General features: G+C 32.2%; 1 protein-coding gene across 1 annotated transcript; it reads left to right on the top strand.

Moving 5' to 3' along the window:
* Window positions 1-8168: 8168 nt before the first annotated feature.
* LOC143067961 (WD repeat and HMG-box DNA-binding protein 1-like) lies at window positions 8169-51612 on the top strand. Its single transcript, XM_076241629.1, has 27 exons — window positions 8169-8306; window positions 13695-13806; window positions 14158-14309; window positions 15593-15701; window positions 17038-17135; window positions 17668-17716; window positions 21394-21486; window positions 21961-22067; window positions 25676-25760; window positions 29321-29368; window positions 29867-30047; window positions 30476-30645; window positions 36109-36293; window positions 38537-38618; window positions 39693-39858; window positions 40871-40988; window positions 41636-41744; window positions 42031-42092; window positions 42445-42559; window positions 43036-43167; window positions 44147-44367; window positions 44895-44971; window positions 45550-45632; window positions 46733-46861; window positions 48485-48570; window positions 49026-49161; window positions 50214-51612. The coding sequence occupies exons 1-27, from the start codon at window positions 8233-8235 to the stop codon at window positions 50388-50390; spliced, it is 3156 nt and encodes a 1051-aa protein (XP_076097744.1). The 5' UTR covers window positions 8169-8232; the 3' UTR covers window positions 50391-51612.
* Window positions 51613-52005: the final 393 nt, after the last annotated feature.

Here is a 52005-nt window from a genome sequence, read left to right as displayed (position 1 = left end):
GGGGACATTCAAACTTGTAAGTTAAAAATAAAAAGACAAGAGACAAACAACAGTACACAAAACACAACATTGAAAACTAAAGACTGAGCAACTCAAACTCCACCAAAAGTTAGGGTGATGATCACCTTGATCTCAGGTGTCCAAGAGGGGTAAGCAGATCCTGCTCCACATGTGGCGCCTGTATTAATGTTGCTCATGTTTGCACAAACCTAGTAATAAGTATAATTTTGGAAGGTGATGGTGGGGGAAAGGTTAATATATTCATCTGTGAAACAGTCAACCAAATGGTGATTATTTCTACACACCCTTCTGTAGTGACTCCACTGGTATGGAGATACATATATCTACTGTTCACATTTCTTAAACACATTTGAAGCTGAGTTTTTGGATATAAAAGGAACACCAATGTACCATGTACCATGAACCAAAATACTAATGCAAGTTTTTATTATCAATTACACGTCTCACAAATCACACAAAGATTCTCAGCCCTAGTACCAATAAGCCAATCTAGATGAGAAGTTTCTATAAAGTCTGTGAACAGTCTTATATAATTGCTATATTAACTGACTTGCAATAGTTTGTTAGAGATGATTTCTAAATCATAGTATTGGCAAGTAGCAAAGTTGAACTGTTGACCTCTTGAGCTTGCTATTATAACTGGGTTTTTTTGTCAAGCCAGGTTTAAGATCCTTTCGAGAGGAGCAGGTCAGATAGTAAATTGGCTAGCAAAGGTGTTTGCCAAGACTGAGACAATTGTCTGAGATGCAAATCTGGTGGTCTAGACATCAACTATTTTGACAAAGCCTTCTATTTCATGCCTTATGGTCTGAAGTTTTCTGTGTGTCCATTTTTATGATTCAGTGATCATGACTGCTTTAAATATATATTCTTTAATAAGACAATTTTTGTTGGTGTTTAAAATTATTTCAGGTGTACATGTCCACATCTTACATGTATCATCTCACTTCATTTGATTGTGAGATGCATATTTGTCTGACATGGTTTTGTCAGACTTCAACTTCTTTCTGAAACTTCCTCCTGTGGTTTAATAGGAGCAATTTTACCAAAAACAGTTGTCTCAATAAAGAATCTATTTTTTCAAAGCAGTCATCATGACATGATTTCTAAATCGATAAACTTTTGTATTGACAACTAAGTATCATGTTGAACTGTTGAGCTATTATATCGAAGGTGTTTTTGTCAACCCAGGTTTACGATCCTTTCAAGAGGAGCAGGTCTACTTTCGTCCTCTAATCCCTAACTGTTCATGGCTGTGAAGATTAAGAAGGTTGTACAGATGCATAGAACATTTTTTAACTTGTTAAAAACTAAAGGACAATACAAAATATGGTTGATGACAATGAGTGATAATAGCTATATATATATAGTCACTTAAATGGTGACGATAGTCTCAAGTGAGTCACGATATTTAGTTGTAATTATAAAATGATTGTAAACAGTTGAAACTTTTTTAAGAAGTGATTAAAAGGAGTCATAGGGTTCACTATTATATCAAATAGACACCAACAGAACAAAAAGATGAGATCCAGATGTACTGTATTAAAAAGATGATAATGCGTTACACGCAAATTTGTAAACTAGCTGCATGCTGGCTAATGTTCTCTTTGTATCATGGAGAATTGGTTCATACCATCACGGTGTTGAATTCCCAATTGCATATTAGGAACTCGTGTGATGTAAGGTTCATTGATTGCTGGTTGCTTAATCATTGAGTTAATGTCCAGTTGCCGGTGTAACGTAACGAAAAGTCAACCAAAATATGCTGTTCTACCTGAGCAATTTCAAATTAATAAAAGATAGGCTCAGCTTATGGTATAAATTTCAGTTTTATTTTGCTTTGCGGTCAGAAAACTTTTGAGCACGATTCGTGTACTCAAACTCAGAAATCACCCAATCAAATTATTGGATTTAGTGTTCCGAGCATTACTTTTAAACGCCGAGTAGACAAGACTATCACGAGATATCAACATATCTGCACACAATTAATACCAATTATGGAGATGTGGCATGATTGCATGCTTGCATGATTGTCACAGATGAGACGGAAATCTAACAGAGTTCAAATGGCGTGGATTTATGCAATTTTAGGTCACCTTACGGAAAAATCCTTACCATACAGTCAGCTATAAGAGGCACAATATCGCTGACGTCAAACCTTTACCTAAACCCATGTGGGGCAATGGTGTAACATTACAACAAAAGAACAAAAAATGAAAAACAGTTGAAAAGGGCTTTTAACTCATCAGGAAACCACCAAAAAAACACAGATCGGACGTGACAGGGAATTAATTTATAAACACCTCCACAACAAAAAAGACACTAACTTCGAAGTCTGAGAGTACAAGGCATTTACAGACGTCTAGTTCAAAACCAATAAGAACTAATAAAATATCCTGTATCTAAGACTAAAGAAATCAGTACATGCATCTCCAACATCTAATAGATTTAGTTTAAAGACGTCATTTACAATCAGAGAAAACCATGACCTTGTGCAATGCCAAAAATACCAAATAAAAACAATATTCAGCAAAAGATCTAATCATAGTACTGAATTGGTAACCTTGCGGAGTAATATGAAATGAGTTATGGAATGATTGCCAATGAGACAACTGTCCACCATGGGTGTAAGCAATTATAAGCAACCATACGGCCTTCAGCAATGAGAAAACCCCATACAGTATTATCGATTTTAAAAGACCCCGACATGAAATTGTGATACAATTCAATTGAGAAACAGTCTGATTAATAGTTTTATTTAAAGGAGCAAGAAACTGACCCAGATCGAATCTTAATTTCCCGGCTCGATAAATAAACATATTCCTAACTAGGTATAGAGATTTGCTTATGTAGAAAATGTTAACAACATCTCCGTAAAAAATGGGATGTTCTATCTAGTTTGAAATATGTTTTCCAGAGGTACAGCCATACCAATTTTTTTTTAAATAGATGAATTTATTAAAGATTAGAAGTAATTTGTGGTAACGAAATCCCTCACTTAAAAATTCACCAGTGATACATAAATTTTGTTCATTGAAACCTAAAACGTCACTTCAGTCACAGATATAGTGAACGAGTTGTGACATATAAACACCATAAGATGGTGCCACAGGAACATTAACAAAAGTGAACGAAACCCATCCCTTTTGTCGCAAAAACTGTCATTCATAACAGTACACGAATAATTCTGCTATAAGAGACACAATTGGTACCTATAGAAATGCCTATATCCTAGCGAAATGTACATAAATGTTGTCAAAGAGAAAATTAATAACTTAGATTATCTCATCACACCTCCAGTAAATATATCTAGCATAATTACCTTTAGCAGAGAAAATGGCATTATATGAGTTTAAGGATTTACATTTGCAATCGGATTTTTCAATAAGATTGAGAAAGTAAATAGGGAATGTGTTAACAACCAGACCAAAGACCAGAAAATAGCACAAGGTCCCCAATTGGCCTTCAACACAGCGAGAACATCCTGATTTTCCATAATATAAGTCAGTCATTATAAGCAGATAGATCAAATATATTTGATGTATGGAATGATTGTAAGGTGAACATGTTCGTTTAAAAGACTCATTGGAAAATCGCCGAATCATGAAAATGAGGTCATTTAAAATGACCTTATTTTCATGATTCAGTCTCAATGTTTAATTTTCTTAATCAAGTTCATATTTCGGATACCATAAGTAAACTATATTTGATATTGACTGATTGCAAGGTAAACATGTCCTTCTAACATGGTTCATTCCACCTTGACCTTATTTCCATTGTTCATTGGTCAATTTTAAGGTTTCTATCTGAGTATCTTAACTTGACCTTATTTTCATCAAAGACTTGTATAGTAATAACTGTACAAATCCTTGTTTTGATGATTTACTAATCAACGTTAAATTTTCGTGGTAAAGTCGGTTGTTTAGATATTTTCATATACTAAGAAATTTATAATATAAAGAGTAGATAAATGATATATACTCTGTCACTCACTGCATCATGTAAAGTCTCCAGATTTGAACATGTTTCAGTCATTATACGGTCTAACTTTTATACGCAAATTTACGAATAGACATCTTAAGTGTGAAATTTTGATTTGTATAGAAGTAAGGATATAACCTCTTATCTTGAGATGGGTTAGGCATAAATTAAGAGTGCTCAGCTATAAAAAGGAAAAGAATATCAATATTGAAAGTGAAACCAGGGTCAAGCATTTGTTTGACTGATTACATCCGCAAAAACTCATTCTTATACAGGTAAAATCGATGAATAAACATATTGTTTTAATCTATATTATGCCGGAAATCAAACAAACCTTCAAAACCCAATTGCACGTGTTCGATATCTATTTATATTAATGTTTATGTCGGGTTTAGTTATATGACCGTCGGCAGTCTTCCATAGACAACTCGATGATTAATTAAATGGTGTCTAGAATAAAATACACACGAATGCTGATACACATAGTCGATTCCATGCACTTTAAATTGTTTATTGTTTATCCTAGCCGATTTTTAAAATTTTGAAATACGTTTTAATATGTTATAAATCAAATATGAGTATATGAATCAAATTGGTGAACATCAGTCATTGACGGTGTTTACGGTCACGAAGAAGGATCATTTCCTACAATCTTTGGTGGCTAGCCGTAAAATTTAAGTATGTCATGTCCAGCTAGCGTTTTTGTTGTTGCCGGTTTTTGTAGGTATTAAGTAAATACTATTTACTCTTGTCTATGGCTACACGGTTGTTTTTATTTTGTAGCACATTATGAGTCAAGCTTTTTTTTCTTCATGTGTGTATGCTTTTCCATCCAATAGATAGAAACAAACAAGCTGAATTTCAGGACATTGAATCCATTGCACTTGAGGTAACAACAGAAGACAATAAGTGGTTATTTATTGGTGCATATAAACAACCTAGCATGCCAGACAGTACATTTACTACTGACTTTAACTTAACAACAGACAAAGTCATTAAAAAGTATGATAATGTTTTGATAATGGGTGATTTAAATTTCAATAAATTATGCTTGATGACAATAAAAGCTCAACTTTATATGATTATTGTGATATTTTCTGTATTAAGAACATTATTAATAAAGCAACATGTTATAATAGAAATTCGAAACCAACTCTTCTTGATGTAATTTTAACTAACGTAGAAAATAAATGTGGTAAAAGATGTAATTTTGGATGTGGCTTAAGTGATGTTCACAACCTAATTGGGGTTCAAATAAAATATGAACGACCTAACATCAAACCAAAATACTGCAAATGTAGAAGTTTTAAAAATTTTGATGTAAATGATTTTTTATCTGATTTGAATGAGTTAAATTGGGATGTTGACCCACGTAATAACATAAATACTGAGTATGAAAACTTCAACATGGAGTTTATCGAAACAGCAAATAAACATGCACCCTTTAACGAAAGAAAAATACTATTTAAACAGATACCATACATGAACAAACAGCTAAAATCTGCAATTTATAAAAAGAAAATGCTGTACAACAAATTTCAAAAAATGAATAACAGCAAGACATGGGATGCATACAAAACACAAAGAAATTTTGTCACTAAACTTAAAAAAAAATCCATAAATAGATACTTCATAGAACGCTACACGGGTGGTCCTAAGTCGAAAGATTTCTGGCCAACAGTAAAACCATTCCTTACAAACAAAGGATGCACCAGCCAAAATGAAACCATACTGCAGGAAAATAACAAAATCATCACGAACCAACAAGAAATATTTGAAATTGTTAATGACTTTTTTGTAAATGTTGCAAAAAACATTGGTGACAACAACATACAGGTGAATGACAAACACCCAATTATAGAAGCTATAAGTAATAAATACTCAAACGGGTCAACATCAAATAAACTTATTTTTCAGCCTATAAATGAAGAATTTGTTCCTAAAAGAATTGGTAAAATAAATGTTAAAAAGGCTACTGGTATAGATGGTATATCACCAAAAATTTTACACGCTGCTAAACCGGTAGTGATTAAACCTATCACACAGCTTGTAAATTTATCATTATCCACTTCCATTTTTCCAGACTCATTAAAAATTGCCCAAGTGGCACCAGATCACAAAAAAAAAAAACCAGTGTTCTTGAAAAGGGTAATTATAGACCAGTTAGTGTTCTACCTGCTATATCTAAAATTTTTGAAACAGCCATAGAAAATCAACTTACTAAATACTTTGATGATATTTTCGACCATTTTCTTGCGGCTTTTCGAGCTGGTTATGGCTGCCAGTCAACATTACTCAAAATTTTGGAAGATTGGAAAAAGGCACTGGATAACAATAAATATTTAGCGCCTATATTAATGGACCTAAGTAAGGCCTTAGACTGTCTCCCACATGATTTACTTCTTTTGACACTGAAAAAATATGGCCTTAGTCCATCTGCTTTGGAATTACTCAAAAGCTATCTGACTGCAAGAAAACCGTGTGTAAAAATAGGCCAGAGTATCAGTCAAATGCAAGATATATATAAAGATGTTCCTCAGGGATCTATATTATTTAATGTTTTCATAAATGATATTTTTCTTTTTGTCAAACACTGTGATTTATACAACTATGCTGATGATAACACCCTCTCAAAAACAGGTATTACTTTGGAATCAGTAATTAAACCCTTAGAAGAAGATAGTAATTCCCTAATCTCATGGTTCTCTTTCAACAAAATGCAGGCAAACCCAGAAAAATTCCAGGCAATTTCAATAGGTCAAAAAACACACACTCAAAATATTATTTTCAACCTAAATGGATTCAACATAAAATGTGACGACGAAGTGAAACTTCTCGGTGTAACAATAGACTTTAAACTGGATTTCAACACTCACATCTCAAATATTTGCAAAAAAGCTGCACGACTACTAAACGTTCTAAAAAGAATTGCCACTCATCTCACCAGACTTTCTAAACTTACAATATACCACTCATTTATCATGTCAAACACCAGCTACTGTCCTCTTACATGGTACTTCTGCAGTGAACAAAACACAAAGAAAATAGAAAAAATAAAGAGCACTCGGATTTATTTACGACGACTACACAAATTCTTACGATACACTTCTTGAACAGTCTTAGCTACCAGCACTAAAAATCAGAAGATTGAGAACCATGGCATTAGAGACATATCAAATAATTAATAAATCAAGTCCAGAATTCCTACATAATTTAGTAAATATTAAAGAAAATTCATATAACTTCAGGTACAAAGGCATAGCAGATATACCACGGCCAAAAACAACAAGGTATGGTAAGAAAAGCTTTAGTTATGAGGCAGCAAAACTCTGGAACTCCTTACCAAATGAGGCAAGGAGCTTATCAACTTTTGGCCAGTTCAAAAATTTTATCTCCACCTAGTGTTTTTCAGAAAAATGTACATGCAGTTCTTGTAAATAATGTACTTACTTGCTGCCCCATAACTTGATCTCTAAGCCTGCTGTTTGTTTTTTTTTTTTTGTTTTTTTTTTATTTTTTTATTTTTTTATCTTTTTGCAGTTATTTTTATTTTTTATTTAGCCATTTATTCTTTTGCTTATGCATTACCTTCGCTATAGCTGCATGTAGTCTTTTGTTTGTGCTTATAGTGTTTAATTTTGCATTTGCTACTCTGATATCAATACTATGTGCTACTATATATGTGCTGATATTAGACATTTGTTTTAATATATCATGCTTAGCTTTTATTCTGCATGTGCTATCTATGCATTGATATATATATATGTGCTGTCTGTCTGTCTGTTTGTGTTGTGTGTGTATCTGATGTTATTACATGTATGTTTTGTTTATTTTAAATATCAGTCGGTTAAAGAGCTCTTAAGAGCTCATGTTCTCTGTTATTGTGTATATGTGCAACCCGACTTTAAATAACGATTACTCAAGTTACTTTATCCGAATCCAGTAATCATATAGCTGACAATTGATCGCTTTATGTCTATGTCTGCTGGTTTAATATGCCAATATATAGACTTTTATTCAATAGATAATATTTTAAAATAGAATAAATTACATACCTGTTATTATGTGTGATTCACTGGAAACCATTAATATATTGGAAATTAAATGATTATGACCGGATATGTCATACGGGTTTTATAACTATCGTAGGTCGGATTGAGCTTGACATAATTTAGAATAATGTTGGCGCCAAAATCAATTTGCGGGAAGTAAACAAAAAGAAACTTAATCATGCCCACTGTAAAACCTATGCGTTATGCCCACAGCGATGGTCATACTGACGTATGCTTTGAGGAAAGTGGAAAGTAAGCTCAAGAGATGTCTATTATATAAAGTGCATCATGTGATCTCCGACGGGCTGAAATGGCATGACCCCCCCTTTTTTTTTATATCTAGCAGTGTGTCTAGTATCTGATATTTAAAAAAATATGAATGTTTTATGCTCTTCTCCACATGTCATTACAGTATCAGCAGTTTATGCTGCCCATCTATTCAGATTATCCATGACTGGCAGATCCAGAACTTTTTGTAAAGGGGGGGAGGGAAATGACTGGCCTAAGACTAAGGAGGGCGAGCTCAAGTGATCCACTATATAATCAACAAAATAGTTCCCACAAGGGGGAGCCGGCCCCCCTGGATCCATCTACATGGCAAATCCACAGACGCTTTTCATTTTTAGGCAGTTATATATATAAGCTGCCTTATGCAAGCACCCTAGATTTGTGTTCTACCCAATAAATGCTGAAATACGTGCCATTGTTATTAACTAGCTGGATATTATGTTATTTATAACTAATTGAAGAGTTTTTTCATACTTTTAATTCTGGATAATTACAAAAAATATGACCAGAAAAACCTTAAATGATCGTCGAATCACCCAAAAGTTTTGAAGTTGCATGTAGGAAGTAGAGCACATTAGGAATCCTTATGTAGTTTATTATCCCCTGAGCTTTTGGCTACGATGTCAAAGAACAAATGTATGAAATATTTAATCGCCTAAAATCTCTGAAGACAAGTAGTTTAGATTTCCCAAATGGCAAAAGTCCTAGGGATATTGTTTGTCGTCAATACGTAGTCAACTATGTCAGTAGTCTATTAAAATATGTTCAACTGTTCATGTTGGCGGCAATTTTAAATTAGAAGACGAAATTTTCGTATTTTTTTACTTAAGAGGCTGGGGTTCAAATTAGCGGTTGTCCGAGGACCGCAACCTTCCACTTTTGAAGTCGGACTTTCGACTTGGTTACTAGCTACGCCCGACATGCTCAACGGATCTTGAAAGAAAATAAAAAATAACTTTGCAAACCTTTTTACCAAAGTCTCTAAATAAACGATCTCAAAAAACTTATTTTCATCATTATTATTCATGACAGCGATGTTCATTTTGTTCAACCTCTAGCTTTATACAGAAAATCGCCAACATACAATGTGTAAATTCGAGTAAAATCGTATCTGAAAGACAAAAACAACATTGAAAACAAAATGGACGCCGAAGACTATTACAATATTGAATCCGATTTCAGAAGTGGATAAGGGTAATTCCGGGTTTTGGCAATCAGCTAAAAAAAAAATCAAGACAGGTGACAAAATACATCTATGCATGGTAAATAAATATAAACACTAGAATTGAAAACCAAAAATATATGTAAAAGAAAGAAAAAGCAGAAAATATTTTGTACAGAAACTCAAAATTACTTTTTGACAAATTTTAATGTCAAAATACAATACAATGTGACAGCTGGGAACAGTATATCTAACAATATATATGTTCTTTGTGACAGTATAAATTTTCTTAATCAGTGATAAATGTTGATAATGCATGTTAGATGCTTTTAAAGTGTAAACATATTACTGCAATTTCAATGGGTATTTTTTTCTCAATTTTGATGGGTCAGTTAAAATAGCTGGAAGTTTCTTACTTTATTTTCACAAATAGTGCAACTAGATTATATGATACCTGATTGTAAGCAAATCATATGATATAATATAGGTGGAGTCCTTTGGGCCACTCTACCCCCTCCTGTTTGATAACTTTGAAACGGATGAGATCCCCACCCCTCAACCATATACATTCATGGAATGTATGGGACTATATAACTAATCAAATGAAATATAGGGGAAGTCCCTAGGGTCACTCCACCCCCTCCTGTTTTAGAACTTGGAAACAGTCAAGATCCCCATCCCTAAACCATATTTATTCATGTATGGGACAATATAACTAATCAAATGAAATACAGGGGGATTCCCTGGGGTCACCCCACCCCTCCTGTTTGGAAACTTTGAAACAGTCGAGATACCTATGAACCATATATATTCATGTATGGGGCAATATAATAAATCAAATGAAATAATGGGGGAGTCCCCACAGTCACCCCACCCCTCCTGTTTGAGAACTTGGGAAACGGTCTAGATCCCCACCCTTAAACCATATATATTCATGTATGGGACAATATAATAAATCATATGAGATATAGGTGGAGTTCGGGGGGCCACTCTACCCCCTCATGTTTGAGAATTTGAAAACGGTCAAGATCCTCATCCTTAAACCATATATATTCCTGTATGGGACAATATAACAAATCAAATGAATTATAGGGGAGTCCCTAGGGTCACTGTACACCCTCCTGTTTGAGAAATTGGAAACAGTTGAGATCCCCACCTCTAAATTAAATGAAATATAGGGGAGTCCCTGTGGTCACCTAACCCCTCCTGTTTGAGAACTTGGAAACAGTTGAGATCCCCACCTTTAAATTAAACCATATATATTCATGTACATGTATGGGACAAAAGAACTAATCAAATGAAATATAGGAAGAGTCCTTAGGGTCACCCTACCCCTGCCTGTTTGATAACTTGGAAACAGATGAGATCCCCACCCCTCAACCATATATATTCATATATTGGACAATATAACAAATCAAATGAAATATAGGGGAAGTCACTGGGGTCACCCCACGCCCTCCTGTTTGAAAACTTGATAAAGGTCAAGATCTCCACCCCTAAACCATATATATTCATATATTGGACAATATAAAAAATGAAATGAAATATAGGGCTAGTCCCTAGGGTCACCCCTTCCCCTCTGGTGTGTGTTTTGAGAACTTGTAAAAGATTGAGATACCAACTCCTAAACCATATTCATTCCTGTTTGTCATTTCAAAAAGATTGAATGACATACAAGGTCAATCTCGTAGGCGTCACATACGCATATCACTTTGCAAGACCTAACCAATGTGTACTAGACTTTGCCCAATGTCAGGCGACCATGGGAATGAATAATTATGGGAGCTTTGTTTGGGAGACTTCGTAACAGCATTATGTTACATTTATTTCTTTATTATAAAATTTTATTGATGGAAAAAAATGAGTAGGTTTAAAGAAATTAGAATTTACCTTAACCCTTTCAACGCTATACAAGGCATATGCTGCGATGACATACGCCCTGCGCCACTGCTATTCGCGGCATATGCCGCGATGACAACAGATTTTTCATCAGGACTCTTAAACCATTCGGTTTTCATTCGGGTCCTCTCTAATATTTCCTTGTATGAATCGAGGATATACTAGGTCTCATTTGCGCTTGAAATCCTTTTTTTTTAATTGTAAAATCATGCAGTAGAAGGAAACTGAAGGAAAATAAAAACAAATGTTTTGACAAATGCAAATGGCGGAAATCGGAAACGAAGCTGTAAATATGGAAATATTTCAGCATTTCTATGGCAAAACTGACAACGAGGATTAGTTAAAAGGTTTCTTGTTATCTCAATGTGTTTATTACATTTAATTCGTGTGGGAAATATGATTTGATCAATCATTACGAGACGTAGAAAAAGGGGGGAAAACGGAGCCACTGATTTGTGCCACGAATACATATTACGTTGTGTATGGTTCAATACGCTATGGAATTGAACAATTGGTGTCTTCTTTATTATATGGCAGATAAAACAACAAAATAGATGAAGACTAAAATTAGTTTTTATTCAAAATTCAACACAAATGTAATAAATTACACCTTTTACCTGTTAATTACCTGAAAATGCAGGTAACCTGATAAAAATTTTACTGAAATAACTGCCTAACATTACAGTTCATACTCTCCTGAGCATTTTTTATGCAATAACTTTCTCTTTATCTCTTATAATAAAAAAGATACAGCAGTCTGAAAAGGAATATACTGTTCTAATGAATGAACACAAAAAAAATGCAGCAGCAGCAGCCATTTTTCTATTTTTTTGTGTAGCGTTGAAAGGGTTAAATGGAAAATATATATATATAGTAATAAGATCACTCATAGAACTTGGACATTTTGTTAAGACACATGATTGGGATTGATAGCATGCATGCCCTTGAAATCACCCTTACATTACTGAGTATTATTAACAATTAATAAGAGTTGTTGGTAGGTTTCTTTCGTACCCTCACGGGAAGTCAAGGTCATAATTAACCACCATCTTTGTATCAGCTTGAAAGGCCTACATTTTGGTTTCTGTTGGTGGTTTGTATTTTCACTCAGCTTTTCAGAAATTTAAAATTTTACTATTCTAGATTAAATTTCATATTTCAGTTATATTCAGCTATAAGATACTGTATGTAGCAGTTGATCATTAGTATGTATTTTAGATAGTACTAGAACACACCCGTGATATCACGGGTCTGTGACTGAATTAAAGTATATAACTATGCGTAAGCCTTATTTTAGTATTGGTATTGTCATGCACAGTTTTCTCTGCTTTCAACATCTTTTTGTTTGAACCCGTCGACCTGGAACTTATCAATTATTGGCATTATTATTTATTTGGAAAGCAAAAGGGGAAGGAGTATGTTTTAATCAACAGCATTGTCCTTTATGAGTTATAAATAAAGTTGAATTCATTGATTCGCTGTTTTAGGGTTGACATCAAAAGATCGATGTAGGATAAAAAACTTAAATCAAATAGTTTGGGGGTGGGGGGGGGTCAACATTGCTGCAAGTTTTGTTTATCTAAAATCGATTTTACATATATCCCTATTGGTCAATCAATTTTTCCCAAATTAAGTTAAGAGGGGGGTGTGGGGGTCAGTGAAAAATTTTATCCTTCATTGAACTTTTGATGTCGTCCCTTACATCATTCCGGCTAACAAATTGAAAATTGTACCTATATATATATATAGTATTCGTATTGTCATCTTAGAAAGTCATACTGTTTAAAATAGTACAATCGGCAACAATGTGACAATGATTGAATTTAGTAGTATCAACCCTGTGATTATGACCCGTGTATATAGCAAAATCCTTAATACACCGTTTGGTGGTGCGCCTGTCAGATTCGGAACGTACAGATAAGGTAATAGGTAACAGGTGATTCAGAATATACTATTGGTATTGGTATCGGATTCGACCCGGAACTTGTTAATTATTGGCAATATTAATTATGTGGAAAACAAAAGGGTCTGGAGTGGTGTAATTTTTAATCAACACCATTGTCCTATATTAGCTATATATAAAGTTGAATTCTTTGAATTGTCGTTTTTACCCGATGACGGCTGACAAATTGGACCTCGTTATTTTAGTATTATAGATGTCTGCACCATAATCAACCTTTGTGGTTATTTTTATTTCTTTTTTCCAGTTTAGGGTCTCCTTCAAAAGATAGCATCAGGTATAAGATCTTGGTCTCTCACAATTCTTAGATGTGTTATATCGATTTTTATAGGTACATACTGACATGTGGTCAAGATGGAGACGTAAGAGTATGGGAAGGGATTGATGATGATGACGCTGTTTCTCACAAAGTTGGTGACAAAGCATTTGCAATTGTATTCAAGGTAATATATATATATATAATCAAGGTACAAGCTGTTGTGAGCATTTAAAGTCACATTTTCTTTTCAGTTGTATAGATTTCTGTCCTATGTCATTAACAACAACTATTTCATGTATGTATGGCTGTCCCAGTTATTTTTTAGCTCCCGGTAATAGACTTAACCCTTTATCTGTCAAAGGCTGAAAATAGATTTTACACCCCTACATGCATCTATACATTTGTATAAAAAAAGCCTATGAACATAAAATTTCATCTCTGTTGCTAACTTTATTTAAACATTTTAAAGACCAGATAAAATGTTGAGACAAACATGTAGTATTTGAATTTATCAAGCATTGTTAATTTTTTTCAGAATAATCGTATCATAACTGCCTCTGACTGTAACACTGTTCAGGCATATACATTTCCTGAAGGAGCTCCAGATGGAATTTTGACTCGTTTCACTGCACCTGCTAATCATTTGGTTGTAAATAAATCGGGGAAGAAACTAGTTGCAGGTGCAAGGTAACCAATAATTGTACAAAATATTCAATTCAAATTAATGTCCCAATGTAGAAATAACAAAAGTTATCAATTAAGCAAAATTAACTGTATATCAAGTTTTAGATTTGAAGTGTGTTGTGTTTTAGTTTTGGTGTTAGATTAGAAGGCCAATTAATATGATTAGGTCTTCTAATGTTCATTGTTTGCTTTTTATGGCCATCTACAAAGTACAAAAACAATTGTTTTTGTCTATTATTACTTTTTATACGACTGCAAAAAAATTTTGCGTTCGTATAATGGTATGATGTCGTCTTTGTCCGAAGACACATTTGGTTTCCAGACAATAACTTTAGTTTAAGTGAAAGGATCTCTATGAAATTTTATAAAAAAGGTTCAATACCTCAAATGGAAGGTTGGGATTTATTTTGGGGATGATGGTCCAAACCGTTTTGGAATTAGGGGCCCAAAACAAGCATTTTTCTACTTTCAGGATATCAACTTGTGTAATAGTATTTCAATTGCTCTTAAATTGTACCACAATGTTTAATACCACAGGTAAAAGGTTTGGATTGATTTTAGGGGTTAAGGTCCCAAAGGTTTAGGAATTAGGGGCCAAAAAGGGGGCCCAAAATAAGCATTTTGTAGTTTTCAAACAATAACTTGTGTTTAAATGTATGAATCTCTTTGAAATTATACCACAAGTTTCCATACTATGAAGGGATGTTATTATTGACTTTTGGGAGTTATGGCTCAAAATATTTTGGGATTAGGGGCAAAAAAAGGGGAAACATTAGGGTTTTGGTCAATGGACAATTAAGACAATTTAAAACCAGTGTAAGGGAGGTAACTCAAAAACATTCAAAGAGGGGGGGGTAGTAGTTTTTAATTTTTTTCCCCAAATTTCTCAAATTCCAAAATTTTTAAAAGTTTGATAAAGAAACCTTTAATTGCATAATAGATTTGTAAGATGTCGACATTTGTTTTGTGTCAGAAACTCATATTATGTCAAAAATTTGATCACAATCCAAATGCAGAGCTGTATCAAGCTTGAATGTTGTGTCCATACTTGCCCCAACTGTTCAGGGTTCAACCTCTGCGGTCGTATAAAGCTGTGCCCTGCGGAGCACCTGGTTTATTTCAAAATTGTTTTTTCTTAATGATATGTAATAATACAGAGATAAAGATTCTGAAGATGCAGCATGTTTTCCAATGAGACCACTATCTTTCAGAGTCCAAAATTATACATAGATGTAGGCAACTGTACATTAGATAAAAATGATGTTTATATTTTACTTATGTTTCAGTGATTTTGTGATAAAGATTGTTGATACAGATACAAGTAACAGTAAGACATATTCAGGACATGAGGCACCCATTCTTAGCGTTGCTCTTGATCCAAAAGAGGAATTCTTGGTAAGACGTTAAACAGTCATAAGTGTAAACATGTTTGTATAGTGAATAAGTGCATTTGATATAATAATGGTTATAATTTTTTAGTGTGATGAATTAGGTAAAACTTGTTATTTATATTTGGTAAATCAATATTGAAACAGTATACATTCTTTTGAATTAATGTTTCTATTGGGTATTTTTCTGTTTATACAAATTGCATATTATATGTAGATGTAAATTATGGTTGTTAAAAAAATGGGGTTGTTCCTGTAATTGGTGTCTCTGTCATAAAAGTTTAAGTTTAATATCTTCTTTAACATTGCTTTCAATGTCAATTGATCCTGTACCCTAATTCCATGATATGCATAATTGAAACATTTGCATACCTGTCAACTGACCCGTATTCTGCGGGTGTGACCCGAGATTTTCACAATTTTAAGGGATCACCCGGGACACCCGCCGGGTCATTGAATAACCCGAGAATTCCAAAAATGACCCGTTTTCACCTGGATTTCTTAGCCTTGAGATTGATTTCATAAGTGATTTTCGGCAAATTCGTAATTCTTTCATGAACAGGAATTTCAGCTAGGTGTGTAAACTGTCAAATTAAGTGCCCCATTTAGTGCATGGCTTCACTTGACAGCTTTGGTGTCAAACACATTGTTAATTAACACTCATTACCTTAGCTTTAGATCATAAATAAATTTCACTGTTTTACAAACATTTTTCAACTAGAGTTACTTCCCCTTTTTTGTCACCATTCAAAATTGTTCGTTATATTTACGTTTTTTAGGGTAAAAAGGATTAAATCTATAACAAATTGAATTCAAATACAAATTGACAAATAACTTATCATTATTTTCATACTTTAATACAATTATAAAAAAAAAGTTGAAAATTATTTTTTTCATCTATACTTCCTTTCACTGTTTAACTTTATTTTACTATACTCTAATTTCAACTTCTACTTATATCTGAAATTGTTTAAAGGCTTCATGTGTAGATTGAAGATAGAATAAACTTCGTATATAGACTGGATTTTGATAAATGAGACTGAAATACTATGAAAGGACACTAGATAGTGTAACACAAAAGTATCAAAAGCTTGTAAAAGAGCAAAGAAATAATAATTAATATTTTTTTTAAGTATCTTAACCAAATGAACATGTTTTGGAAACTTTGCTTTATGTTATAAGAAAAATGTCCCCTGAATACTAAAATTCAGCTCGAAAAAGTTTGTACGCGTTATGACCTGAGATTTCATTCTTCAATGCAGGTCATGACCTGCATTTTCAACGACACAGGTTGACAGGTATGCATTTGTATGCAAATATGATAACTGCTTTTTATTTTTCAGGCATCATCAAGTTGTGATGGAACGGTCAAAATATGGAAAATTGATGACCCAAAAGTAGTGAAATCTTTCAATATTATATCTAAATGCAGTGATGTTAGGTAAATAAGTTAATGTTTTCCTGGTTGTTTTTTTTATGAAAAATTCACTTATTTTTAGTCTGTTTATGTTTTTGTATGAAACCCAGTGATTAAATTAATAGCGTTAGTGGGCTAAAATGTCTGATATACACCAATAACAATTCTTGAAAAGTGTACACATAAAGATGTTAAATAGAAGTCATGCTCTTGAGAATTAGAAATTCAGCAAAATTAGTGTTTCTCATGCAATTATGTCAGTTTGAATTGATTATTCAGAAGGTTAAAACTAATCCAAATCAAATATAAATTCAATCAAATTTCAGCTATGTGATCCTCTGTTTACTTCAGAAAGTTGTGTTTAATTTGCAAAAGGGACAGATTTTGGTTTATATCAATTGTACCTTAAAACATTTTGATTTTTTTCCGAAGGAAATAACTCATACATTTCGAGTACAGGGCAGTATTAGAATACTTGCATTTAAATGTCTGTATGTCTCTTCAGGTCATGGTATATCTATTGTAAATGACATAATATTGAACTATTTTATTACAGTTTATCAAAGACTTTGTGTCGCTTGTGTTGGGAAAAACAGAAGGGAGAGGTAATATATTAAAAACTCAATCCTAAGAACTTGATTTTGATTTTAAAATATCTTGGAGAATGTTTATTTTTTTCTTATTGAGAGTAATAACTTTCTGCCGCAATTTAATTGCATTAAATGTATTCTATTTGAAGAGCTGCTTTTTTTTGTAGACTTAGTAGCTTCATCATTTTTTCAGCAAAATTTTCAAAAGAAGTTAGCTGCTTAGTGTATAGTGTTGTTCCGATGATCGGAATAAGTCGGAAATCAGTTGGTTGGGCCTGGCGATGTCGATAATCGATTGGGATATTGTTCAATCGATTGTCGTTATAGTTTCCGGACTTTTAGCTTATCAACTTCTTGTCCGTTTGAGGTTTGCATTTTACATGCGCTGTCAAACAAATAATAACAAAAAATATCAGTCGATGACAATAACAATGTCAAAAATTCTATAATTAAAGAAATAACCAATTTCCGTCTTTATAAACATGACAAAAGCATTGACTATTAATATATACAGATTGATGGAATGTTATTTAAAATAAATAACTTTGTATGAAATACTTTTTCCATACCCGTACTTGTTACTTGAGAGCGTACATAAAATCATTCCGATTTTAGACAAAATAATTTCTTTGCTTCATTATAACGTGTTGCAAATTGCCTTTTAGGCCATGGTTTTTTAATTTGTTGGTTTACGGATTTTACCAATGAAAAAGTCGGGTCGGTCGGTTGGCAAAAAAAAGAAAAAAAATATGCTATTTTGTCATCATTTCTTAGATTTTAGTTCGATGAAATCAGCTGTCATAAACATCGCATGACATTCTAATAATTTCCCGTAAACAAAAAGTGGACGGGGACTGCACGGATATCGTCATTTCACAAACATGAAAAACAGATTCGGGTAGCTCTTAATCAATTCCCGATAACTTGGTGGGCTTGGTGAATTACGATCTTCAAGCACGAAAACTGATAAAGAAGAAAAAATGTAAACACGTCGTACGAAAATAAGTTTCAACACACATGTCAACAAACGTAATGGACTCGTCCACTGGAAAAACGAGGATATCGGATTAATCTTTTGTCATGCATTCCCGTTTTTTTGGCCAAATGGACGATATTTTTTTATGATCTATGAAGCAAGAAAATTTCAAATGATTTGTTAATATTTAGTACTTTAACTTGACGTCTTCTACCTGTCCACATTTGGACAAGTCTATTTCTATCAGATGATGCATCTTACGGACTGATGACAAATACGGTAAACGAATTGATTTTGTAATTGGTTTTAAACACAGGTTTCGTTTCGCAAAATTATTTGCGCAAACCACATTTCAAGGTCAGTTATAATTGATTTCTCTATTTTTAGAAACGTAAACTGGAAGTTTTATTTTTTTCACTACAGAAAGTGTTATCAATTTTGATAGTGATTAATGCATTTCATTTCATAAAAAACGAGTATTTTAATTATTTTTTAGGGATAATGCATTTGTTACGGTCGGTGGGAATAAAAAAGCATGAAAGTGAATTTTATTTTTATTCTGGAAATCGGCAAAATCGGATCGGCGGATCCGTAAACCAACAAATTAAAAAATTCTGGCCTTATTAATGTTTGATCCATTTGTAGCATCAAAACGTCATATTCATTTCTAAATTGCTTGTCAAACATCGTTTATTTTTGTAAATTTTCCGAAGTTTGTCCGCCATTTTAAAATATAAGAATCACGAATCTGATACGGTTCAACTATGTAATAATTCCGCATTCTTGCAATTATAAGTTCAGACGCACGAATGACACAATTGACAGAAAAATAATGATCACAAAAGTGAAAAAAAATGCATTCTACACGAATTAACAGACATTGGCTTAATCCCCTGTGTTAACTGTATATAATTCAATGCAAATGCATTGTTTTATTTTTTTCTGTTAATTTTGAATTTTTTAAAGTTAAAAAGTTTAAATATCTTTTCTTAACTACAATCATTCAAATGTTTAAACAGCTATGTTATTGAAATTTTAATGTGAGTTACACCATTGGACTTTAGAAATGTTAGTGTGACTGTTGGTAATTAATGTTGTAATTATGAGATACAATATGTTCAATCTGAATCTGGATTCTAATTAATTCATTGTTTTAATTGCTAAATAAATAGTTATCAAAGTTACCAGGATTATAATTTAGTATGCTAGAATATGAAAAGGAAACAAAAGATCAAATATGAATACATAAACTCTGCAATGATATGGAATATACACATTAGACATGTACAATGAGACTAAATGCATGATTTCATTTAAAAAAAAAGGGCAATGTATTATGATGCGATTATAACCGATAGTCAGTTGGTTGCTGTCAACCGATTGTAATAGATAATCGGTTGGTAATTTCAACCGATTATCCAACACTATTAGTGTAGTTGACTACTAAAATTTTCTACCCAGACTTATGTCATGCAAAAAGTTTGTATGCATATCGAAAATGAGCATTTTCCATGATGGAAAAAAAGTAAGAAAACAAAAATACCAAACTGTCGTTCTTATGTTGTACTGTTATACCACTGTCCCAGGTTAGGGGGAGGGTTGGGATCCCGCTAACATGTTTAACCCCGCCACATTATTTATGTATGTGTCTGTCCCAAGTCAGGAGCCTGTATATTCAGTGGTTGTCGTTTGTTTATGTGTTACATATTTGTTTTTCGTTCATTTTTTTACATAAATAAGGCTGTTAGTTTTCTCGTTTGAATTGTTTTACATTGTCTTATCGGGGCCTTTTATAGCTGACTATGCGGTATGGGCTTTGCTCATTGTTGAAGGCCGTACGGTGACCTATAGTTGTTAATGTCTGTGTCATTTTGGTCTTTTGTGGATAGTTGTCTCATTGGCAATCATACCACATCTTCTTTTTTATAGGAGGAAAATTCTGAACGGAAGGTCCATTAGGCTACAATCAAAAGCTCAAACACACCAAACGAAAGGATAACAACTGTCATATTCCTGACTTTGGTACAGGCATTTTCTTATTTAGAAAATTGTGGATTAAACCTGGTTTTATAGCTAGCTAAACCTCCCACTTGTATGGCAGTTGCTTTAAATTCTCTTATATTGACAATAATATATGAACATATCAAACAGATATAATAGGTAAAAATGTCAAAAATAGTGTAAGACATTTTACCAACTTTTACAGGCTGAGGAACATAGTAAGAAACAAATATGACTTTCATATAATGAAAGGCTTTAAGGTTTCAACCAAGTCCTGTAATGGTCACATCTTATGTATAGTTGTCTAACAACCAAGTCCTGTAATGGTCACATCTTATGTATAGTTGTCTAACAACCAAGTCCTGTAATGGTCACATCTTATGTATAGTTGTCTAACAACCAAGTCCTGTAATAGTCACATCTTATGCATAGTTGTCTAACAACCAAGTCCTGTAATGGTCACATCTTATGCATAGTTGTCTAACAACCAAGTCCTGTAATGGTCACATCTTATGCATAGTTGTCTAACAACCAAGTCCTGTAATGGTCACATCTTATGCATAGTTGTCTAACAACCAAGTCCTGTAATGGTCACATCTTATGTATAGTTGTCTAACAACCAAGTCCTGTAATGGTCACATCTTATGTATAGTTGTCTAATAAGCTATCAAACCATATATCAGTATTTTTATTTTATCTTATTTTAATTTTTTAGTTTTTATATATACCAGTAGAGAAGGAAATACAGATAATTGAGAGAAACACATGGAATAAAGTTGGCAGCATTACAGATGAAAATTTCTCTGGGGTATGTCATCATATACTATGCAGAGAATATTATATAAATTTGTCTGATGTAGGTACAAATAGATAACGACAATTGGGGAACTTTATCTATATTATTAGAAATTGAAAACTGCATTGAAGCTCCCAAAAACTAATAATAGTTATCACAAAAGAAAGACTGAAAATCAGTTTTGAAAAAATCAAAAATAATTGGAATTAATTTGATCATTTTGTATATTCATAAACCAAAGAATTTTGAGTAGTATGTTATCTTTCACTGTTAAATTAATTTGGACTTTTATCCATTAAATGTTCTGTATGGGGTCTTGTTAAACAGCTAACAACCTTATACACTGGAGGTAAGCTTAAGACCAAACAAAGAGGGTGATTTAAACTAATTCACACTCTCCAATTTAATTCAAAGTATTTTGCTATTAATAATTGAAGGAAAAGGTTAAGTCACTATTTAATTAATTGTTTATCTGTTTGCTTATAGATTTATTCCGTTTTATCAATGTCACCAGATGGACAATACCTAGCAGCAGGTTGTTATGATGGTAATATTCTGGTATTCCACATCAGTTCAAAGACTTGTGTTGACAGGTTTGTTAACAGATATAGATTAGTACAGTTAAACAAGCTTCCTATTCTGCCAATTTTTAAGTTGTGCAGTATTCATAATTGGATATAGTGTAAATTTAGACAAATTGTATATATACAGTCTGCCAAAAGTTAAGCACCACCTATTTTTATTGCATCAAAATTTTTTCCAATTTAAAAAATCAATTATTCCTTGAAAAAAAGAAAACATTCATGTAGCAATTTTGCTAACATATACCATAAACAAACCACAAATATAATTTTGGTCTCTTATGAAGGTTCTAGGCATTCAGGTTTTGTGTTCATAGAAATGGTGTCAATTACACAAATCAGAAATGGAATTTAAGTTTCACTGTGATTTTTATGCCCCACCTACGATAGTAGAGGGGCATTATGTTTTCTGGTCTGTGCGTCCGTTCGTCCGTCTGTTCGTTCGTCCGTCTGTTCGTTCGTCCGTTCGTCCGTCTGTCCCGCTTCAGGTTAAAGTTTTTGGTCAAGGTAGTTTTTGATGAAGTTGAAGTCCAATCAACTTGAAACTTAGTATACATGTGCCCTATGATATGATCTTTCTAATTTAAATGCCAAATTATAGTTTTGACCCCAATTTTACGGTTCACTGAACATAGAAAATGATAGTGCAAATTTCAGGTTAAAGTTTTTGGTCAAGGTAGTTTTTGATGAAGTTGAAGTCCAATTAACTTGAAACTTAGTATACATGTGCCCTATGATATGATCTTTCTAATTTAAATGCCAAATTAGAGTTTTGACCCCAATTTTACGGTTCACTGAACATAGAAAATGATAGTGCAAATTTCAGGTTAAAGTTTTTGGCTTCAGGTTAAAGTTTTTGGTCAAGGTAGTTTTTGATGAAGTTGAAGTCCAATCAACTTGAAACTTAGTATACATGTGCCCTATGATATGATCTTTCTAATTTAAATGCCAAATTAGAGTTTTGACCCCAATTTTACGGTTCACTGAACATAGAAAATGATAGTGCAAATTTCAGGTTAAAGTTTTTGACTTCAGGTTAAAGTTTTTGGTCAAGGTAGTTTTTGATGAAGTTGAAGTCCAATCAACTTGAAACTTAGTATACATGTGCCCTATGATATGATCTTTCTAATTTAAATGCCAAATTAGAGTTTTGACCCCAATTTTACGGTTCACTGAACATAGAAAATGATAGTGCAAATTTCAGGTTAAAGTTTTTGGCTTCAGGTTAAAGTTTTTGGTCAAGGTAGTTTTTGATGAAGTTGAAGTCCAATCAACTTGAAACTTAGTATACATGTGCCCTATGATATGATCTTTCTAATTTAAATGCCAAATTAGAGTTTTGACCCCAATTTTACGGTTCACTGAACATAGAAAATGATAGTGCAAATTTCAGGTTAAAGTTTTTGGCTTCAGGTTAAAGTTTTTGGTCAAGGTAGTTTTTGATGAAGTTGAAGTCCAATCAACTTGAAACTTAGTATACATGTGCCCTATGATATGATCTTTCTAATTTAAATGCCAAATTAGAGTTTTGACCCCAATTTTACGGTTCACTGAACATAGAAAATGATAGTGCAAATTTCAGGTTAAAGTTTTTGGCTTCAGGTTAAAGTTTTTGGTCAAGGTAGTTTTTGATGAAGTTGAAGTCCAATCAACTTGAAACTTAGTATACATGTGCCCTATGATATGATCTTTCTAATTTTAATGCCAAATTAGATTTTTACCCTATTTCACGGTCCATGGAACATGGAAAATGATTGAGTGGGGCATCCGTGTACTTTGGACACATTCTTGTTTTTTTTACAACAATTAATCACCCAATATCATTAAAAATTTCTACAAATTATCTTTGGTATGTTCTGCAAATTTAATGTCAATATTTGAGTCAATAGCATGTGTAACAACCTATCTTCCGGTACAGTTCCATTACACGACCTCTTTACTCGATCCATGCCTTCAGAACTTTAGTTGAGGAAATCTATTCCATTCATCAACAATTGCCACTTTTAAATCGACAAGATTTTATGAAAGTGTATCTCTGCAATTGAGATTTCTGCCAATGGCATCCCAGACATGTTCGATAGGGTTTATGTATGGGGACATGGAAGGCCAAAAGATAGTGTAAATTGCTTTTTGCTCTTTGGACTTGCCCTGTGTGGCCTAGCGTTGTCGTCCATGTACAAGGGTCTTGACCATGTTGAAGCAAGTGGGGGATTATCAAAATGAGGGACTACAATGATTTTGGGCACCAAATCTCTGTATGTTTGTCCGTTTATGTTACCCTGCAGAATATGCATACCCAGCTTACAATGGTATAAGAGGCAACCGTGTACTGTATTAACACCAGCACCGAATTCAGTCATTGGGCAAATGTTGTTTTGGTCATAGGCTGTTTTATTTTCCCGCCAAATTCGTATTATGGCGTCTACTGGTCGTAACAGTTACTGACTCTCATCTGCCCAATGAGTGTTTTGCCAGCTTCTCATGTTCAAGCATAGATGACATTATCCCATTGAAACCTGATTGTACAGTGCCTACCTCGTAGGGCAGGTCTCTTTACAAAATGACTTGCTCTTCGGTCGCCCTTATAATGACGGACTAATGTTAGTACACTAACACGACCACCTGGAGAAACAGTGTATATGTAAACGTGCAGATGTCCTATAATAAAAAGTTGCTTGACTGCTTTATCGGAGTTCAATCTTTTTGGTTGTAATGAATTTTCTTAGTGTATGTTAAAGGCAATTCATAACACCAAACATAAATATTTTTTTCGCAATAGTTAAAAAAAATATTGCCCGGTATATTTCTGTGGTACTTAACCTTTGGCGGACTGCATAGAAAAAAGAATTGAAAAAGCTGTATATGCATCAATGGAAGCCCATATATACATTCCTGATAAAGAAGTTGTAACCTTTAACTGATTGAGTGTCTGAGTCTCAAGATGTTTAATATGGTTGAACTCAAACTACCATAGAGCTCATTTTTAAATGTATGAGAATAGAAATAACAGTACTGTTTTTGAAAAGTTGCTGCTGACAGTTTGTGACTGTGTCAATTTTACAGATACAGTAATGATTATATTTATGATTTATATCAAAATCTGTACTTACCTGTCTGAAAAACTTCTTATTTGTGTCATAGATTTTATAGCTGCCAGATGACAAGCTGTTATTTTGTATCAAGGTTTTCAAAAGTGATAGAAGATGTTGGGTATAATTCAATAAAACAGCAACCCTAAAAACACAACTGACCAACAAACATCTAGTCAATACTATATATATATGCTAGATGATTAATATAGGATCCATAGGGGTTGTAGGAATATAACTTAAAATCTGATTTAAAAAAGTGAGGGTTTACTGTTTAACATCTGTCAGTCTGTCAATCTGTCCCTCCCATGAATATTTTTTGTCGTATCTTTACCAAGGAATTACATTACCAAGGAATTACATTACAAGAATTTCTGAAATTTTATTTAAGTGTTTTATGAGTCAGCTTTACTGTGTGATGTGTTTTCAGATTCATCACTCAACAACTCCCTATTTACCTTATATTAATAGCGGGGCAGGGTTTCATTAGTGAGCAGAGTTATCTTCCACATACATTGTTATATTTTTCAGGTTCAAACATGATAATGGCTTTACTATTACAGCTTTGGCTTGGAATCCAAATGGTAAACCAGAGATAGCATTCTGTGACATGGAGGTACAGAACAGGAGTTCTATTTATTGTTGTTTTTGAAACTGCTATTTTAAACCTTTCAAATAACATTTAAATGTATTTTATAGTTATTTGATATTGCTTAACTGAATTAGATTACATTGAATCAAAGAAGATGATAGGTAAATGTCTGATACAGCCATCCGACAACAAAAATATATAAATAAATTTCCAGATGTCATCACTTGACCTTCAATAATGAGCAAGCATCCAACTGAATAACAAGCTCTAGAGAAAAGTCATGAAACCATAAAAATAAAAACTAGAACATTTTACCTAAAAAATTGAAAAACAAATTTACTGCACTCACAAAGTATTAAGGACACAAGGTTCATGTACATTGTAATCGTAATTTCCAATTCCACCAGTCAAATCAGGTGATGCTTTGACATTAAGCTATTGATGTTATAGAAATGCAATTTATAGATAACCTGTGATTAATTTTTTATATTTTTCATTTTTTTTTTAAATTATAGCTTTATCAAGTAAAATAAGTCCAACTCAGTTACAGTTATCCTTCTTTGACCAGTTTAAAGGTGGGAAATTGAAACAAAGTGGACAATTTACATATCGCATTTAGTTTTTATCGATGGCAAATTTCTGGCTGAAGTTGCTGTATACTGCATGGACTCACTTTGATCAAAATATGCCTAATTACGCACTAAACTTGTTGCCACTTTATTGTTTCTGTTTTCCTAAAAGCAAAAGGATATGTTTATTATTTTGACACGCTTCTGCTGTAATCATGAGGGCCTCGGTGTCAGAGTGGTCTAAGTAGTTACTACTGTAATCACTTGCCAGTCAACACTGATGAGGTGTGAGATCGGATACCTCTCATGCGGGTGCACTCTACTCCAATCCTAATTGATAAGGATTGTTAGTTATTCAATCAAATGTATGTGTTTTTATCCCCAAACTCCCCCTTCCTCCAGCAATAAAAACTGGCCTTCACGAAAAAGCCAAAAGCGGTGCTTAAAATCGGCATTAAAACACAGAAAATCAAATCTATAATAATGAGCAGGGCTTTCCATTGAAGCCGGTAGCCGGCGGAAATCCGCCGCTTACGGTGGCTTCAAGTGCCGGCTACTTCACTGACAAAAATATAAATTCAAAAAGAAAAAAAATATCTTTTTCAAATGGTTACAGGCAGCCAAGAGACGAATATTGTCGCAAAGTCGCGGTCACGATAAACAAGGATGAAAGTCAGTGTTTACCTTGGGCTAAATATAGTTCACATGAATTCAGGTCACTGATTGGTTGTCTATTTAAGTCAGAATGCATCTTTCTTTTCAAAGATAACAAGAGAGACGTTCCGGTGTTCATTGAACGATAACAATAGAGACGTTCCGATGGTCATTAACTCGTTGGCTTTTTTTGGCTTTTAAAACGTGAAGACAATCAGATAAGATGACAATCTTATGTTATGGAATAATATTTGTCAAATTAAAGAAAGTGTAGTAGATCATATTGTTCAGAATCTGGAAAACAAGTATCTTTTGAAGTTCATTTTTCAAAGCCCAGGCCACGTGGTGTTCAGAGAATCAAGGTCAAAAACGAAAGTAGAATATTGTCGACTCGACCTCAAATAAATAACATTTCCAAATGATTTATGTATCCGACTTATTGAACAGTTTACAAAAAAAAAGAGAAAATCAGAGGATATATCAATTTTCTGTCAATGCTTGAGAAATAATTGTATGATTTAAATACACGTAACAGTCTTTAGAGAGAAAAGGGGGTCATTTGTTTACAAATGCACGTAGTGATATAAATGCAATATAAATCGATCAAGATTTCTTACAAACCGGATGATTATTTAAATAAAACTCCTTTAAAAGTAAATGAATTTTAAGCATAAGGTAATGAAAATAAAAAACTAACATAAAAAAAAAATGAAATTTCTTTGAGTTTTTTTTTTTTTTCTTTCTTTAATTTCATACATAAAAAATGGTCATTTGAAAGATTAAATTAGGTGCCAGGAGATTGTGAGAATGCAGGATTTTGCTCTATTTATGCCAGAGTTTCTGGGGGGCCTTGAGCGGCCCCCAGACCCCCTGCCGTAAGGCACCAAGCTTACAGCTTGGTGGCCGTCCGGCTTTGCCGAACGCATGTTATAGCCGCCTATAATTTTAATTGAGCCTTCTACTTCAAATTCAATGGAAAGCCCTGAATGAGAGTAGACTATTCATGATGGCTAGTTCTTATTTTGAGGGTATGCCTGCAGAGATGGGTCCGATTACTTTCAATGTAATTGATTAAATTACAATTACTTTGCCATTTGTACGATTAAATTAAATTAATGATTACTTCATTTCTGAAAGTGTCTGATTAAATTAATGATTACATTGGCAAAGTAATCATGAATACATCTGATTACAATGAATTAAAAAAAAAAAAAACACATTTTGAATGATGAGAATGAATTAACGTTTAATATAACGTTAGTTCTTTTTAGAAAGAATTTTGTTTTATATATTTTAAAATGATAACTTCAAACTTCATCTATTTAATAAACCACAAAAGTTCACTACAGACATACATGAACATTGTGTCACCCATTACACTTTATCATCATTGATCTCTGAATCATTTTGACTTCAATTGAATATGGCTTAAGAGTTTGCTGTTTGTCTTCTGACCTCTTCCAGACTTTATATGTATTTCAAGGTGCAGTTTTTGGAAGTTAAAATATGGAAAAATAAAGTTAACAGATAAAAATTATGAAAAAATTTAATAGAATTGTTTAAACAAATTGCAAACAAAATACAAATACTATAAGTCAATGCAATTTACATGTCCAGTCCAAGAACATACAAAAATTTGCTTAGTATATTAAACAAGATATTTGTCCAACTTTTAATTTAGTTTGTGCTTATAATTAGATAAATTTTCACATGTCTGATTAATCTTTTATCATATATGTCCTACAGCTATACTCAATTGGAAATTGCAATAAAAACAAACCTTAATTGGTTTCCTATCTGTCAATTCAAAGTTTACAATAATCACAATATAAACAAAAGATTATAATTCAGGGTTAAAGAAAAATATAATATTGCTTAAATATAACAGTTTTTTTTTTTATCAAATATATATGTACATTTTAAATTGTGAATACATGTACAATATCTTTTACTAAGGCCTTCTTAGGCTAATGATGACTTTTTTAATATTGTAACAGTTTATTTTTTACTGAAGTATACAAATCAATTAACATGCTTGATAAAGTAAACCAAACTATCTTAACTTGTTAAATATCTATTAAATAAGAATAACAAAAGGTTCATTTATTGACCATAAACACAGTTCAAGATTTTTTTCATTGTAATCAGAATGTAATCAAAATGTAATCAGGATTACAGGGCATTTTGAAAAGTAATTGATTAAATTAAATTACATGTAATCAGATTTTTGGCTGATTAATGATTACAATGATTACTTGAAAAATTGTAATCAATTACAGCTGATTAACGATTACAATTACAATTACCCCAAGTCTGTATGCCTGTGGAGTACATAATGTAATTCATTGGTTTATATTTTAGGGTCAGCTTGGAATGCTAGAAGATTTGACACTGGACAGTACAGGGAAGGTTAGTTTTCTCATATTTCTTCTCATATTTCTTCATTCTAATAAAAAATTAATTTTCATGTTTTATCAGTCAATGTGTTTTGTTTTGTTTCCAGATACTGTAAGCAATAGATAGATATATTTTGTTTAAAAATGACTTGTGGCATGAATACAGTGTGACAACTATCCACCAGATTTAAAATGAAGTGGTAGTAAGCAATTATAGGCCACTGTATAACTTTCAACAATGAGCAAAACGCATACTGTATGGTCAACAATAAAAATATGAATTATGAAGTTTTATGCAAAATTTAAAGATAAGTAATACATGGTCCTTGGAAAAACTGTTTGATTTTAGTAGAATGTATTTAAGATCCTGTTTTTGAATTATCAAATAGAAAAGTTATTTTTAGAATGCCTATTTATTTTAGTTCACAATGCCAGATGACCATCATGGTACTTTTATCTATCAAACCAGTTGCTATAAAATTTTGTTTATTGTTTTTTCAAAAACTACTAGACCAAGTCCGAAACAAGAGCAAAAGAAACCATGGGAATATTTGAAGACGAAGATGATGACTTTCTCATTCAAGCAACCAATGAAAAGTTAGCAGATGATAATGACCAGCCAATGGATGAAGACAATGACAGTGATGTAGATACACCTATATCTAAAGCCAGACCACTTCCTGATTTAGATGGTATGTAGATACACCAATATCTAAAGCTAGACCACTTCCTGATCTAGATGGTATATACTATAAAGCCTATTTTGTCTTTCAGGGGTGAATATATACTTAAAATTAAAAAAGCTTCATATATCTTAAGTTAATGGTGGTTAATTCACATTTGGTATTTAGTCATATATGGTTTCTATTTGGCATATGCTAAGTGTCCTTTATCTCATTTTGATTGTTCAATGACTTTAAAACACCTTTTATTAATTAATTTTTAAAGGGTATTGCCATTGTCTAACAACATATGATAAATGACCTTTTGACAGATTACCTGAAATACAAATCCAATCATTTCATATGGAGATATTCTCTATTGACAATTCATAAACATGTTTTGCACTCCTGATTAAAAAACAAAACAGCACACCAACATGTTTTCCTTTTTTTGACAGATGAAGATTCAAGAAAGGCTGGTTCAGATGATGATGATGCTTCCAGTGCAATATCAGAACCATTAACAATACCTAAACCTATTGTACATGTGGAAGGCTTTAAACCCACTCCAATGCAAGGATCATTTCAGTCAGGCTCAACACCAGTCCATCTCTCAAGCAGATACATGGTATTTATAGAATAGCTAATTGAGAATTCAAAAATAGAAAAATGTTCAGCAAGTGAGTGAACAACACATTTATTCACAAAGCGTGTAATACATAAGTTAATTAACAGTGTTGTTTGGTCATAAGTTGAATAATTTTTCAATATTTGAATTCTTAAGTTATTATTTCTGTTACATTGACAATGGGCTTTTTAATGGAAAGGAAATTAAAGAAAAATGTAAGGCACTACATCTTTTTCTATGCATTCACAATTTATTTTGATGAGATGTCATTAACAACATCTTGACAATATATAAATAACACATAGCTGAGAGGGTGATAGAGCAGATTGTTACCCCCGAAAAAACATTGTCAACTGCTGAAGGCTATTACTGCCACTTGTCAACCAGCTTCTATTCTATAATTTTCATATCCTTACCTCAAATTAGGAGGGTATAAAGTGATGCAAAAGTCCCCTTATTTGTCCGTTTCTCACTCTCTTGACTTCCATAAGATGATTATTGAATAAGTTCAACAAATCATTGTAAGTTTAAAAACTGTGTCCAAACTATAAGAATAGAAAAGTTCAAGAATCCTTGTTTTATATCTTATATGGGTCATTATCAATAAAACATGCAAAACTGTGTTATTGGGTCTTTTTAAGTCACTGACATTAAAATATATCAAATAACACTTGCATATGTTAGATATGAATGTTTTGTGATACACAATATACAGTTTATAGTATGAAATGTTATAAAAACATCCTTAATGTTTTCTTAAACCCTTGGAGATAGCCAGAATTAACTGTTATTTTTATGGCCCCGTAACGAAGTTGTTGGTGCCATATAGTTTTACCCTTGTCCGTAATTCCGTCATTCCGTCATTCCGCAACAAACCATTATACAGAGTTTTTTTCTAAACGCCTTCAGAAATTGGGCTGATTTTTAGTTTGTGAGTTAACCTTCATGAGTTACAGATCAAGTTTAAGTTTTGTTCCGCCCCGCTTATTTTTGCCGAAATTACGGGCTTTGAACTTTGATAAATTGTTGAAAATCACAGTTATACAGAGTTTTTTTCTAAACACTTTCAGATATTGGGATGATTTTTGGCATGTGAGTTAACCAAGATGAGTTACAGATCAAGTTCGAGTTTTGTCCCGCTCGGCTAATTTTTGCCAAAATTACGGTCTATGGACTTTGTCAAATTGTTGAAAATCACAGTTATACAGACTTTTTTTCTAAATGCTTTCATACATTGGGTTGATTTATGGTATGTGAGTTACTCATGATGAGTTACAGATCAAGATTAAGTTTCGTTCCACTCCGCTAATTTTTGCCAAAATTAAGGATTTACAACTTTGAAAATTGTTGAAAAACACAGTTATATGGACATTTTTCTAGACGCCTCCTGATTTTGAGCTGATTTTTAATATGTGAGACTACCATCATGTTTATGTCCACATGTGTAATTGAAATTGTAGATTTTTCAACTTTTTGAGACGGGGCCATTTGTGTCACTTTGACACATCTAGTTTACTATAAATCCTTTCAGACTTGAAATAGGACTATTATTCATATCATTTGTTTTTATGATTTATCACTTTTTATTGCATTTTGATACATACAAACATTTTTTATGTGTATGTTGGTTTTATAATAAAAATTTTCACCAAAAGGAAATGTTACATTTTTTAAGTCAATGGTGTAACCAAAGGACAAATTAGTAGAATAAGAGTTATCTTTCGCAAGATTTGGTCATTTACAACAGTTTCTCCCTTAGCAATGTTACCTGTAAGTATGTTATGAAAAAGAAAACAAACAATTTTGTTGAAAATTTAGTGAAAAAATCTTAAAAGTAAGTAAAAGCTATATATATATATCATAATTGAAAATAGTGTCCATGGTGTGTCCTTGTAAAAATCATTTTTAGCTCACCTGTCCCGAAGGGACAAGTGAGCTTATGCCATCACTTGGCGTCCGTCGTCTGTCGTCGTCTGTCGTCGTAAACTATTTCAAGAATCTTCTCCTCTGAAACTACTGGGCCAAATACTTTCAAACTTTAACTGAATGTTCCTTAGGGTATCTAATTTATAAATTGTATCCGAAGTTTTGATCTATCAACAAACATGGTCGCCATTGCTAAAAATAGAACATAGGGGTCAAATGCAGTTTTTGGCTTATAACTCAAAAACCAAAGCATTTAGAGCAAATGTGACATGGGGTAATATTGTTTATCAGGTCAAGATCTATCTGCCCTGAAATTTTCAGATGAATCAGACAACCCGTTGTTGGGTTGCTGCCCCTGAATTGGTAATTTTAAGGAAATTTTGCTGTTTTTGGTTATTATCTTGAATATTATTATAGATAGAGATAAACTGTAAACAGGAATAATGTTCAGCAAAGTAAGATTTACAAATAAGTCAACATGACGGAAATGGTCAGTTGACCCCTTTAGGAGTTATTGCCCTTTATAGTCAATTTTTAACCATTTTTCGTAAATCTTTTACAAAAATCTTCTCCTCTGAAACTACTGGGCCAAATACTTCCAAACTTTAACTGAATGTTCCTTAGGGTATCTAGTAAGTTTGTAAATTGTATCCGAAGTTATGATCTATCAACAAACATGGTCGCCATTGCTAAAAATAGAACATAGGGGTCAAATGCAGTTTTTGGCTTATAACTCAAAAACCAAAGCATTTAGAGCAAATCTGACGTGGGTAATATTGTTCATCAGGTCAATTTCTATCTGCCCTGAAATTTTCAGATGAATCAGACAACCTGTTGTTGGGTTGCTGCCCCTGAATTGATAATTTTAAGGAAATTTTGCTGTTTTTATGCCCCACCTACGATAGTAGAGGGGCATTATGTTTTCTGGTCTGTGCGTCCGTTCGTCTGTTCGTTCGTCCGTTCGTCCGTCTGTCCCGCTTCAGGTTAAAGTTTTTGGTCAAGGTAGTTTTTGATGAAGTTGAAGTCCAATCAACTTGAAACATAGTATACATGTGCCCTATGATATGATCTTTCTAATTTAAATGCCAAATTATAGTTTTGACCCCAATTTTACGGTTCACTGAACATAGAAAATGATAGTGCAAATTTCAGGTTAAAGTTTTTGGTCAAGGTAGTTTTTGATGAAGTTGAAGTCCAATCAACTTGAAACTTAGTATACATGTGCCCTATGATATGATCTTTCTAATTTAAATGCCAAATTATAGTTTTGACCCCAATTTTACGGTTCACTGAACATAGAAAATGATAGTGCAAATTTCAGGTTAAAGTTTTTGGTCAAGATAGTTTTTGATGAAGTAGAAGTCCAATCAAGTTGAAACTTAGTATACATGTTCCCTTTGATAAGATCATTCTAATTTTAATGCCAAATTAGAGAATTTATTCCAATTTCATGGTCCACTAAACATAGAAAATGATAGTGCGAGTGGGGCATCCGTGTACTGTGGACACATTCTTGTTGTTTATTATCTTGAATATAATTATAGATAGAAATAAACTGTAAACAGCAATAATGTTCAGCAAAGTAAGATCTTCAATTAAGTCAATTTGACAAAAATTGTCAATTGACCCCTTAAGGAGTTATTGCCCTTTAAAGACTTTTTTCACAATTTGTTCATCATGTTGACTTACTTTAAAAAATCTTCTCCTTTGAAACTGCTGTATCAATTTCAGCCAAACTTAGGCTAAATGAGTTTCAGAGTTTCTAGTATAAATTTTATATTTTATTTCCTTGTATGTCAAGAAACATAGCTCCTATGGGTAAAATAGAACATAGGAGAAAATGATTATTTTTTTTGGCTTTTGAAGAAAATAGGATGATCAAAAAAACATTTAAATAAATTGAAAAGCCAAAATAATCATTGATGAGAGATTTAACCAAAAGAATTAAGGTGAGCGATTCAGGCTCTTGAGAGCCTCTTGTTTGAAAACATTTCCTTAACTTTGAATTATGAAATATATTGATTATAGAAACATGCACCAGTAACAAACAACATATAGAATAGGGGAATGGAGCACTTATTTCATAACTGAATCTTAAAATACACCTTAAATCATTGGTGTTACTGTCAATGGGGAGACCATTTTGATAAAATAACACCATTGACCAGTTTAGTAACACCACTAAATATATCATGACAATCAGCATTGTTTTGTGTTTCTTTCATGTTTAGCAAGCGAAACATCATATTATTTATGAAAAACAATACTTATTTAACAATGTTTTAACAATATCATGTATTATATATACAAAGTTTTCACAAACTGATGTATGCTGGTAACACCAATGACACTATTTAGTAACACTATTGACATTTTTAGTAATGGATGTTATGTTATATAATTTGAGATTTTTTAGCATAAGAAGTATTTTTTCATCTTTTTTCTTTTGCTCGATGTTCTTGGCTTTGTGTTCAGTACTTAATAAAAGTAAAATTTGAAATGTGATGTCAATTGTGATACTTTTGTGTCATTGGAGCTACTGAAGGGTCAGTGGTGTTACTATATAAAAATGCGACATTTTTTAATTTCTATTCATAAATGAAAGTGTTTTTAGGTCGTATACAAGGATTAGGTATATTATTATCATTTAATCTTATACATTTTACATATATTCAGTTGAAGTGTATTTTTATGCCCCACCTACGATAGTAGAGGGGCATTATGTTTTCTGGTCTGTGCCTCCCTCCGTCCGTTCGCTTCAGGTTAAAGTTTTTGGTCAAGGTAGTTTTTGAAGAAGTTGAAGTCTAATCAACTTGAAACTTAGTACACATGTTCCCCATGATATGATCTTTCTAATTTTAATGCCAAATTATAGTTTTGACCCCAATTTCATGGTCCACTGAACATAGAAAATGATAGTGCGAAGTTCAGGTTAAAGTTTTTGGTCAAGGTAGTTTTTGATGAAGTTAAAGTTACATCAACTTGAAACTTAGTACACATGTTCCCTATGATATGATCTTTCTAATTATAATTCCAAATTATAATTTTGACCCCAATTTCACGGTCCACTGAACATAGAAAATGATAGTGCGAGTGGGGCATCCGTGTACTAAGGACACATTCTTGTTTAGTATTTACAACGGCCATAATTAGGACAGCCAACTTTTTTACGACAATGTATTCTGAAATTTATGTTTGAATAAAATGCACAGCTATATGAATAATGTCAATAAGTCGTAATTTAAACCTAAACAACAAATTGGAACAGTTGTTTGATGTTTAACAATAATATTTAGTACCTAAATGTATGTTTTAAATTGGTAACACCATTGACACGATTCTATCAAAGGATGACCTAAAATTGTTAAAATTGAAGGAACTCTTCATTTTCTCCATTGCATATTTCTAAATATGGTTGCTACCATACTATAGAATATAGGGCCACATTCAAATGTTTTAAACAATGACATCATTTTTCAAAATATTACCTCGTCGAAATTTGCACTTTTTTTTATAATGACCCATATATCTTTTTAGATATGGAATTTTATTGGTGTTATAAAACAGTACAATACAGATGAAGAGAATTCTATTGACATTGAATTTCATGATACAGCAATACATCATGCCATGCATGTGACAAATACCAGTAATTATACCATTGCTGATATGTCATCAGAAGCTGTCGTTCTAGCCAGTGAAAGTGATGTAGATAATCCAAGGTATGTTAATCAATCATAACCAGGTGCTCTGCGGGGCACAGCTTTATACGACCGCAGAGGTCGAACCCTGAACAGTTGTGGCAAGTATGGACAAAACATTCAAGCTTGTTACAGCTCTGAATTTGGATTGTGATCAAATTTTTGACATCATATGGGTTTCTTACACAAAACAAATGTCAAGATCTTACAAATCTATTGCACAATATTGTGCAATTGAAGATTTCTTCTTCAAACTTTTAAAAAATTAGAAATTTGAGAAATTTGGGGGGGAAAAAATTGAAAACTACTACCCCCCATTTTTTTTTTGCAATTAGTCCAAAACCTGACATTTCTTTATTCATAATTTACAAGTAGTGTAAGGGAGGTAAATCTGAACATACCCAACATTGTATGTTAAATGTTTTTTAATTACCTCCCTTACACTGCTTTTAAATTGTCTTAATTGTCCATTGACCAGAAAAACCTATTTTTTTCCCTTTTTTTGCCCCCAATTCCAAGCCGTTTTGAGCCATAACCCCCCAAAGTCAATACTAACTATCCCTTCATGGTATGGAAATTTGTGGTATAATTTCAGAGAGATTCATACACTTAAACACAAGTTATTGTTTGAAAACTACAAAAATGCTTATTTTGAGCCCCTTTTTAGGCCCCTAATTCCTAAACTATTAGGACCATAACCCCCAAAATCAATACTAACTATCCCTTCATGGTATGGAAACTTGTGGTATAATTTCAGAGAGATTCATACACTTAAATGCAAGTTATTGTTTGAAAACTACAAAAATGCTTATTTTGGGCCCCCTTTTTGGCCCATAATTCCTAAACTATTTGGACCATAACCCCGAAAATCAATCCCAACCTCTCTTTAGTGGTATTGAACTTTCTTGTAAAAATTTATTAAGATCCATTCGCTAAAACTTAAGTTATGTCCGGAAACTAAATGTGTCTTCGGAAGACGCAGACGACAACATGATAGCATTATACGACGCAAAAAAATTTTGCGTTCGTATAAAAAGAGATGATTTTCATCATGGAGATAGCAATCAATTTTTAACCGGATTTTTGTGACAAAAATGTCGGTTATTGATTTGGGGATGTACGGCGGGCGGGCGGGCGGCAATCAAATGTTGTCCGTGCATTAACTCATGAACTGTTCAACCAAAGCTTTTAAAATTTTAATATGTTGTTACTGACAACTAAATGAAGGTCAAGTTCAATAATGGCGATTTTGACTTTTACCGTTCTGGAGTTATGGTTCTTGAAAGATTGAAAAATGGAGTTTCCAGTCGTGTCCGTGCATTTACGCATGAACTGTTCTACCTAAGCTTCCCAAATTTTAATATGTTGTTACTGATGACAAAATGGAGGTCAAGTTCAATAATGACGATTTTGACTTTTACCGTTCAGGAGTTGTGGTTCTTGAAAGATTGAAAAATGGTGTTTCCAGTCGTGTCCGTGCATTTATGCATGAACTGTTTTACCAAAGCTTCCCAAATTTTAATATGTTGTTACTGATGACAAAATAGAGGTCAAGTTCAATAATGACGATTTTGACTTTTACAGTTCAGGAGTTATGGTTCTTGAAAGATTGAAAAATGGTGTTTCCAGTCGTGTCCGTGCATTTTCTCATGAACCATTCAACCAAAGCTTTTGAAATTTTTATATGTTGTTACTGATGGCAAATTAGAGGTCAAGTTTAATAATGACGATTTTGACTTTTACAGTTCAGGAGTTATGGTTCTTGAAAGATTGTGAAATGGCGTTTCAATTCACGTTGTTGCATTTACTCATGAACCATTCAATCTAAGCTTTTCAAATTTTAAGATGTTGATACTGATGACAAAATTGAGCTCAAATTTGATATTGACGATTTTCACTTTCACCATTCATCAGTAATGGTTCTTGTGATATTGCCAGGACACAAATAAATATTAATAAATCCGGTTTGCTGTCGTTGTGACAGCCTCTTGTTGTGTTTTCCAACAAAACACTCATGTAACACAATCTATTTTTTTCCCTGTGAAACTTTGCACAATCTATTAAACTCAAAACTATTTTATTTTATTTTAAACAAAATGTAAGAGAAAGAAACAAGATTGAAAATGCAAGACTCCCAACTGTTTATATGGAGGTTATCTTTTATAATTTCTGGGTGCTAAATAGGGCTGGCTACCTTCATTAACACACAATACTGAAAGCACTAAGAAAAGTAGATTTTTAAAATGTTATATATTGTTTTCCAGCAAACTTACATGTTTACATTTTGGTTCCTGGGATAGCTGTAAAGAATGGTCAATACAAATGCCAGATAATGAAGATATACAGGTGGGTGAATAATAAACAATGGTTTTTTCTGAACTATAGATAACAGGCTATTATTTGAACTTGGAACTATTTTTAATTATGGAATTTGCATAATTTCTTGTGTTTAAAATTTTTAATAAATTCCATGTTTATTTGGTATTATAATCTTTTGAGCGGTTAATAACACTTTCCATAAAATGTATTTTGGTTAGATAGTGTTGTGCATGGCACAATACATTCTATTGAAAATATACTATTTTCTTTGTAATAAAAAGTGTTGTGCGCAGCACAGAACATTTCAGTACAGAATAAACATGGAATTTATTAAAAATTTCAATAACAAGAAATCAAGCAAATTCCATAATTAAAAATAATTCCAAGTTCAAATAATAGCCTGTTAGATGTTCAAACTGACTTGAAGCTTTAAAACTGAATTGTGTTGAGTTTTGGTTGAACAGCCTATTAAAAGCATTCAATTGTTTTAAATATAGTCGCACCTTCAAAAACAATAAGATTTTAAGTTTGATTCAATGTTATTGCAGTGATTTACTAGACAGTTCCCTTCAAAACAAGATACTGACTGATGCATATGAAACAAAATTAAAACTACCCGGTGAAAAATAAAATGAACAAAGTGAAAACAGATAATTGAATTTATATGCTTTTGAGTTATGAGATTATGGAGATTGTGAGAGAAACAAACATTAAAACCTTCAAAAGGCAGTGAGAGAAAACACAATAACAAGGTGGTTTGATTCATTTATATGCAAATATGTCTGAAATCATTCAGTATACTTTTTATGCCATAATCCTAATTCTGAAGCAGCTGATCTAAATAGTTAAGTTTACATATATATAATTGTCCACAAAAAAAAACCATGACTATAGGATCAGACACAAGTTTTGCATCTTAAAGCGTCTTCTCCATTACATAAAAATAATAAATAACTGAACAAAATAAACAAATAAAATTAACATTGTATACAATATTAATACAGAAGCATCAAATGAACAAGAATTTGCTCATCAATTTCATGCTGTGTGGTTATGAAAGTTTTAAATTGTATAAGCAATATTTTATTTATTTAAATACAGGCAGTAACAATAGGAGAAGATTGGATTGCTGTAGCAACATATTCCAGAAATGTACGACTGTTTACAATAGCAGGAGTTCAGAAAGAGATGTTTAGTATACCAGGTCCTGTTGTATGTCTTGCTGCTCATACCAATCAGTTAATGGTGGTGTATCATAAAGGATTAGGTATTTTACAATATACCTTAATTATAAAGTCTCATCTCATGCTTCATTGACTATGTAGAGTCCACTTCTCAAATATTAGGATACATACAAACATACAACTTGGTCCAAGGTTGAATTTATTGCAGTTTAACAACCTCCTATCCAAATAAGTTCACTGACCAATACTTCACATCACTTTGGCAGGTTCATTTTTGTATATGATTACAACTCCTAGGTATAATTTGACCACTTACTTAGATTTTGACATTCAGTTAATATTTTACCCAAGTAAACTGTGATTTGGTTTATCATTTCAGTCTTTTTATTTTTGTGCTCCAGCAGCTAGGTGAAGAGGGCATTACATTTACTCTTGTCCCTACGTGATGAAATTGGTTTCTGTTCTCTAACTTCAGTTTGCCATAACAAAATGTTATGAAACTTATACACAATGAATATTACCAGTTTAAAACATTACTTTTGTTATTATAGTCTTATATAAAAAAAAGATGTGGTATGATTATCAATGAGACAACTCTCCACAAGAGACCAAAATGACTTAGAAATTAACAACTATAGGTCACTGTAAGACCTTCAACAATGAGCAAAGCCCATACCACATAGTCAGCTATAAAAGGCCCCGAAATGACAATGTCAAACAATTCAAACAAGAAAACTAATGGCCTTATTCATTTTAAAAAATTAACGAAAAACAAATATGTAACACATAAACAAACGACAACCACTGAATTAAAGGCTCCTGACTTGGGAAAGGCACTTGCATAGATAATGTAGCGTAGTTAAACATGTAAGCGGGTTCCCAATCCTCCCCCTAACCTGGGACAGTGGTATAACAAAAGAACGAACTATAAAAATCAGTTGAAAAAGTCTTAACTCATCAGATGGACAAAAATACAAGTCTTATGCTCATTTATAGATGGAAATTTGATCATTTTGCCTAATACAACAGACAACACGAACCATACTTTAGCAAATAAGAATGTCTTTAAGTACATTATTTTTATTTTTTTTGCAGCTATTCCAGGAGACCAGAGCCTTGGTACAATCTTAATGACTGTTGAGGGAAAGAGACGTAACATTTTGAATGGTGAACCACTTCCTCTGTCTCCAAAGTCAACTCTAGCATGGATGGGGTTAGTATCATATTGAATAAGAGCCTATCCTTATGTCAATAACTCCTGACATGAATTGGATTAGCACCACCTTAAAAAAGATCCTCTTTCTCAGTCTGTAAAGTGTCGAGAATCATTAATTATGAATCAGTACTCATGTCTTTTTAGTCTACTCTTCATTGGTTTGTTACTAATTCTATAATGGTGACCCTCAAAAGTCTTGCATAGATGAAGTAAGTAACACTGCAAATGGTTAGCATCTTACTTTCTCTTTAAAATTAATATGGATATGGTTTTGGTAAGACTTTTTAGTGGATGCATGTATCATTGTGGACCCACATCTACCTGTTTGGTTTCTAGTGTCAGCATTCACAATTTGATTCAATTTGTGATTAAGTCAGTTTAGGGTCAACCACTAATGATCAGAATGATATTTCGTATGTATTTGTATTTTATCAGTGCATATCATTAACTTATCAATTGATAATTCTTTAGTATAATATTAAAGATATAAAATGGTAAAAATGACTTGTTAAGTGCAATGGAAAGAACAATGAATGGACATTCAGTTATATTTCTCTTAGTAAGTAGATGCTAGCAGGGTGTAAGCTTGTAATAAAAAATTTGCATATGACTGTGTGATTTTCATAGGTTCAATTTTTTTCCAGATTTTCTGCAGAGGGAACTCCTTTCCTTATGGACTCATCAGGTATTGTTAGAATGTTCAACAGAAACTTTGGACCTAACTGGATACAGGTTGCCAACACAAAGTCTCATGTAAGTAAAACAGAAACATCAATTCTATGGTCAGAAAACTTAATACAGTACATTTTAGTTTGCATGGTTCACAGAAGGAAATAACAATCTACTAAATGCTGTTGAAGGACATACAGCCATTAACCTCAAGTTTTCATGATTTAAGCAATTTGAAAAATAAGTTTGAACCTGAAAACTTTCAGGTATGCTTTTAGCATATTACATTCATATTTAGATAATGTTTTTGCTTTGTCAGGAACGCTCAAATTATTAGTTTTCCAATTTTGTTATAATGATGTATTTTCAGACAAAAGGCAAGTCAGATCATTACTGGATTGTAGGAGTTAATGAAAATCCACAACAGCTCAGGTTGGTCTCATTGTTTATATTATTACTATAAGACTTCATTCATTTAAATAGTTAATTAATTGGAGTGTTAAACCTCCAACAAAGTAATAATGATTGTAACTGAAGTAGAGTCCTGGTCTTATACCTTCCATAACTTTTATAGTGTCCCAAGTATGCGCCACATTTGTCTCTGAAGTAAGTTATGAACAAGTATTGACAATTTTCATATCAAATCAAATTTTGTTTAAACACCTATCATAGCTCATTGATCCATGACCTTATTGTAGACATTCATTTATCACTTGGAATAGAAACTTCCATATGGGATAAAAGATGTTTATTAGTCAAAGTTGTGTTTCCTTATTCGTTGTAGATGTATACCATGTAAAGGATCTAGATACCCACCTACTCTACCTCGTCCTGCAATCTCAGTACTACCTTTCCAGTTACCATTGTGTGAAATGCATACAGAAAAAAGTCAATATGAGGTTAGCTGAATTTTATTTTATGATTATATATTTCTTTGCAAAGAGTTGTCTAGAAACGATGTAACATGTGATTATATATTTCTTTGCAAAGAGTTGTCTAGAAATGATGTAGCATGCAAAACCATGTAAGTAAAATGGTGACACAAAAATATGTAAACTTATATCATGTAGCAGCATGTAAAAATGTAACACACAACAATTACAACATGTGAATAATGAGATGTTGTATGATTGCCAATGACACTTTATCCACCTGAGTTCAAATAAGGAAACTTCAATTATAGGTAATTTTAAGGGCTTCAACATTACAAAAACCCATACTGTGTGTAGTCAGCTGTGCAGATATATGGAAATATTTAAATATTATAATTACATACAATACTCTGATAATAATGAGAACATATCATAAAGATGCATCTACTTATATTTATTTTACATGCCAATAGATTTAATTGATGGTTATATATCTTTTAAAGGAAACCTTTTTTAGAACTCATCTATTTGCCAACCATTTTGACCACTGGACATCACAGGGATTTGAGTTTGATGGTGGATTGAAACATGAAGCATTAAAACCTTCACAAGAGGCTCTAATGAAATTGTTTGCTGTAAGTCCATTGTAATTCAATAATAATAATAATAATAATTCTTTATTTATAGAGGGTTACACAATACATTGTTGTGAATGGAACTGATTTTTAGGCAGTTAAGCTGCATTATGCGAGCACCCTATCGTTGTGTTCTACCCAATAAATGCTGAAATACGTGCCATTGTTATTATCTAGCTTGATATTATTAATTTTCTTTATCAGTGATAAATGTTGGTAATGCATGTTAGATGCTTTTAAAGTGTAAACATATTACTACACTTTCAATGGGTATTTTTTTCTCAATTTTGATTGTGCAGTTAAAATAGCTGGAAGTTTCTTACTTTAAGTTGTCACAAAGAGTGCAGCTAGATTATATGATACCTGAATGTAAGCGAATCATATGATATACAGGTGGAGTCCTTTGGGTCACTCTACCCCCTCCTGTTTGGTAACTTTAAAACGGATTAGATCCCTACCCAGGTAACCCTTCAACCATATACATTCATGTATGGGACTATATAACTAATCAAATGAAATATAGGGGAAGTCCCTAGGGTCACCCCACCCCCTCCTGTTTTAGAACTTGGAAACAGTCGAGATCCCCACCCCTTAACCATATTTATTCATGTATGGGACAATATAACTAATCAAATGAAATACAGAGTCCCTGGGGTCACCCCACCCCTCCTGTTTGGAAACAGTCGAGATCTCTACCCCTAAACCATATACAATTATATATGAATTAAAATAAATGTACAATATATGAATGTTTAATGTTTGTTCTTTTAAATCTTTAAAAAATAATTGAAGCAACATTGCCACAGTTTTCATAACTATGTTTGCCTTGGTTTTTGGTTAACTGCCTACAGCACTTACAGTGCTTTGATTATTGATATTGGAACATATATTTATTTTACAGCAGTTCTCCAACCAATAGGGAGGTGTAAAACATACTTATATCCTGTACCATAATAATTATGAATAATTTTATTATTAGCTGTCAGCCAGATCAGAGAGAGAATTCCGAGCATTAGAAGTATGTGAGATGATGCCAGATGAACACACTCTACAGTTAGCCATTAAATATGCTAGTCGACTTAAACATATACAATTGGCAGAGAGAATCAGTGAGTTGGCAATGAGAAAGTCAGAAGAAACAGCTCAAGAAGAAGAGGTTGAAGAAGAGCAAGAAGATTTCAGAACAGAACTGTACAATCAGTGAGCAATATTTTATAATAATAATAGAAATTCACAATGAAGTTTGAAATTAATGGAGTCATTTGTTTAGAAGTGGTGTATATTTGACTTGATGTTTATAATTCTATAGCATTTATTAAGTCATATAGGTTCTTCTTTTACTTTTATCATGATTAATTACAGCTACTCTAGAACATTTGGAACACTGTTAAAATAAATGGCAAAAAACTTTTTCAAGCTACAATTTAAATTCTTTTCTTTAAATTTAACTAGCAAAATGATGTAAATTTTTCTACAATTACTAGGGAAAGGTCATTAGTATGCTATGCTTTTACCAAACGCTAACAAACATATACACAATGCTTATTACTACCAAACACAGATAAAGCTCTAATTTGGGTGGCATCAATTTCACTATTCTCACGTTATGTCCCTTTATAAATTGAAAACTTGCTAAATTTGCTGTATATTTACCATGGACACATTCTTTTATTTTTAGGGAAACAAATTAAAGATTCAAATTATTGTTAATGTGTTTATTATTGTAGACATAACCATGTAGAAACAGAATGGTCACATACCAATGGTAATACACAAGAAGAAGAGGAAGAGCCTTCAATATCTGGTATAATTTATATTTAAGGACATTTTTTGTGAAGTTGAACTCTGTCCAATGTGCAACAGTGCATGTAGTGTTAATTGGGTGCACATGCAAGGAGAAGTTTTGTGTAATTGACTCCTGCAACAGTTTTCATAATAGAGAGTAAATATTTCATGTATGTTCAGGACAATATACACATTTTAAGAATCTTATGCAGACTTTCTCAAAGATTATTTAAGCAAGTCCAGACCTACAAAGAAAACAATTTTACCCAAAGATGAAGGCAGTGCATTGTTATAAACACATTAACTAAAAAAAAATAAGAAGGAGAACTGAATGTCAATTTATGATTGCCAAACTCTTTCAAATCTTCAAATGTTTGAGAAAATGTTTTACTTGTCATTAAGATAAATATAATGATATTTTGTTTAAACTGAGAAAAGCACCATACTTCATCAATATTTCATTTCTATATCCTTCTTAAATGATTTAAAATAGTTCTATAAACAAGTAGAATGGATGTAAATGTCATTAATGATTTAAAATAGATAAATGGAAAAAAAGATTTTGTGATACACAGGTATTATAATTTTTATTTTCAGGTCCAAAATTGAATATTAAAGAGAGAGAAGAAAAACCTGCAAGACCTTCATTTTTGTCTCAAGGAAGATCAAATCCATTCAAGGTCATTAACATCCTTAGAATCTTATATGTATTTACTTTAATTGATCTTTTATTAAAAAAAAGTTATCAGTATATGTAAAATTAATAGAAACCAGTGATGATGTGTCCCAATTTAGCTTAATTTTGGTTTTCTAATGCTGTGTATTCTCTCTTTTTCCTGGGTTCATATTTTTGTAGTTGTTAATGAACCACAAAATCAAGTGTTTAAAGAAATTCAAACTTTCCTGTAAAATTGTATGCAGAATTTGACACAACCAGCAACTCAATTATTAAGAAAAATAGTTATTTGTCAATCCACAAAATTGGGATCTATGAAAATAAAATCAAATCAAGATAACTCTAGTTCAAAATATTGCCTTATTGTGATCAATTGTTTGTTTGGTACAAGGCAATGCTTAATTTTAAGTTCACATTGCAAAATGAAAGCAATCTTTACCTTTCAGTAATCTTGTGCACTTTGATTTCATGAGCTATCCTACAGTGTAACAGTCTGCACCAAGACTTACTACCCAACCAGGACTTTATTATTTTCTGCATACCAGTAGTTTGCTCTTACTATAACAGAGCTTGCTTGGAAGTAGCAAATTTGAATTTTAACTACATTGTTTAGAGTAGAACTGTTACAAAACTGATCATGTGTGTGGTTGCAATCTCCTTATACTGTGGATTCATTAATTTTCATTGGATACCAATTTTCGTGGATTTCGTGGGTACAAGTTTACCACGAATTTAAATGTTCAACGAAATGCAAATTTTCCATTGGCTTGTATACGCACATTTGGCAAAAACACGAAATTAAATATCCACGAAAGTGTAAGTTTTCCTAAATCCACGAAAATAAATGAATCCACAGTAACTTTAGTAGAGTAATGAGTATAATGAAAATTTTGTATTTTTGGTGGTCAGGGTCTTAAATAGTACCATCTTTGTAACCCATATTTTTAAGTCTGGAACAGCCCTAAGCAGGGATTCAAACTGCCAGATTGAAAAGTAAAGAATGAATATTGGGTTGACTCACTTTTACCAAAAAGTTTTAAGGAAAGAAATTGGTGATGTTTAAAGTACTTAGCATTAATAAAAATTTTATATTATTTCTTACAGGTTTCATCATCTCAACAAAAGTCAACTGGAGGAAGCAGTAGAGGAACACAAGTCTTTGATGCAATGAGTAAAAAGAAACCAGTTGCTCCTCAAGTCATCATCAAAAATTCTAAACCTGTACTGAAAAAGGTTTGCTCTTTAACGTTTTGAAAGGGAAAAGGGGGGGGGGGTGATAGATAATTCTGGAAATTTGATTAACTTTCTAAATTGATCAGCTTTTACAGTAAGAATATGGCTCTACAATGAGGACTTTGGTTCACAGACACTTTCAGTTGTATTATCTTTATTTACACCTAATATTGTCTGACTAGAAATATGGCAGACCAAGAAATTGCCAAAGGCAATTTATATGAGCTTGCAGAGGACCTTAAACCTTTCTTTGTTGGCATGAATACCAGTATATTCATAATAATAACATATATTATCATTTTATTAATTGACAAGTGTTTTCATATGGCCCTGTAATATGTTCAGTTGAAATTAAAACAAAAGAAATGGAACTCCTTGTTAGAGAAGGTAAAAAGACCAAGTTTCAATGGGCTTTAAAAGTTTAATTAATGTACTTAATTTAGGATTTTATGTGTGTGTTCTTACTTAAAAGTATTGAATTGAGCTTTGAGATATTTGTAAACTTTTGAATTATAGAATAATTTTTACAAAACAGTTGATTGTGGTAGATGCAAATTCATGTGGATTTTTTGTGTGCTTAAGCATAAATTTCGAGCCCAAAAAAATCCTAAGAAAGATAATAGATTTATCTTTTTAAGCCATCAATTACCATCTCTGTCTCTTGCACTGTTTTAATAAAATCCTCCAAAAAAGAATATTTTCATCAAAAGAGAAAGTCTAGTAAACCTTTTTGGGTTCAGGGTGTTTGAGTGGACTATTCTGTTTTGAACGCATATATAAATAAAGAAAATCATCCTGAACATGCATGAAATATTTGCCACTGGACGTTAAGCAACCAACAATCAATTTAAAAGAAAAAAATATTTGATAAGTCTTGCTTCAAATTCTATTATTTTTATATATTAAGGCTGTAGGTTGATACTATTACAATAAAAATTTACAGTACTAAAGTATGAAATATATGGGTCAAGTGAAATACTTTTCTAATGAGTTATAACTGCAGGGTAGGTGTGTTGAATAACAATTTTTTATCAAAAGTACTTGATGACAAACTTTTCTGGTGGATCATTAAAATGATAACTTCAAAGCGTTATCTAGGTTAATTAGCCTTTCAACCTCAGGAAAAAATGTGTCTGTCCTTCCACGAAATATTTGATCAGATTTTTTTTAATATTTTCGAAAATTCCCCCTGACAACCAATCAGTCAATAGTTTTTAGTTAACCAACTGCATAAAAGTACATTAAATGATGCTAAAAAGCTAGTAAATACATTTGTCTTTCAAAATACAACTGGCATATAAGGATCATAATGATACTATGGGGATAACTTTATCAGTTTTCAAGAACTAAAAAGACAGGTTGTCACTACAATGACCTCCATTTTTACGATTATAAAAATGAGGTGGCTTAATAATTTTGACTAAGTAGAAACCTGACTGTGTCCAAAGTCAGTAATAATTGTTGGTTGTAACAAGCACTGTTTTCATCTTTGTAAGAACTGGGCATTTGGGCAATAATTTATCCAGTAAGTTAATAAAAACTTGGAAAACACGATGATATTTTAGAAATAGTAATAATCATGATAATACATTATGTGAATACAAAATCTTTTTTTTATTTTAGAATTCATCTTCACAACAAAAGCTGTTATCAGCAAAGAAATCTGAAAAAGAAGAAATATCCAAAACTCCCACTGTTCCAAGTACAAAGTAAGATACTAGCATCATCATTAAAAGATATATTAGATTCACTTAACTTTTCATGTTTTTTAATATCTAGGCCTTGAACATACTTCACAAAGAAAAAGTTCAATGAATGATATGAGTTTAAAGCAGTGATACCAAAATAGAAAATAGGAGATTTAAGGTCCTGTAGCAATAAATGCTATTCTTCAAACAACTTTTTCTATGCCAAGTCCTATTTTAAACAGGTTGACAGGATTACATTATACAATGTGTAGTGTCAGATGCACTTTTGATCATTAAATTTGGAAGTTAAGTAGAGCATTTTTGTAAATGGAAAATTTATGATGATATATTATACATGGTTGGTGCCCTTCAGAACAAACAGGAAGAAATGAGGTGGAGGGAGGCTATACCCCATATAAGGTTGAAATTTTCACATGATCAAGAGATAATTGTGTACATCTTTAATATTTTTGTAGAACAGCATCAGCATTTGATTTGTGGTATGAGGATAATAAGACAGAATTATTAGATGAGTTCCCAGACTTGTCTGAAGAAGACCTAACACAAGTAGCAGCAGAAAGATTTAGAGAATTATCAAAAGATCAGAGACAGGTAACTTCCAAACTTTTTTTTAAAGATTTTTCAATTTAAAACAGAAAATCAAGTTAAATACATGTACGAATGTAACATCTTACAGCAGTGTTCTCTGAATGATTTCTGGAAAGATAATCTGCCTTAAAAAATTAAACTGAGATGAAATACTTGATGTCAAATATCAGGATATACAACAAAAGTTGAAAGAAGCTACACATGAGTACATGTGAATTTTATTTTATTTATAGTTATTTTGAAGATTATTTATTTTTCCTTATTATGTGAAAATTATAAAAAAGTGATATATTTTGTGCAATGTCAATATCACGTGTCACTATTCTTCCAATTTTAGGATGGAAAAAATGTTTTATTTCTGTTGAAGTATTTCAATTGCTATCATGGTAGCCATCTTTAGCTTGAGTATATAAACACTTAAGATCAATGCCCAAGAAAATATGTGTTTCATTGTATTCATTGAAGGATTTTTACTGGTAAATCCTCATTGTTACCTATTTCTTAGCCTGATTCAAATAGTTGATATTTCTCAGACATAGAAGTTATATTTATAATAAACACTGTTTAACAGACCTGTATTGTATTTAGAAACAATCATACACAGTTGTTTTTTGTAGAGCATGTCAGGAAGTCTATATTTTAGAAATAATTCATTTACTTTTCTCCTAAGTTAATATTCTTAAAATGAGTTTGTTGCTGTTCAAAAATTAAAAGCATGGAGGCACTTTTTAAGACTCCAAAGACTCGTAATATTAAGTTTTTCATTTTAATACTTATAATTCTTTCAAATTCTTAGGAAAATGCAACCACATGCAATATGATTTTTAGTGCCTCAAAATGCTGCATGTAACAACTAGGTGCATGATTAAAGTGTCAGGTTTTAAACAAAAAGGGTTGATTATATTATGTGATTTGGTGACAAGTAAAAGATTCATCAAGTTAACAATGGTTCCACTGCAAAATATAATAGAAGATTTCAAATGTAACACGGTTTGTGGTAATTTTTCAGTATTTTTTAATGCTATTAATTCATTGCTTTTTTGCATCTTTAATAGGAATGGTTGCAGAAAGCCAAACAGTTAAAATCTGAGAACACAGAAAACACAGACAATAAAAAGAGAAAAAGAGATGAAGATTCAGACTCTGCCTCAAAAAAGAAGAAAGAAATTTCAAAGCCGTTATCATCAAACTCTAACACTAAACTAGCTGGATTTGCATTCAGTAAAGAATGATTGATGAATAAAAGAGTTGATTTTTTTAACAAAATTAAAAGACTTTTTTGTTCAAAACTGGCTGAAAATGAGATATGTGTCAATGTAAATGAAATATATGCCCATGTCATTAATCTTATTTATTTCAGAAGGTAGTAATTTTGATAAGCTATGAATTTTATACACATTTCATGAACTCCTGGATTAATACCTGTTTTAGTCATCTTTTCTGTTGATATTATAACCTGTAGAATTATTTGTTATATGTAAACTCCATTTTCAAGTTCATTTGTTATTTTGAAACATTTATAATCGGTAATTGAGTTGTATTTTCAGTTTCAATGAATAAGTTGTATGTGTTGGTTTGATAGGATTTAACCCCTGGTTCATGGTTCATTGAAGACTATTTATTTTTCCTGCTCATGTTTTTCAGCTACTAAGGTCAACTGTATTTGTTTTATAGAATCATTTTATAATCAAATTTCTGCCTGGCAGGTTTCACCTGTCCTTAATATCATTTTCATGGTTCAATGATTAACATTCAGTATTTTTTATTTCCCATTTTAAGTTAAACATAATATGGATGGTCTGTTTTTTTAATTTCACCTGTATCATATTTCTTCTTCATTTGTCACAGTTACTATGCCACTGGACATTTAGCAAGCATCAACCAATCATAGTAACTATAGTCATGTCATAGCTTATTGATATATATCAGCAAGCTTCATTTTGGTGTACCATGTGACATAAGTAAACAACATTAGACAGGGTTGTACTTTATGAGGAAAAGCTTACAGTACATATTATTAAACATGGGCATACTGTGTTTCCTTGATCAATTTAACTTTCAACATATTTTGTCATAATCAATTATACAGGCAAGCTGTATTAATATGTCTTCTATTGTTGCATCAAAGAGTTGACAAATATTAATTTCAATTTTTGCTATGTTGATATATTATTTATTTTTTGAATATTGTTATATTACATATTTTTAACATTACATTGTTTATATATTGAAAGAAAGTATTCTTCTGTTAAATCTGTCAAGGCTGTTACCCATCAGAACTGGAGGCCAATTTTGATGAAAACAAAATTGGCAGTGTGTTTTACAAAACTGTTCAATTTTATAGATTGAATTCCAGTTCCTGTAGGGTAAGGTTCAGACACTTTTATGTATTTATTTAAATGACTGCAATACATGTTCTATCAGATGTGCTAAAAAAATAAACAGTGATTTGTATTCTTTTTTTTTCTGCAAGGTACATCATTTAACCATTTAAAATTTCTTGTAAGGATGGAAATTCTTGCTTGCCAAGTTGCCCATAGCAACCAAAAAAAATTTAAATATATTATCCAGTAGTCCATGTGGCTATAATATTTGTCCTTAATACATTAAGGTAAAAGCTATGATAGTTTCTCCAAAATCATCTCCTCAGCATATCAATCATTATAACTAAATAAGTGATTTTATCAATTTACTCAATGTTTTTGACAAAACCAAGGTTTATCCTCATCACTTAGTTCATTTGAATATTGCAAATGACTTACTTTCAGGTGACATGTATTAAACCTGAATTGAATTCTGAGTCTTAAAAAAAAGTGTTTAAGCTATCCAATGGGGCATTTCTGACCT

This window comes from Mytilus galloprovincialis, chromosome 3 (assembly GCF_965363235.1).
Source record: "Mytilus galloprovincialis chromosome 3, xbMytGall1.hap1.1, whole genome shotgun sequence".
Taxonomy (NCBI): Eukaryota; Metazoa; Mollusca; class Bivalvia; order Mytilida; family Mytilidae; genus Mytilus; species Mytilus galloprovincialis.
Note: the sequence above shows the minus strand (reverse complement) of the source record. Positions and strands in the feature narration are given on the sequence as shown.

Excerpts from the sequence above, each read along its gene's own strand:
- LOC143067961 (XM_076241629.1), top strand. The coding sequence starts at position 8,233 with ATGCCCACTGTAAAACCTATGCGTTATGCCCACAGCGATGGTCATACT. Across the intron at positions 36,294-38,536 it reads AGTGATGTAGATAATCCAAG|CAAACTTACATGTTTACATT; the intron begins GTATGTTAATCA and ends ATTGTTTTCCAG. Across the intron at positions 39,859-40,870 it reads GGTGTATCATAAAGGATTAG|CTATTCCAGGAGACCAGAGC; the intron begins GTATTTTACAAT and ends TTTTTTTTGCAG.